At 44.6% G+C, this 60948-nt stretch overlaps 1 protein-coding gene across 1 annotated transcript; it reads right to left on the reverse strand.

Moving 5' to 3' along the window:
- Nucleotides 1-43588: 43588 nt before the first annotated feature.
- On the reverse strand, nucleotides 43589-60468 carry LOC123361713 (protein-lysine methyltransferase METTL21E-like). The gene is made up of 4 exons (XM_045001835.1): nucleotides 60396-60468; nucleotides 47369-47526; nucleotides 45001-45118; nucleotides 43589-44058 (listed from the first exon to the last, which is right to left on the reverse strand). The coding sequence occupies exons 1-4, from the start codon at nucleotides 60466-60468 to the stop codon at nucleotides 43655-43657; spliced, it is 753 nt and encodes a 250-aa protein (XP_044857770.1). The 3' UTR covers nucleotides 43589-43654.
- Nucleotides 60469-60948: the final 480 nt, after the last annotated feature.

Here is a 60948-nt window from a genome sequence, read left to right on the forward strand (position 1 = left end):
ATTTAGATTAAATCTCAGAAAAAAAAATCCTAACTGTAAGAACAGTAGGACAATGGAACAAACTGCCGGGGGAAGCTGTAGAAACTTCTTCACTGGAGGCTTTCAAAAAGAGGCTGGATAGCATCCGTCTTGGATGGTTAGACACATCTTGACAGGAGATTAGACTAGATGACCCTTGTGGCCCCTTCTAACGCCATGGTTCTCTGATTCTATTGTTCTAGGCTTCAGCAGAAAGATCATGGTCAACAATTCCACTCCTCAGGAAAAATAGAGTTGTCTACTGCAAGGGTAAACTCCCAGAGGAGCCAAGAACCACCTCAGATCTCACCGTCTTCCAAGTGCAAGAATCATTTTTTCTACTTTGCTTTTGCTGATATAAACACATTGTCAGATAATTTATACACAAAATACCACACTGCACAGACACTTTTTCCCCTGAAAGAAGATGAGCCATATGTGACAAATGTTAGTCACATCATTTAATGCATTACTAGAAGGCACTTGGATACTATGGTGATACCTGTCTAAGTCTGGTGGACCTGTATAGAATAGAAATTAATTCACTCTTCACACAGACCTTAGCAGTTTAAAAGGGCCGTAAAGTGGGTAACAGTGTAATTTATACGTACTTTAAGGCAACTTTGTGCTGTCAGAATGATGCAAAGAGACCCCATTGTAAATGAGAAACAGGCCCTAGGTGTCTATTGCTATAAACGTCGTTAAAAACATTAGCTTTTCAGAATACATAAGTCAGCTAGCAGCATTATAATTAATTTAGTTTGATTGCTTTTATAGATCATTGCTGGTTAAACACTGACAATATGCTTGGCGCTGTCCAAAACAAAAATGATCAAGGCAGTTCCGGAGGTTACTGGACTGAACTGCCACATCAACAAAGTCCCACGCAGGCTCCATGGTCTGCCCATGTGGAGTATTTTGCACATGTTCACTGAAAGCCACATTTAGAAGTCCCTAAAACCAATTCTCTCCTAGCAGTTCCTGACAAATTCAAATAGACAGTGAGCTCAGTGTTGAGATTATTGTTCATACCAAGCGGTTAAATATATATTTACCTCTTTAGCCCATTCAAGTTTCCTCTAAGTTGCTGTTAGGTCACTTTTAATTACAATGTTGTATTTCTCAGTCCAGCGCACATTGCCTTATTTGCTAATATTTTCACAATCTAAATGCTGCCACTGTGCCACCGATACTAATTAGATATTATACAGGAATTGGTTTATTAATACACAACCTATGAAGCCTAATTTAACTCTTAATTTGTTTTGTTCTTTAATAGATAGGGAAAAACTACTGTGGAAATAACCTTTCGTTGATACATTTTCTACAGAACCACATATGAGCAAGAGACTATGCAAATTATGATCCCAGGACTGACAACGCAAAGCATTCAAAAGTCATGAGTCAGACCCCCAAAATTATGAGATTGGCTTAAAAATCATGAGATCTTCTAAAATAATATGTTTTTTGTTCTTTTTATATTCCTTCTGGCCTTTGAGCCTTCAACATGCAACTTACTTCACGTTTTCAAGATTATCTCAACCAGGGGCTCTAGAAAAAAATTTTATTATTATTTTAATGACATTGAGCTTCTCATGCAATCTCTTGATTCCAACAGCTGGGGCTTGAATAAAAATACCAACCACCATGATAGCTGGCAACACTGTGTTCTCAGCCCTCAGTATAACAGGGTCTGCAACATGGAGCCCACTGGAGCTTTGCAGCTCTAGAGGAGAATATGTATCTTGCAGGAATGAAGGTCCCTCCAAAGGGGCCAAAGAAGCCTCATCTTTCCCAGGGGAAGAGTCTGACTGCCATTGGAGACACGCAATCATAGAAGAATGGCATTGGAGGAGGCACTAAACATGAGCAGTGCCTCCCCGATACTTCAGGAGAAGGAGAAGATAGACTCCTTTGTTGGAAAGAAACTAAAATGGGGACATTCCCTGGAAAGGCTAGTTGACAGCTTTGAAACAGTACGTAGCCAAGGAGACACGAATAAGGTTTGTTGGGATGAAGTTACAATTTATACACACACACACAGGGGATGGAGTGGGGAGAGAAGAGAGACTCTGCCAGCAATACTTCCCATCTTGCCTTGCATCTCCCTTTCCACACTCCCAAGTGGAATGGGCTTTTTCGTTGAAGGTAAAGAGACTAAACTCAGTTCATAGTACAATCCCTTCCTCTCCCTCTTGATAGGGTTACTGTTGCATTTGAGGTACCAGCAGAAGGGAGAGGGGGAGAATCAAGGCGCTCATTTACATGAGTTCACTGCTCGAAGCAGCTTTATAGTTCCCCTCCCCTCTTTAATGCACCAGACTGACCTTTCCCAGAATAAACTGGCCTGACTCGTTCCCCGCTGGGTTATATAGCCTACTAGTTCTCATGTGTCACTTGCTGCCATGTAAACTGGAATCATGATTTGGCCCTATACCAGTAGCAGAAATAATTGCTGTATTAAATTCAAAGGAAGTAACTTAACATTCAGAGAGGTAAAGATGGCTTATTAGATGTCAGTCAAACTTAATAAACATTTGCAGTTCAGCAGTCAGGCAGAAAAAAAAAAAGCAGATTCTCAGCTGGTATAATTTGTCATAGGTCAAATTACTTCAGAGTGGAGATGACAATTTACACCAGCAGAATATCTGTCCTTTAAGAAAATCTTTGGCTCACATGAGCAGACTGGCATTGGACCGTGGGTATTCTGCATTCTGAAAGGGCACTTATCAGGAAAGGCTACAACAGGGATCAGCAACCTTTGGCACGCGGCTCTCCAGGGTAAGCACCCTAGCGGGCCAGGCCGATTTGTTTACCAGCCGTGTCCGCAGGTTCGGACGATTGCAGCTCCCACTGGCCGCGGTTCGCCGTCCCAGGCCAATGGGGGCTGCAGGAAGCGGCACGAGCCGAGGGATGTGCTGGCCGCCGCTCCCTGCCACTCCCATTGGTCTGGCATGGCAAACCGCGGCCAGTGGGAGCTGCGATCGGCCAAACCTGCGGATGCGGCAGGTAAACAAACCAGTCCGGCCCACCAAGGGACTTACCCTGGTGAGCCGCATGCCAAAGGTAGCCGATCCCTGGGCTACAAGATGGTTCCAAGTCATAGCTTTACTTTTAGTACTTGAGACCCGGCTTCACCAAGGCACAGAAGCACATGCCTAAATTTAAGCACACGAGTAATCCCATTGACTTCAAAGTTGAAGATAATGGTGGTTTTAGGTGAATGGGACTATTCACATGCTTAAGCACTGTGCTTAATCAGGACCTAAATTTGCAAAAAATCAGGACACTGTGAAGGTGAAATCCTGGCCCCTTTGACATCAACAGGAGTTTTGCTGTTGATTTCAATGGGACAAAGATTTTACACTGTAAGTTTCCTGAACTAAATCTAAGAAAGAGGCAAAATAATCCCCTCAACTTGACAAGAAAAGCCTACATTTGGGAAACTGAGAATACCATATGATATTGCTGCAACCTGCATCCTCCCTTATCCTATATTTTCCCCCACGCTGTCTGGTTACTCCCCCTGTCAATTCAGGTCCAAAATTATATTGTAACCTGTGTGCAACTTGTCTTTCTATCCAAAAGGTGCCTAGTGCATTTTTAGATGCTCAATAAATAAATAAAATTAAAGCAATATGTTATGCTTCAATTCACAGTTATGATTAATGTTACCTTTGTGTATCATCTAAATAGAGACATTTAAATATAGCAACAGTCAGATAGTTATTTTCACTTCTACCATAAGCTTGTTTTACTATGTGTTATTTTATATGTAAATGTTTGTTACATTTCATGTTAGTTCTAAGTACTTAAAAAAAAGTTAATTATAAAAGTAATTCAAAGTACAAGACATTAATTTTATTCGTAGGATTAGGGTGTCTCTTGATAACGTATCAACTGTATTCAAATTAATAGGGAGATTATTAAAATATTTTATAAACAGATGTTTACATTAAGGTTAGCAGCTGATAAACTAGAAATTATGAAATTTCTAATATTAAAATGCCAAAGCTGGATCAGTTGGATAATGAGAAACCGATTGCCTCAATTACCACAGAGGAAATGAGTGCAGCAAGATAGAAACGTGCTACTCGGTTGATGGGTACTGAATAGAATATTTTATAGTTTTTCAGAAGGAATTAATGGGTTTTACATGAGGAATATATAATGGAGTAAAGTCTGCCCCAATAAGATGCATACTCACAATTGTAATCCCTATAGATCATAGGTGGGAACCTTATATTAGGTGATAACTTTTGTCCTATTTAATTAATTAGTTGTGTTTCAAAAAAATCCCATCCGGTACTTTAGAACAGGTCACAGATTAACCTGATCTCTGTGAATTAGTTTGTTTCCTGTAAGGCCAATTTATTGCTGGTAATATGCGTAAAATATCTAATTGAATACACCAAGCAAATAGATTAAACATCATATCTATGGCAGTTCTTGTTGATGCACAGAGAGCCTTTGGCAGGCTATTTAGGTGAGTACCCAAGAGAATTTATTTCCCAGGGACTTTTACTAATATGATTTTTACACTATGTTCCTCTGCTACTGAATCAGCTCTTTCCAGCAATACAGTACTGCCTACTCTGGCTTCTTTTTGAGCCAAGGGACTACAAGCATACATTTTGCGATGTTTAGGAGATTACTACGGCTCAGAGCCCTGACACTAGTAGCCAGCCTCTAAGCATAAAGGCCTCACTCGGGCTTCCACAAGCCTAGTGATTCCTCGCAGGGTGACCTCAACAACCCTTCTGGCCCAAGTCTCCCCAAATCCGTCCCTTCAAGGTCTTAACTACCAGGGAGCTTTCTCCTCTGGTTTGTCACTTCTAACGGCGTGAAACCTGCCCCTCCCCCGTTATTAGTTCACTTTGGCACACAGTTGGCCTAACAGAGACCTGCTTGGGATAAAAATAAACAAAAAAGCGTATTTAATAGAAAAATCACAGATTCAAAGATGCGATAGTAAGGAAAAGCAAACACATACAAGTTACCCAGAAAATAACCATAAAGACACATCTTCAGGTTTTACACTTCTATACTGGCTAAATTCCTTTCTCTAATACAAGTTACCTATTGCCTCTGAACAGTTTCCCAGTATGCCCTCATCACAGAGGGGATTCAGCGTTTCACAGACAGCTTCCCACTTCGAGGCGTCCCTCAGTGTCTGGACGTCTTTCACTTTAAACCCCTTCTTTTTTTAAGGGTTTGCAGTTTTTTGTTTTAATTTCTCAGACTGTGGAGATTCATGGTGGGGGGAAAAAATCCCTGCTCCCTTCGTTTTCCCAGGCTGGGGTTTTCTTTTCCGTTTCAAGTTGGTTCAAGGTTTTCCCATTAACTCTAATGGTCCAACATGGTCTTTTCCCAGCTGGCCAATGGATGGGTACTTGAAGTTACTTTTGTGTAAATAACTGACTTGACAGGAGCTCCATCCTGCTGTGAGGTCTACTTGAAATGATAGAACTAGTCATTAGCATACTAGTTGATATACATAAATATATAGATTCATAGGCTCAGTCTGTTTACATATCCCATCATGACCATCAGGTTCAGAATATTACAAGCTTTCATAAGAGACCTTACTTGGCATATTTGTATTCACAATAGCATTGTATACAACCAGTTTATTTAATTGTTTATTCTTTGGGGATGAGACCCCATTGTCCCCTTGGGGTGTCCGATTGTCAGATCTTTTCATTTTACTTAATCTCTAAACACTGTCAGAACTGTCAATCAAGCCTCCCCCAATATCCTATCCACCCTGGATCACCATGACTCCATCTTCTCCTGGTTCTACTCCTATCTTTCTGCATATCCCATTCAGCATCTCTTTCAATGAGCTTTCTCTTTCCTCCTCTCTCCCACTGTCCATGGATATTTCACAGGGCTGCATCATTAACCTTCTCTTCTTTTCTACACTTTTTTTCAGAGCTACTTCATCTGCATACACAGCTTCAGCTACCAACTCTATGCTGATGACTGACAAATCTACATTGTCACTGCTGGTTTGTCTCCCACTATCCAACTGCACACCTCAGCCTCTCTCTCTCTCTCCGACATCTCCATCTAAGTGATCTCCAAATCCTGCTGCTTCTTCCTCCTCCAACCAATTCTGGGGTTTGTCCTTTTCTTTTTAGCCCTACAGCTAAAACTCTTTGCCGTGCCTTTGTCATCACCTCTCAATTTCTTCTCTGGCCTCCATGAAGAAATGGCAGCCACATGGTACTGCTCGAGACCATAAAAATGCACCCACCAAGATCATGCTCCTTTCCCGTCAATCTGACTGTGTCGCACACCCCCACCTTTTTAAGTCCTTCCACTGGCTCCCCCTCCTACACCACATCAAATTCAAGTTTCTTGTCCTTCCTGCAATTCTCTGCATAACTCTGTGCCTCCCCATTTAATCCTACATCCCTTTTTAACTTGTCCCATCCCTGCTATTGATACCAGCTCTATGTTCTATTAGTCTGCTTCTTCCATGAGCCCCTCTCTGCCTTCAGCCACATGCCCATATGCATGGAAGAATTGTTTTTAATCTGCTCCACAAAGCCACAAGCCCTTCTACACTCAAACCCTGAAGATTCCATTCTACTGTGATGCCTACAAGAAACTGACCAGCTTTTTATAGGCAACTTTGTGGAAATAATCTATTTATTTTACACACGGAAAAAACAACAAAGAGTCCCGTGGCACCTTATAGACTAACAGGCGTATTGGAGCATAAGCTTTCATGGGTGAATATCCACTTCATCAGATGCATGTGATGGATTTCCGCTCCATACAGCTAAATGCAGTGCCTTGCATGGTGTCAAGTATCAGATGGGTAGCCATGTTAGTCTGGATCTTTAAAAAGCAACAAAGAGTCCTGTGGCATCTTATAGACTAATAGACGTATTGGAGCATAAGCTTTCATGGGTGAATAGCCACTTTGTTGTGTTTTTTTAAACATTACCAATATGTAGTGTGACAAAGTTCCTCCTCTACCTTGGTGGGTCCTGCGCTTATTGGCGGATTTGCTCACCTCAGTAATCTTCCCCTCTGGTGGAACCCACAGTCTGGGTCAACTCCTCCTGTGTCTGATCAGGAGTTGGGAGGTTTGGGGGAACCTGGGCCCGCCCTCTACTCCAGGTTCCAGCCCAGGGCCCTGTGGATCACAGCTGTCTATAGTGCCTCCCGTAACAGCTGCATGACAGCTACAACTCCCTGGGCTACTTCCCCATGGCCTCCTCCAAACACCTTCTTTATCCTCACCACAGGACCTTCCTCCTGGTGTCTGATAATGCTTGTACTCCTCAGTCCTCCAGCAGCACACCCTCTCCCTCTCAGCTCCTTGCATCTCTTACTCCCTGCTCCTCACACGCACACCTCACTGACTAACTGGGAGGCTTTTAACTAGTTCCAGCCAGCCCTTGATTGGCTTCAGGTGTCCCAATCAATGTAGCTATCTCCACTGCCTTCTAGAAAGATCTTAATTGGCTACAGGTGTCTTGATTAACCTGGAGCAACTGCCATTTGGTTACCATGGTACTAGGGATTTGTTTAGCCTGGGGCTAACATACCTGTTCCTCACTACTTTACTGTAGCCATCTGGCCTTGCCCCATCACAGTAGCCAATTACCACCGTCACCTCTTTGCTTATATGCTTTACTCCTTCCTTTCCTCTTTGCCTGTTTCTCTCTTCAGTTGTAAGCTCTTTGGGACAGGGACCATGCTGTCTTTTGTGCTTTGAAGGCACCAACACTGCAGGCGCTATCAGAAATTTAGAGCATGTCTACACTACAGCTGCTACAGCTATGGCGCTGCAGCTGTGCCACTGTAGTGCCACAACGTAGATGCTTCCTAGATCGACGCAAGGGACTATTCTGTCAATGTAGTTAATCCATCTCTCCAAGAGGCAGTAGCCAGGTTGATAGAAGTGCAGGAGTCCAATAAATTATCTGTATGATTTAAAATTGTTCATGCATTTTTAACTAAATAGAAGATAATATTATATAGTCCAATATATTTGACCACTGGATCTCAAAGCATTAGCTCACATTCCCATCTCAATTTGAAAAATGGATAAGCACAAGGAAAGTATGATAGTCCAGATGATATTGCATACAATTTTGAGACTAGAAGAGAGGAGGATGCAAGTTTAAATACTGAAAAAAGCTATAGGAGATGGCTACAGGCAAGTAGGAATGCCCATAACTTAAAGTAAAATGTAACTGCGGTTACTGGTTGTTTCAATAAGTTAAAACCATTTTTCAAGGTTGTAAAAGCAGCTGATAAGCCTACCAGATATGAAAATCTAAGAGAAAAAAATCTGTGCCAATACCCTGACTTCCTTGAAATTTGTCTTTAACCCCCACTTCTATCAGGATGATAAAATTGCCATCTGAGAATAACTAACACCACGGTAGATGGCCAGTAGGGACTTGTGATATTTATCTACTTTGTACATCTTACGCAAATACTTTTCTGGTTCCTTCTTCATTCCACTCCCATTTTCTTTTTTTTTGTTGCACCCACTTATAGCATCTTATCTTACATTCTAAGTCCTTCAGGGATCATCTACTGTTGTGTATTTATGCACTTCTTATAATTAGAGCTGACCCAAAAACAATTCCACTTCATGGAAAACTGCTGAGGTTTCAAAATTTGTTTTTATTCTGATGTGGAATGAAAATGAGACCTTTCAAATTGTGTGTGAGTGTGAGAGTGAGAGAGACAGACACCTACCCCAGAATAATGAACAGACTGGTGTTTAGGGCACTCCCCTGGGATGTGTGAAACCCAGTTCAAGTCCCTGCTCCAAACCAGAGCATGGACTTGACCCTATATCTCCCACAAGGAATCTCAGTCTCCCTCTCAATCGCTCCTGTTGGAGCTGTTCCACTTTGTGTCAATAATTAAATATCCATTTGGCCACTGATTGAGACTGACTCCAATTTTGGACCCTACACAGGCATTCCCCCATTAGCTGCTAGTCGTATGCAACGTTGGGCATTGATACTTTCTGCACACACATATGAAATCAAATATCGGAAATCCACTCTGCACGGCAATGCAGATGGCCTCTCAAGGTTGCCTTTACCGGTCAAACATCAAGATAGTGCCCAAAAGGAAATCTTCTACTTTGAACAGGAGAGCAAAAGACCGAACCTTTAGCAATTATACTTACAGAGCTAAATGGGTCGCTGAGTGAGCTCTCTGTTTCTGTAAATAAAAGTGATTGCTTCCTACACCGGCTGCCCCTAGGACATAACAACTCCGTAGTCTGGTGGTTAGGTCCCTTGCCTGGGATGTTCAAGTCCATGTTCTGAAGCAGGCATATCTGGGCTATTCAAGGGTCGGGCTCATTCTCTCTCTCTTACTGACGATTTTTCAACCAGTTCTATCTACACCACCAGAAGGATGGAAGCCATCTATTGTATTACAGCTCATTTTACAACTTAAACTTTCTTCCTTGCCTCGAGCTCTTCATTGGTCCCACCCTCTGCTACTCTGGTGGTTACTCTTACTTGGCCTGAGGTACAATCTGTAATAAAAGATGCTATATCAAATAAAGTTTATTGTACTGTAAAGTACTATGTTCCAAATCAAATGTTACTACCGGCTTAAAAACTACAAAATATAAAACCTAAGTGGGAGAACATAAATATGGCTTTAACAATCAGAAAATTTCCACCCTGCCAAATGCTAGTCTCTGATCTATCTGTGCTACGTCTCTAATTTAAGTCATCTAGATTTATATATAATACTCATCACCATAGTGTTGGAACACTTCACTGTAAATGGCGCACAAATCATGAATGTTTGTACAGGTAAATTATGGGCTAAATTCTGGCTGCCCCTCCCCTGGTGCAGTAGGAAAGGAATAAATTCCCAAGGAGCAGTGAGAATTTAGACCTGAAGTTTCCTGGAGCATGATGCTGTGGTGCTTTTCAACCCCATGGGATTATGGCAAGACAGGTTCATCCTGCTGCCAGCCCCCCACCTCCACTGCATGTCTGCTGGCATCCAACAGCAGGCATTGGTGGTGGAAGTGAGGATAAAATTTTACGTTGCTCTTCTAGAAAGCAGATGTGTGGAATGCAGATGAGTGCACTGCCCCCCAGGCCACCCTGTGCAGTTCTACTTGCATCTGTTTTATGCGGGAAGAATGGCTCCATCCATGAACAACCTCTCAGCTGCTTCAGCTCTGCTCCTCCTGGCCATACCATAGTGTGCTTCTGGCAACCAAAGCCTGAATTCAATTCTATATTTGAACTATCTGTATCTAAAATGCTGCTTAACCAGATAAAGCCATCTGTGCTGATTTGCATCCTGTATATCAGTGGCATTGTGCAGGATAAAAATAGGTGCCGAATTTAGCCCTGAGATTTAGCCCTGAAGTATTTAAAATACCTACGTGATAAAACCCTTTTTTTCCCTTGGGGAGGGGAAAGAGGTTCATTGAAAGATTAACTAGAAGATTATTTAAATCCTGAATTTCCATGTCAATACTAGCATTAAATTGTTGATAAATTATTGCAATAGAATTTATCAGTCTGTGTCTGTACTTCACTAGTAAATAGCACTATTATTTTTTTTAATTACTGTAGCACCTATTGGCTTTAGTGGTGGACCCAGGACCCCATTGTGCTAGGTGCTTACAAACACAGATCAAAAAGCTTGTCCCTATCATGCAGCTTCAAAGTCTACTCAAAGGATTTCCTGTGCTCTTGTTATAAGTAGATTGACAAGGCTTTCTTTATAAAAGCAAACTAAGTAAACTGGGTTGTCTTGTGTCTTAAATCCTGTACTGCAGCTGGGACTGCAGCTGCAGTGTTAGGGTTCATTAAAGAATCTGTTGATTAGTTTAGTTGATTTTAAATCAAATATCTGTACAATGTTTTAGTATCTCTAAGTATGGGGGGGAAGATACTATTTTTTCAATTTCTTCTTGTGAACGTATTATTTTATATTCATCCTTGACCCATAATCCCACCAGGTTTAGTGTTACCTGCTGCTCAGTGTGGTTAAAAACTCTTGCAGGAAGCCAGGCAACTCTGAATTTCAAGTCATGAAGTTTCTTAATTGTACTGTTTGGAACAGGGTCTGAGGGCTGTTGGATTCTCAGACTATAATGGTCAATGGAGTGTTCTTGGTCAGTGGGATAATCAAGTTAAGTATGTGCTTAAGTGTAGAGCCCTGCAGTGGGGCTGGGATCCCGTGGGTCCTGCAGGACATGTTGCCATAATAGCGGGAGCAGGTAAAATGTACTTTTTTGCAGGCAGGATTGGGTGGGCAAAAAAAACCCCAACCAGACTGTGATTATTTGCAAGAAAATACAATCTCTCATCAATTTGTCATAAATAGAATTTCAGCAATGTAAAGCAAGTTTTTATTTTTTTATTAAATAAAGGTTTTAATACTTAAATTTAAGCGAGGGACAGAAAGAGATTTGGTTCCTATTATAACTGGAGTTCAGTATTTTTATGTGCTTTAAGCAAGATTTGTTTTATTTTTTAGTGTTAAAATTGTGTCTGAATTCCATTAAAAAAAAAAAATATATATATATATATATATATATATATACACACATGTATGTGTATTTTGGGGGTGGAGTTTGTTTTGTTCTTAGTAGCATAGGGGAATCTGTCTCTCTTGCAGGATTTGTGGGATCTAAGTTTTTTGCAGGTAGGAGTCAGATAAAAATGCAAAAGACAATTCTGGAGCAGGTGGGTATAGCAGTGGGTATTGCAGGTGGGATGGGAGTGGGATTTAAAAAATAGTCTCACGCAGGGCTCTACATAAGTGTTTTTCTGGATCAGGGACTAAAGGCATCCAAAAATGTCTCTAGAAACAAAGTCTCAGCATTATGCCTGGATCCTCTATCACAATGGAATGACACAGTGCCAAGACATCATGGCACATATATCACACTAGGACAATGTTTTTACCAGGAGACAAAGTCAGCTGGAATTTTTTCTGGGGCTCCTGTGATAGCACAGCCTCCTATACTCTACAAAACGTGACCTGGCCTCCTCTGGCTCATCTATGAATCTATAAACCAAAGAAATGTTTATAATTAGCCTCACCACATGCAGTCGATACAATCCTCATTTTGAAAAGGAATGACTCTGTCATACACAGTAAGTGTTGCTCTAAAGTTGAGAAAGAATCTTGATGTTTCCTGTGTTAGCCAAAGAACCATTAATGATTATTTTTTTATGTATTGGAAGATGGAAAGAGATTCCAGATGACTGGAAAGGGGCAAATATAGTGCCAATCTACAAAAAGGGAAATAAGGCCAACCCAGGGAATTACAGACCGGTCAGCTTAACTTCTGTACCTGGAAAGATAATGGAGCAAATAATTAAGTGATCAAACATCTAGAAGAAAATAAGGTGATAAGTGACAATCAGAATAGGTTTGTCAAGAACAAATCATGTCAAACCAACCTGATAGCTTTTTGTGACAGGGTAACAAGCCTCATGGCTGGGGGAAAGTGGTAGATGTGGTATATCTTGACTTTAGTAAAGCTTTGGATACAGTCTCACATGACCTTTTCATAAACAAACTAGGGAAATGCAACCTAGATGGAGTTACTATAAGCAGGGCCAGCTTTAGGGCGATTCCCCAATTCCCAGGAAGAGGGTCCCGCACCCTCTGCCGAAGTGACGCCGGAAACAGCAGCAACTGATTGAGCTGCCGCCAAATTGCCGCCACTATCTTCAGCGGCAGCTCAATCGCTGCCGCTGTCTTCGGCGGCATTTCGGCGGCAGCTCTTTCGAATTGGGCCCCACACATCCTAAAGCTGGCCCTGATTATAAGGCGGGTGCTAAACTGGTTGGAAAACCATTCCCAGAGTAGTTATCCGTGGTTCACAGTCATGCTGGAAGTATATAATAAGTGGGGTCCCACAGGAATCAGTTCTGGGTCTGGTTCTCTTCAATATCTTCATCAATGATTTAGATAATGGCATAGAGAGTACACTTATAAAGTTTGTGGATGATACCAAGCTGGGAGGAGTTGCAAGTGCTTTGGAGGATAGGATAATAATTCAAAATGATCTGGACAAACTGGAGAAATGGTCTGAAGTAAACAGGATTAAATTCAATAAGGACAAATGCAAAGTACTCCTTATAGGAAGGAACAATCAGTTGCACACATGCAAAATGGGAAATGACTGCCTAGGAAGGAGTACTGCAGAAAGGGATCTGGGGGTCATAGTGGATCACAAGCTAAATATGAGTCAACAGTGTAACACTGTTGCAAAAAAAGCAAACATCATTCTGCTGTGTATTAGCAGGAGTGTGGTAAGCAAGACACAAGAAGTAATTCTTCCACTCTACTCCACACTGATTAGGCCTCAACTGAAGTATTGTGTCCAGTTCTGGGTACCACATTTCAGGAAAGATGTGGACAAATTGGAGAAAGTCAAGAGGAGAGCAACAAAAATGATTAAAGGCCTAGAAAACATGACCCGTCATGGAAGATTGAAAAAATTGGGTTTGTTTAGTATGGAAAAGAGAAGACAGAGTGGATGTGATAACAGTTTTCAAGTGCATAAAAGGTTGTTACAAGGAGGAGGGAGAAAAAAAATATTCCTAACCGCTGAGGATAGGACAAGAAGCAATGGACTTAAATTGCAGCAAGGAAGGTTTAGATTGGACATTAGGAAAAAATTCCTAACTGTCAGGGCGGTTAAGCACTGGAATAAATTGCCTAGGGAGATTTTGGAATCTCCATCATTGGAGATTTTGAAGAGCAGGTTAGACAATAGATAATATTTAGTCCTGCCATGAGTTCAAGGGTCTGGACTACATGACCTCTCAAGATCCCTTCCAGTTCATGATTGATTCTATGATTGTGGTCGCATATAGAGGAGGCCTCTGCCCTAATGCGTTAGGACACACACACACACACACACACACACAAAAGATTGTCCCTGCCTCAAAGAGCTTACAATCTAAATAGATGAGAACAGGTAAGTACAACAGACAGAGGAAGGAGCATAGGTAGCACACCTTCCCAAGAGGCAGAAGGGACGTCATTGGGAGAATTCTCCCATTGACCTAGCGCTGTCCACCCCCAGGATTAGGTCAGTTTAACTGCATCATTTAGGGGGTGGAGGATGATTTTTATGCCAACATAATTTCCTAGTATAGACCAGGCCAATTAGAGGATTAGAATAAGTGTAACATGCTGTGACCACTGCTTACCACCCGTCTAGCCACACTCAAGTGTCTTGTAGGTATCACAGCAGAGGTGAAATTTGATGGCAGACAGTGTAATGGTCTTGGGCAACCTTAGAAGGAGCTTTTCCCATGTGTAAGGGCCAGTACTGGAGTACACAGGTTTTTTGCATAACACCATTTATCTAAGGGAAAAAATAACTTTTTCAGTTAGATTAGAAAAATACTGGCAACCACACCATACAAGCATGTTATATAATTTTGGGATCATGACCCAGCAGTGGGTTTTGTTATGGAGAGAGAGCCAGGGCAAAGTTTAATAGAGCATAACTTAGTTTTATTAGGAGCATGAACTCTCAACAGGAGCCCATAACAAGCATTTTTCACTCCAGTTCCCCTTACAGGAATACCCAGGGCATTAGACTAAAAACAAACTAGGTAAACACTGTATGTGATCCACAGGATGCAGTTTCCACATAATAAAATGAAGGGAAATTCTTTTTAACAAGGCTCAACATATTAAACTGTTAATGAAATCATCTCCCTTTCCCCTTTATAAATAAGGATAATATATATTATTGTAAACATTGACTTCCTTGGGACTGCCCACCTGAGTCAGATTCAACATACGCACAAGTGTTCACAGAATCAGGGGCTCTAGATTGTAAAGTCTTTGGGTCAATTCTGGCTCCACCAAAGCCCCTGAGAGTTTCACCACAGATCTCACGGAGGTCAGGATTTGACCCCTTGGATCAGCCACTTCTGTATTTTTATAATGTCAGTCACAGGGCTTGTCTAGATAGAGTAGTGCAAGACAAGCTGGGGTGTGAACATACAGCATATGCTGCACACTGACTGCCCATGTGAAACCTGCTACCGTGGACTAAAAGTTCCCTCGTGTGCTTTGGTATGCTCTGTTTGAAACAGGAGTAGGTTAATGCACACAAGGAAACTTTTAGCGCACAGCTCCTTGGTACACACAAACAGTCTGCATCACACTAGTTGTGCTGTAGATTTACACCCCCGTTTGCCACTCTGTCTACACAAGCCAATAAAACAAATAAATAATACATAAAATAATAATAATTAGCACTAAATAATAGATGTTAGGGATCTGGAGAGAGAACTTTGTGACACTTTGAAGACTAGAGGGTGGTCTAGGGCTCAGAGTTAAGTGCAGTTTCACTTATGGCACTAAATAACACTTTCTCAACTCTCTTTAAAATTGAAGGCTATATTTAGATCTGCAAGAAATTGTTGAAAAAGCAAAGAATGGCAACCCTGACAAATGAAATGAACTGCCAAGTAGATTTTCACAAGTGTAATAGCTTATCCTGAAATCTCACAGCTTGCTTTTTTCTAGTAAAAAGCAATTCTCTTTTCTAGCTTTCATGACAACTTAGGGACCAGCAACCTTCAAACTGATTTTCCCTTGCAGTGATACTGTTAATTGTAATAATGAGATACCTAAGAATCCAAGCCCTTTGAAACTGATGCAGTACCTTGTTGTCTATCAAACTAGAACACAATTAAAGGAAGAATTTACCATTTTAAATGCTATGTGGCAAATTGTCTCATATATATTAAGTCTGTTGAAAATTTCATGCATAGTTAGGTTTAAATCTTCCCTGATGTTTGCAAGACACAGCTGAGGCAGTGAATTTGTGTCCCAGATATAATTATGTGGCATATTGCCATGAGTTTCCTGATTCTTATAGACCCATAGACTTTAAGACCAGAAGGGACTATCATGATCATCTGATGTTGTGGCCCAGATGTCAAAGCAAGCTATTGATTAGAGGCAGGATGTGATCTTAACTTCTTTAAGGGAAAGTTAATGGTTATTTTTTATTTGTTGAAAATCCAATATGACTTTGATTGAAATGAATAAGTCCTTTGATATTAATTGAGACAAATTTGGGGGGTTTGCCCCCCACCTAGTCCTATTATCCTCTTGTTCTAAGACAACTAGACATGAATATGCGCCAACCTGGGAAATAATTAGCACTTCAGTCAAGTTTCCTGTGAGCACACGGCATCATCACAAAAACCATCACCCCAACTGGTTTTTGTTGGCGTTCTCAGCAGCAGAGGAGCCAAGAATTGAAGGGATAGAAATATAAAACTATTCTTTCACCCCTTAGATGTAATTCCTCCAAGTGAGGGAGGAGGAACATTGCAGGGGGAGCATGGGAAACTTGCACCGTCACTTCCCACGCTATGCCTGTCCTATGAATAAACAAAGGACAAAACATTCCAGAGGTAATAATCTGACCCCTTCCTCAGCTGTGAAAGTTCACTACAATAATAAAAAAGGGAGGGGGGAGAATGCAATTCATAGGTATGCTCCATAATCACACACACACACACACAAGCTGATAAAACATCACATTTTCTTAAACTTTAAACACACTCCTGGTGTGGGGGAGGGATAGTTCAATGGTTTGAGCTTTGGCCTGCTAAACCCAGGGTTGTGAGGTTCAATCCTTTAGGGGGCTACTTAGAGATCTGGGGCAAAAATTGGTCCTATTAGTGAAGGCAGGGGGCTGGACTTGATGACCTTTCAAGGTCCCTTCCAGTTCTAGGAGATTGGTATATCTCCTATTATTATTTACAGCTTTGGCTCCTCCTTGTAGCACTGGAAGTTCTTTTACATCAAGTACCTTTACCAAGAGATTAAACTGGGCACAGGTCATAGGATTCCTACATGTCATATTTCCCATCACCACACTCCTTGGAAATTCCCTTAAGAGGAAGTCCTGGGGATGGCACTAGTGACTTGGATGCTATAAGGGCTGTGCCTGCACCACTGAAGTCAATGAAAGTTTTGCCATTGAATTCAGGAGATTCAAGATCAGAATCCATCCATAGCACCTCCCAAGTAGTAGTATCAGTCAAATGCTGACAGTTTCATTGTATCTGTTCCTGCCAGTCATCTTAATCATCTGAATCACAGGTCATCTTAAACAAGATTCCGAACCCCCTTTTCTGGCCTTCAAACAATACCCCAACCTCACCAAGCTCATCTTCAGAAGCAAGCTCCCCACAGACCAGGACACACCAACTCAATGCAGCACCAGACTCTGCCAGAACAGAGGCAACACCTGTAGACATATCTCTGCTGCTACAATGTCAAATATCCCCCCCAAACACACCTTTCAAGATCCATGGGGCCTACGTATGCCTATAGCATGCAGTGTACCTCATCCAATACACTAAATGCCCCAATAACAACTATGTGGGTGAAACCAATCGTTACGGTCACAAATGAAGTCACACAGAAAAATGATAAAAAAGAAAAACACCCTATCACCTGTGGGCAAATACTTTTCACAAAATGATCACTCTATATCTGACCTCTCAGTCCTCATCCTCATAGGAAACCTGGACAATACTTTCAAAAGACGAGCCTGGGAGTTTAAATTCATAACTTTGGTAGATACTGAGAAATCCTGATCTTAATAAAGACACTGCATTTGTGGTTTATTACAGCAATCTGTAACCCAGTGAATCCCCTCACCCCTGTTTTTTTCCTATGGCTGCAGAGGTGTTAAAAGGCCACATCACCTTAAGAATATAAGAACAGCCATAATGGGTCAGACCAGTGGTCCATCTAGCCCAGTATCCGATCTTCCGATAGCAGCCAATGCCCAGTGCATCAGAGGGAATGAACAGAAAAGGGCAAATATTGTGTGATCCATCCCATGTTGACAGTATCTGACAGTCAGAGGCTTAAGAATACAGAGCATGGGTTTGCATCCCTAACCATCTTGGCTAATAGCCATTGATGGACTTATCCTCCATGAACTTATCAAATTCTTTTTTGAACCCAGTTATAGTTTGAGCCTTTACAACATCCCCTGGCAATGAGTTTCACAGGTTGACTGCACATTGTGTGAAGAAGTACTTCCTTTAATTTGTTTTAAACTTGCTACTAATTTCACTGGGTGATCCCTGGTTCTTATGTTATATGATGGGGTAAATAACACTTCCTTATTCACTTTCTCCACACCATTCAGGATTTTATAGACCTCTATCATATCACCCTTAGTCGTCTCTTTTCTATCCTCAGATGGAAGCTGTTCCATATTCCTAATCATATTTTGTAATCCTTCTCTGTACTTTTTCCATTTCTAAAGTTTCTTTTTTCAGACATGGGGGACCAGAACTGCACACAGTATTCAAGGTGTGGGTAAGCCATAGATTTACAAAGTGGCATTATGATGTTTACTCTCTTCTTATATATCCCTTTCCCAATGGTTCCTAACACTGTTAGCTTTTTTTGATTGCCACCATACACTGAGCAGATGTTTTCAGAGAACTATCGACAATGACTCCAAGATCTTTCTTGAAAGGTAACAGCTAATTTAAATCCTATCATATTGTACGTATCATTGTGATTATGTTTTCCAAAGTGCTTTACTTTGCAGTTATTAGTGCTCAATTTCATCTGCCATTTTGTTGCCCAGTCATTCGGTTTTGGGAGATCCCTTTGTAACTCTTAGTAATGTCCAAATCAGACTGCAATCTTAAATAATTTTGTATCGTCTACAAATTTTGCCACCTCACTGTTTACCCCCTTTTTCTACATCATTTATCAATATGTGGGACAGAACTGGTCCCAGTACAAATGCCTGAGGGATCCTGCTATTTATGTCTCTCCATTGTGAAAACTAACCATTTATTCCTACTCCTTTGCCCCCCCCCATCTTGTAACCAGTTATTGATCCATGAGAGGACCTTCCCTCTTATCCCATGACTGCTTATTTTGCTTATGAGCCTTTAGTGAGGGATCTTGTCAAAGGCTTTCTGAAAGTCCAAGTACACTATACCACTGGATCATCCTTGTGCACGTTTGTTGGCCCCACAAAGAACTCTAATAGACCTTGAATGGTCCCTTAGTATTTGTGTTAACTACTTATGATAAGCAATCTGCTCCACCTTGTATTTAGCTGTGACACTGGGAGTACCTTTCCCAAACCTGAAGAGCTGGGTGTAGCTTGAAAGCTTGTCTCTCTCATCTACACAAGTTGGTTCAATAAAAGATAGTACCTCACTCACCTTAAACAAGAAGCATTTAGTAAGGAAAAAAGACGGTTACTCACCTGTAGTAACTGTTGTTCTTCGAGATGTGTTGCTCCTATCCATTCCAGTTAGGTGTGTGCGCGCCGCGCGTGCACGGCATCTCGGAACTTTTTACCCTAGCAACCCCGGCGGGCCGGCTGGCGCCCCCTGGAGTGGCGCCGCTATGGCGCCCATTATATACCTCAGCCGGCCCGTCCGCTCCTCAGTTCCTTCTTGCCGGCTACTCCGACAGTGGGGAAGGAGGGCGGGTCTGGAATGGATAGGAGCAACACATCTCGAAGAACAACAGTTACTACAGGTGAGTAACCATCTTTTCTTCTTCGAGTGATTACTCCTATGCATTCCAGTTAGGTGATTCCCAAGCCTTACCTAGGCGGTGGGGTCGGAGTGAGACGTGGCGGAGTATAATACCGCGGAGCCGAAGGCTGCGTCGTCTCGAGACTGTTGCACCAACGCGTAGTGGGAGGCGAAGGTGTGGACCGAAGACCAGGTGGCCGCTCGACAGATGTCCTGGAGTGGAACATTGGCCAGGAAGGCGGCCGACGAGGCGTGCGCCCTTGTCGAGTGAGCGGTGAGGCGGCATGGCGGCACGCGAGCAAGCTCGTAGCAGGTCCGAATACACGCAGTGACCCAGGAGGAAATTCTCTGGGAGGAGACCGGCTCACCCTTCATGCGGTCGGCGACGGCCACAAACAGCTGGGTCGAACGCCGGAAAGGCTTCGTCCGCTCGATGTAAAAGGCAAGCGCCCTGCGGACGTCCAGGGTGTGAAGCTGTTGTTCCCGAGGCGAGGTATGCGGTTTCGGGAAGAAGACCGGGAGGAAGATCTCCTGGTTGAGGTGGAAGGCCGATACCACCTTGGGGAGGAAGGCCAGATGCGGCCGAAGCTGTACCTTGTCTGCATGGAAGACGGTGTAAGGTGGACCCACCGTTAGTGCGCGAAGCTCAGAGACTCGTCTCGCGGATGTAATGGCGACGAGGAAAGCTGTCTTCCAGGAGAGGTAGAGCAGGGAGCACGTGGCCAAGGGCTCGAAGGGGGGACCCATCAGCTTGGCCAGGACGAGGTTCAAATCCCAGGTCGGGGCAGGACGCCGCACCGGCGGGTACAAGCGGTCCAGGCCTTTAAGGAAGCGGGAAACCATCTGGTTGGAGAAGATGGACTGACCTTCCAGCGATGGACGAAAGGCGGACACTGCTGCCAGGTGAACCCTCAATGAGGAGACTGCAAGACCTTGCTCCTTAAGGTACCAAAGGTATTCGAGGATGGTAGGTACCGGAACTACGAATGGATTCAGGCTTCGCTGATCGCACCAAAGCGCGAACCTCTTCCATTTCGCGAGGTAAGTGGAGCGAGTGGAAGGCTTTCGACTCTCCAGCAGGACTTGCTGAACTGCCACGGAACAGTCCCTCTCCGCGTGGGTCAACCACTCAGGTACCAAGCTGTAAGATGGAGGGACTGCAGGTTCGGATGGCGGAGTCTGCCGAAGTCCTGGGTGATGAGGTCCGGCCACGACGGGAGGGGGATGGGATCCTGAACGGAGAGCTCGAGCAGCAGGGTGTACCAGTGCTGCCTCGGCCAGGCCGGCGCTATGAATATGACGGTGGCTCTGTCCCTCCGAAGCTTCAAGAGCACTCGGTGCACGAGTGGGAACGGAGGGAAGGCATAGAGGAGGCGATCCGTCCAGGGGTAGAGGAAGGCGTCGGACAGGGAGCCTGGCGAGCGACCTTGGAATGAACAAAACAGGTGGCACTTCCTGTTCTCCCTGGAGGCGAATAGGTCTATCTGGGGAAACCCCCACCTCCGGAAGATTGTGTGGACGACATCTGGACGGAGGGACCACTCGTGGGAGAGGAACGACCTGCTGAGACGGTCGGCCAGCGTGTTCTGCACTCCCGGAAGAAAAGACGCTTGCAGGTGAATGGAGTGGGTCACGCAGAAGTCCCACAGGAGCATCGCCTCCCTGCAGAGGGGGGAGGAGCGTGCTCCGCCCTGCTTGTTCACGTAGAACATTGCTGTTGTATTGTCCGTGAACACTGTCACACATCGGCCTTGCAGGTGGGGGCAGAAAGTTTGGCAGGCTAGACGGATAGCTCGCAGCTCGCGGACATTGATATGCAGGGCGAGCTCCTGGGTCGACCAGAGGCCTTGGGTGTGGAGATCGCCCAGGTGAGCCCCCCAATCGAGCGCCGAGGCATCCGTGGTGAGCGTGGCGGACGGGCGCGGAGGGTGGAAGGGGACCCCGGCACACACGATCTCTGGGTCGAGCCACCATCGGAGGGACTCGAGGGTCGCGCTGGAGACCGTCACCACCATGTCGATGGGGTCTCGATGAGGCCGGTACACCGACGCGAGCCAGGACTGGAACGGGCGGAGGTGGAGCCGCGCGTACGCGGTCACATACGTGCATGCCGCCATGTGGCCCAGGAGGCGGAGGCAGGAGCGCACCGTCGTGGTCGGGAAGGTGACTAGGTCCATGATGAAGGCGACCATCGTCTGGTGGCGGGCGCGAGGGAGACAGGCCCTGGCTATGGTGGAATCGAGGACCACTCCGATGAACTCCACTCGCTGAAAAGGAATCAAAGTGGACTTCTCGGCGTTGATGAGGAGGCCGAGCCGCCGGAAGAGTGACCGGATCTCCGCCATCTGGCCCATCACGAGTTGTCGAGACTGTCCGCGAACCAGCCAGTCGTCTAGATACGGGTATACGTGGATCTGACGACGGCGGAGGGCTGCGGCGACCACCGCCATGCATTTGGTAAAGACCCTCGGTGCGGTGGAGAGACCGAACGGCAACACAGCAAACTGGTAGTGGGTGTTGCCGACCACAAATCGGAGGTAACGTCGATGAGGGGGATAGATGGCGACATGGAAGTAAGCGTCCTTCATGTCGAGGGCGGCAAACCAATCTCCCGGATCCAGAGAGGGAATGATGGTCCCCAAGGTGACCATGCGAAACTTGGGCTTGAGCAGGTACTTGTTCAGCTCGCGAAGGTCCAGGATAGGACGTAGCCCGCCTTTCGCTTTGGGGATAAGGAAATAACGGGAGTAGAATCCCCTGCCCCGCCTGTCTTGAGGCACTGCTTCTATGGCACCCACGCTCAACAGAGTCTGGACCTCTTGTAAGAGGACTTGCTCGTGAGAGGGGTCCCTGAAGAGGGACAGGGAGGGTGGGTGGGAAGGCGGGGACGAAACAAATTGAAGGCGGTATCCCGACTGGACTGTTTGCAGCACCCAGTTGTCCATTGTTAATTGGGACCACGCCGAAAAGAAATGGGAAAGGCGGTTGTAAAATAAGGGGGTAGGATCCAGTAGGGAGAGAGATGGGCCGTCCTCGAGCGTCCCATCAAAAAGCAGGTTTGGCCCCCTGGGGGGCCTTGGACGAGGCCTGCCCCTGGTTCCGCCGATTGCCTGACGGACGACGGCGGTTCTGGGCCGGTCGCCGGTTAACATATGGCCGATAGCGCTGTTGGTAGCGGGAGGATTGCGGCCGGAAGGGCCTGCGCTGCGTCGCCGGCGTGTGCATCCCGAGCGTACGGATGGCGATGCGACCGTCCTTCATGGTCTGGATCCGAGAATCTGTCTTTTCGGAAAACAGACCCTGGGTGTCGAAGGGGAGGTCCTGGAGGGTATACTGCACCTCCGGCGGCAGGGTGGAGGACTGCAGCCAGGAGATGCGCCTCATCGTCACGCCGGATGCCAAGGTCCGAGCCCCGGAGTCCGCGGCGTCGAGGGCGGCCGTGATAGAGGACCTGGAGGACTTCTTTCCCTCGTCCAGCAAGGCCGAGAACTCCTGGCGGGATGTTGATGGCAGGAGCTCCGTGAACTTCGCCAGGGACGTCAGAATATCAAAGATGTACCTGGCGAGAAGGACCATGATGTTTGCAATCCGCATTTGTAAGCCCCCTGCGGAGTAGACCTTACGGCCGAGCAGGTCCATGCGTCGGGCGTCCTTGGACTTGGGTGCAGGGGCAGGTTGGCCGTGCCTCTCGCGGTCGTTGACGGATTGAACGACCAGGGAGTCCGGGGTTGGGTGGGAGTAGAGGTACTCATAGCCCGTTGGGGGGGCTGAGTACTTACGCTCGACCCCGCGTGCTGTGGGTTGAATGGAAGCGGGGGTCTGCCAGAGCGTAGTGGCGTTTTTCTGAATTGTCCGCACAAAGGGCAACGCCACTCGGACAGGAGCGTCCGCGCCCACCACGTTGGTGATCGGGTCCTCGTCCTCTTGGACCTCTGCGACGGGGAGACCCATGGCCGTCGCCACTCGGCGAAGCAGGTCCTGGAAGGCCCGAAGGTCAATGGGCGGGGGTTCGCTGGCCGCAGCACCTGCCACCGCCTCGTCCGGCGAGGACGATGAAGATATGCCCTGCACAATTAGCTCAGGCGCCGGGGCTGTTGGTTGAGCCTCCGCTGAGTCGTGCGGTGTGGCTGATTGGCGGTCCGTAGGAGCGGAGGGCTCGTGCGGAGGAGAGGGAGGCGGGCGGCTAACTGTCGCCTCGGGGACCCTGGTCCCGGTGTTCACATCCCGCAGAGGAAATGGGATGCCCTGTGCCTCGTGATGCGCCCAGGGGACCCAGTAGCCCACTGTTCATGATGGAGTCCTTGCGGGGTCGGCAACCGGTGGGCGGTGTCATCCGCACCGGAGGCCACCGATGCTGGGCGGGATGGCCAAGGCGGTGCCGAGGCGCCGAGGGATTGAGCCGCTGAAGACGGGAGTCCCTCCGCCGACGCCGCCGAGGGTCGATAAGTGTATCGCCGGCGGGACGGCGATCGTGACCGTCGGCTACCGCGGTGCCGGGAGCTCGACCGGTGCCGGGAGCTCGACCGGGACCGGGATCTGCGGTGCCGGGAATGACTCCGAGAGTCGCGGTGCCGTGAACGGTGCCGGGATGGAGACCTCCGGCGGTACCGACGGTACGGTGACCGGGACCTGGATCGGTGCCGGGAGTGCGACCGGTACCGAGATTGAGAGCGGTACCGGGACTCGGACCGGCATCGGGATGGTGCTCGGTGCCGTGATGAGGAGCGGCGTCGAGATCCCGAACGACGGGACGGCGACCTGCGTCGGGACCGGGACCGGGAACGGGAACGGGAGCGCGTTCCGTGCCGTTCGCCCAGAGAGGGGGGCCGTGTCATTCTGGCTGGTTTCCCCGCTGAGACGACAGCCCGCACCGGCGGTGCCAGGGGCCGGAGGCTCGGTGCCTCTATAAGCCGGATTAGCTCACGCGCGGAGGAGAATATCTCCGGCGTCGATGGCAGCCTTGGCTCAACCACGGTCGGTGCCGGGGAGCGTGGCGGTGCCGGACTCGACGGCGCTTGCGGTGCCGGAGTCGAGGGCCCAGGGCACGTTTTACGCACGGCCGCTGCTACTCGCGCGGCGTCCTCCGTGCGGGCCTTTGCCACTGCCTTCGCCAGCTGTTGTTTGGCGGAAGGCGAAAGCGAGCGGTGCCGGGTCTTCTTAGCCGCCGGCTTAGGTACCGGGGCCGCGGTGCCGGAACGGCTCGGTGCCGCGGGTGCACTCTGCACCGATGAAGCCCTCGGTGCCGGCGCGGACGGTGCCGGGGCTTGGAGGGACGCCTCCATAAGGAGCTGTTTTAAGCGAATGTCTCGCTCCTTACGGGTCCGCGGCTTGAATGCTGAGCAAATAGCACACTTGTCCGTGCGGTGTCCTTCGCCCAGGCAACGGAGGCAGGAGCCGTGAGGGTCACCAACCGGCATAGGCCTCTGGCACGCTGCGCAGGGCTTAAAGCCCGGTGCCTTGGGCATGAGCCCGCACCGGGGAAGGGAAGGGAGGAAATACCCCCCTTATCCTTACCTAAAATACTAACTAACCAACTACTGAACTAACTATACTAACACTAAACAAACTATGTACAACAAGAAGTAGCGAGAGCTAGGGTTGTGGAGGACAGAGAGCACTCCACCGTTCCAACTGGCCGTCACGGGCGGTAAGAAGGAACTGAGGAGCGGACGGGCCGGCAATGGACGCCATAGCGGCGCCACTCCAGGGGGCGCCAGCCGGCCCGCCGGGGTTGCTAGGGTAAAAAGTTCCGAGATGCCGTGCACGCACGGCGCGCACACACCTAACTGGAATGCATAGGAGCAATCACTCGAAGAAGAACAATTACAAACTATAAACTCAAAGAAATTGGCTTCACCTCGATTGCTTACCAGGGACCACACTCTGTCTATATATAGCACACAGAGACAGCTACCAGTAAACATATTACACTGTGGACACAGTAGGTGCAGGAGTGGGTAAGTGATAACCCCATTCCTTTACTGCAGCTGGGAATGCTCTGCAGAGAGAAGGAGAGGTAGAAAGGAACAAGACTAAGCATTCATTAGTCTCACTGTTCTTTCTTGCTCCATCACACACTGAATTCAATCTCTCTATCTCCTCCAGATTGCCGGGCATGGTCAAATTGTCATATGATCAGAAAACAGCCCAGCTTCTCAATATATTGGCTTGTCTGGATTGCTACGTAGTTGAACCATTTTGTTTTTCATTTGGAACTCTCTATTTTGTTCAAACCCCTCTTTTGCTAGATGATTTTTTTACTATCTCAAATATAACACACGCTATAAGTGCCATATTTTGCAAGTCCCAGAACTCATATGGGAGGAAAAATAGATGGCAAATTTCTTGGGCCTTTTCCATTGTCAGCAATGATTAGGGTGGGTATGGCATGCCCCAGAAGACTCACCCAATCTGAGCATTGCCTCACCCTAGGCAGTCCCTCATTTTGTATCCTCTTAACTACAGAGATGGTCACAATATTTTTGAAGGAAAAGAAGCATTCAATAAAAACAAGACTTTTTTTAAATATAGAATTTTTGTACAGCTCTGCTTAACAACCTCCCTTCCACATTTCACCTTCAGTATGGACATTAGCATTTGCATCACATCTTTCCTCATTCTCAGCTTTTCTCTCCCCTCCTTAGTCAGCCCATCACTTCTCTGCCACCTCTCCTTTGACCTCCTTCACTAGGGAAAGCATTACTAGGCGTATAGCTGCCAATTCAGCAAAATGTTTAAGCACCTGCTCAAGTCCATCACCATTAGGAAACATTTAAGCACCTGCCCAAAGTTAACCACATATGTAAGTGCTTTGCTGAATAGAGATAGACTGATGAATTGAAGCTAGAGTGCTTATATCATCTGTGCCTACAAATGATGTTCACACTGGCTGACAGACAACATGGAAATCTCTTTGGGCTTGTCTTCACTACCGTGCTACATCGGGTGAAGATGCGCACTGTCAATGGGAGAGTGCTCTCCCATCAACATAATTACTCCACCTCAACAGGAGACAGAAGCTATGTCGGTAGGAAAGCATCTCCCGCTGACATAGCATGATGTAAACACCACTTTAAGGCGATATAACTTATGTCGCTCAGGGGGGTGGTTTTTTCACACCCCTGAGTGACGCAAGTTACATCGACCTAAGCAGTAGCATAGACAAGCCCTAAGTTGCAACTGCTGCTGCCCTAATAACCATCTCATTTTCGATACAATTCATTTGGACATATGAACTGTAAGGCATACGTCATTATTCCTGCAGCACAAGAGAGAGACTGGCCACCTCCAAAAGCTGATAGAGGAAGAGGCATGGCCACGCACAGTGTGTCTACAATGTATTCATTGAAATAATCAGAAATAAGACATGAACAGAGAATGCTATATATGTGTTATGTCCTGATAACACCAACCATGCATACGGTGTTTTACACTCTCAGAGCACTTTAACTAATCCTTACAACTATCCTATGAACTAGATAAGTATCATTACTCCCATTTCATAGACGGGAAAACCAAGGCAGGGAAATTAAGCAAGTTGCCCAAGGCCATAGAAGTCAGTGTCATCAGTGGAAATCAGGCTTCCAGTGCAGTGTGCAGACCATTCAACCACTCCAAAATCAGTGTTCGGTCCTTTCTTTACAAGTTTTTTTAATTCTTTGAATTGGCATCAGGCAGTCCTTTTGCATCTCTTTTTCTTTTTAACACATGCTCATAGCTGAATAGGATGCAGAACTATTTATAGCATGGCTATTTGGAAAGCTGAAGTGTTATGGCTTTCTAAGCAGCAAATATGTTAAATATTAACATTACATCTCCTATTGATTTGAGCAATTCGTTTAAACTATCGTATGAGTTGAGACTACCCTTTTCTTTTTTTAATGTGGAAAACAATTCATTAATCTTTATCGATCCTGCTCCAAAGAGAATGTCTCAAGAGAAAATGGCTGCAGCTCTTAGGCAATAAAGTAAGGGGATTTCAGGTAGACAGTACTGGAGTTAGAAACTACAATCAAAGAGTTATGCTGGAATATGTAAGTACATTTGTATATTGTAAGGCATGGGCTGTTTGGTATCCATCTGTCTGTGTTAATACTGACATTATAAGGAGACTAAAGGAACTATACAATAAAGTGTCATATCTTCATTACAAATTTCTATTTACAATTCAAACATTTAAATAGTTTCAACATAACCTGATACTACTTTTTTTTCAATCCTGCCAACCCCAAGTGTTCAAAAACAATGAGTCAGGCCCCCAAAATTATGAGATTTTTTTTTAATTACACATTTTGGATTCTTTTTATTTGCCTTCTAATTTCCAAGATTGCACTGGATCATGTGTTCAAGCCTTTGTCTGCAACCATGAGCATTAGACCTTTACTTTTTTAAAAAACTGAAAGTTGAGATTCTCACAAAACAACTTGATTCCAAGAGCTGGGATCTTAACACCAAACATCACAAGGCTCTCGATCTATTTGCAAGAGTTGGCAACATTCTTTCTCTTTGACATATTCTGCTTTGTGCTAGTGGGGTGGCTAGATTTAGGTTCTCTCCTTCTCTGGTGGCATAGTCCTCAAAAGCACTTCTTCATTTTGAGGGATGTGACTCGTTTTATTCTTGAAGTTTCCTACAGTCTGTGTGCAGCACCTGCTTCTGTGGTGTACAGATGTGAGACGTGACTGCAGAGGCCAAAGGTCGTCCTCCATTTAGAAGCGTGGGGCTCTAGACTACAGGGAGGCAGAACAGACAGGGCTGGCTGAAGCTTACAGCAGGCTCTCTGTTGCATTATGTGATATTTCAATAATTGTTTCCTTGTTAAATGGAAGCTCTCCGTGCGCACACACCATACAGATCGATGTGCAACCCATCACTTTTATTGTTAAAAATTATTTGTAACCAGAAACGCAGAATCACAAAAGAGGGTCTATAGCAGAGGTCGGCAACCTTTCAGAAGTGCTGTGCCAAATCTTCATTTATTCTCTCTAATTTAAGGTTTCGCGTGCCAGTCATACATTTTAACATTTTTACAAGGTCTCTTTCTGTAAGTCTATAATATGTAACTAAACTATTGTTGTATGTAAAGTAAATAAGGTTTTTAAAATGTTTAAGAAGCTTCATTTAAAATTAAATTAAAATGCAGAGTCCCCCGGACCGGTGGCCAGGACCCGGGCAGTGTGAGTGCCACTGAAAATCAGTTTGTGTGCCGCCTTTGGCACACGTGCCATAGGTTGCCTACCCCTGGTCTATAGGAAGAGTTATTTACACTAAATGAATCTCACAGCATTTTAAGTTTCTTATGTGAATAACTGCCTCTCTTTGTGTGTGCGCATTCCTCCTTGTGGGTTACTGTTCATACAGCCCAGACAAAACAGTCAGACTATAACTGCTAAACATATGGGTGGAACAGAGGGAGGAACTGGTGAACAAACCAGTAATGCCGGAACTGCTGAGAAGTATCAAGGTGGGAAATGTAGTACAACTCTGCAGTAAGCAAACATTTTAGAGATAGGGAAACTGAGGCAGGGCTGAAGTCCCTTGACGAAGACCTCCCACTGGGTCAGTGATACAGCCCTGACTGCAATCCTAGAGCTCTCAGCCCTGTGTTCATTCCTGCAGACTAGGCTGCTTCTCTTCGGGATTTGAGGTGTGGTACTGAAAACGGGTTGTTGGATTATGTCTTTCAGACGTCAGAGCTCATTTTTAAAGCATTGTTGGTTTCTGCAGAGTTAACATCCACTCATCCTAATCAGAAACTAGAGCACTGGTTTTCCAAACTGCATGCTGGTGCTCACTGCGCACTAGAGATCCACCCAAAACAAAACACTTCCTAGTTTTGATTTTGAAGAAGATTGGGTTAGCCAACAAGATGCTATGAGTATGTAATATTATTTCAACTATGAGGAGAGTGGGAGGTTTCTGAAAACTCAGTAATTATTGCAACCTCTTTCTAGCCTCCTTGAAATCTATGTTGCCCTCCTCCAGTCTATGTCAATCACTGCTGCTGAGATCATCTTCCTTGCCTGCTTCTCTGATCATGTCACTTCTCTCTTTGAAGCTCTCCTCCAGTACAAGTCCAAGCTACAATGCCCCTCTCCCTGCTCTTTATCCACTCTTGCTTATTACATTGCCAATCTGAAGTGCAGATTCACCTGCAAGAGAAGGAAAAAAAAGTAAGGTTTCAGCCAAAGCCTCTTCATATCCCTTTCTTTGGGGCTGGCTCGGTTTTCAAAAACCAAACTCAAAACCAGAACTAAACAACAACTCAGATTACTGGGTACTAACCACCTTAGACCTTTCCAGCTGCATCCAGCTGGGAGGAGCAAGGACCCAGCCTTCCCCTCTCATAGCCTCCTTCGTACCAGTTACCTTTCCTTTTATAAGCTAGTCTAGGATCTGCCACATGACAGGTTGAAACCCAGCAACTCTTTACATGCCAGAATGTCTATACGCTTCGTTGTAGTCACCCACAGGCCCTCCAGTAATAATGCCAGACCTGACCATATCCCATTTGTCTGCTTTTTCCTAAAGATGTCTCTATGCCTTCTTTCATGCTATTGCTTGTGCCTGGGACACCCTCCCTGAATGGAACTGTAAAGCCATTCCCCTGTCCTCCTTCAAACTCTCCTTGAGTCTCACTTCAAATGAGTAAGTAGCAGGACAGAGGGGAATAGCCAATATTTAAATGTAACCAATGCTGATTGTGGCTCAGATTGTTCCCTGTAGCGGAACTGCATCTGGCACAGCAAGGAGGGGTGTCAGGGAGCAGGTCCCAGGAGAAAGTTAGAGCAGCTGAGATGCTGCGGAGTATAAACTCCATTCCACCACATACCTTCCCTGCACACTTCCTCCCCTTCCCTTCATCACAGATGGGGGGATGGCTGGTTGGAGCAGGAAGCCTGTATGCCACCTCCCACAGCTTTCTGCCAGAAGAGAAAGCTCCCCCCTTCCCCTCCCCCTACCCCACATACGGGGAATTCTTCACTGGCCACCTCCAGCCAAAATACTACCCGTTTGTGCTACATGAGTGGCACAAAGAAGCTGTAGCAGACCTGTGTGTTGTCTCTCTCACTCCCTTTTCCTATGTTGCTTGCCTTAGGTTGTAAGCTTGTTGGGGCAAGGGCTGTGCCTTCCTGTGTGACCGGAGAGCACCCATTATAGGTGCTACCAGAATACAGATAACAAATAATAATTTAAGGAGCTTCATAAGCACCCGTGGCTGCTGTGTCTCAACATGTTCAGCATCTTCTCACCCCCCCCCCTTCTAGTTTGAATAATTGAAGTCAATGGCACTGCTCATGTGCTTAAGTGCTTTGCTGGATGAGAGCCAGCTTGCTTAGTACCTCCCAGGATCAGAGCAATGAGTGGGCAAAACAGTCCTTTCCCAGGAGCAGTGTGGGTTTGTACTGCTCATTCTGTACATGGTACATGCAAGAGAGCTACAATTCAGAACAGCAGAGGAGAATTTTAGCCTTATTTCAGTTGACACAAGAGGAAAATTTTAGAAGTCTAAGGAATGTGTGTTTACAGGCTATGTGGGGCACTTAGCCAGGAAGGCAAAAAAAAACAAAAACTTCACTTGCTAGAGGATTGCTGAAGGATCATACATTTTTCTATTACATTTAACATTTTGCTTATTTTTAAATTATGGCTATTTGGTATGCCTCTATCAGGGCAACTATCTACTAACTAATTCAAGCACGCAACTATGCTTCAAGAATATCCCAAGCTGCTTCCAGTTCTTGGCCAACGAATCTTACTGACGTAGAGGTTTGCTACAGGGAAGGGAAAGATTATATTCCTGCGGGATAACAGGTGTCGTGCTCATGAGGAGGTAAGCTTTTAGGAGCCAAAGATTCAAACCCTCAACCTAGGCCCTTGCGGATCAAGTTCCCTAAATCAGTAGCCAGCTGAAAGACATTCTGCTTTGGGAGAGGAGGAGAGTCACAAGAAGAAACCTCAGACAGCAGTTGTGTGGAGCAACTCCACCTCCACCGTGTAAAAATGAAAAACCAGAGGTTAACTTCTCCTCTCTTCAGCCACTCACAGTGTGGTTGATGCTCACTTTATACAGAAGGGGGCTGTAGGTAGTGGACTCCTACACTTTTTGCTTTAAATAATTCCTGTGAATGTCATATATTTGTAATCGTAGCTTATTGTGTTTGTTTGTACCCCACAGTTTTCACACCAGTTACTTATAAAGTCACAGAGCAGCTCCGTTTTTAAGCTGTTTTTATTGTGAATTTATTAAGAGTTACTTACTTTTGTAGAGCTATGGTGACCTCCAGTGGCCAGTCAGAGTGATCACAGCCCTTTGGTTCATAATGCTATTTTGGGAGTGGTAATCAAATCCCTGATTATTATTTAAGTGTGACATGCTGATTTGGAATGGGAGACAGGCGAGTCATCCATGGATCTTTAGGGCAACAACAACGCTGAAATGCTATCTGTATTCTCTCCAAACTAAGGAGGGAGACCTGAGTTTACAGAACCCATTCTTCAGCCATTTCTTTAGCAAGTACGCTTAAATTAAGTAAAGCTGATAACCAGGGCCCTACCAAATTCACAGCCATGAAAAACATGTCATTGACCATGAAAACTGGTCTCCCCCCTGAAATCTGGTCTTTTCCCTACTTTTACCCTATACTATTCAGATTTCATGGGAGAGACTAGCATTGCTCAAACTGGGGGTCCTGACCCAAAAGGAGGTTGTGCGGGGATTACAAAGGTTGTTGTAGAGGGGTTGTGGTATTGCCACCCTTGCTTCTGCACTGCCTTCAGAGCTGGGTGGCTGGAGAGTGACACCCGCTGGCAGCAGTGCAGAAGTAAAAGTGGCAATACCATACCATGCCATCCTTACTTCTGTGCTGCTGCTGACAATGGCGCTGCCTTGAGAGCTGGGCTCCAAGCCAGCAGCAGCCACTCTCTCAAACTTTCTCCCGCAGGACCTTCCCTTCCCCATCACAAGATTACTTGCTCTTCAGTTTAAGCCCAAACCTAGCACCTCAACAGTAATATTACTGAGTCTGTCAGTCCTCTCATCTACCTTGCAAGCTTGAATACGATAACTAAAGAATCTGCAGTGCTCACAAACCACAGTGATGGGTGCCTGTACAAAACCTGATAACAGATTAGAAAGTAACTTCATTGTAAAGCCAATCTGGGGTGATAGTGGGGAGGAGAGGGGAGTGATTAGGTAAGGGTTAATGGAATGGAGGACTGCTATTGTGGTCTAATGGGTGTGTGTATGTAAAGAATAGAAAATTTCATTCTCCCCAGGAGGATCTGCAACTTTCAGACATGGAACGTGACAAAGAGTCCTGTGGCACCTTATAGATCAGTGGTCTCCAAGCGTTTTTGATCACGCACCCCTATCAATAAAAAAATTTTGAGCATGCACCCCCAAAATATGTATATTTATTTATGTATAAATTATATACAGGTATTATATACATAATACATTATGTACATTATAAAAATACACAAAAAATAGAAATTAAAAAAGAATGAGATGAAAAACAATATTTTTAATTTTTTTTATTTTATTAATGGTACAAAAAACCTTTTTGCTCTCTCAAAAAAATATTAATATTTTTAGGGAGAGAAATGTGATTGAATATGCTTCATTATTTCTGAAAATCTTGGTTTAACACTTTGTGATACAGCAATTCGAAGATCTAGATTAGAGTTAGGGTGCGGGAGGGCACTCAGGGTGGGGGTGTTGGGTCTGGGAGGGAGTTAGGGTGCAGGAGGGGGCTCAGGGTGGGGGTGCGGGGTCTGGGAGGGAGTTAGGGTGCGGAAGGGGGCTCAGGGTGGGTGTGTTGGGTCTGGGAGGGAGTTAGGGTGCGGGAGGGGGCTCAGGGTGGAGGTGTTGGGTCTGGGAGGGAGTTAGGGTGCGGGAGGGGGCTCAGGGTGGGGGTGCGGGGTCTGGGAGGAAGTTAGGGTGTGGGAGGGTGCTCAGGGTGGGGGTGTTGGGTCTGGGAGGGAGTTAGGGTGCGGGAGGGCACTCAGGGTGGGGTGCGGGGTCTGGAAAGGAGTTAGGGTGTGGGAGGGCACTCAGGGTGGGGTGCGGGGTCTGGAAGGGAGTTAGGGTGTGGGAGGGCGCTCAGGGTGGGGGTGTTGGGTCTGGGAGGGAGTTAGGGTGCGGGAGGGCACTCAGGGTGGGGGTGCGGGGTCTGGGAGGGAGTTAGGGTGCGGGAGGGGGCTCAGGGTGGGGGTGCGGGGTCTGGGAGGGAGTTAGGGTGCGGGAGGGGGCTCAGTGTGGGGGTGCGGGGTCTGGGAGGAAGTTAGGGTGCGGGAGGGGGCTCAGGGTGGGGTGCGGGGTCTGGAAGGGAGTTAGGGTGCGGGAGGGCGCTTAGGGTGGGGTTGCAGGGTGCGGGAGGGCGCTCAGGGTGGGGGTGCGGGGTCTGGGAGGGAGTTAGGGTGCAGGAGGGCACTCAGGGTGGGGGTGCAGCGTCTGGGAGGAAGTTAGGGTGCGGGAGGGGGCTCAGGGTGGGGGTGCGGGGTCTGGAAGGGAGTTAGGGTGCAGGAGGGCACTCAGGGTGGGGGTGCAGGGTCTGGGAGGGAGTTAGGGTGCGGGAGGGGGCTCAGGGTGGGAGTGTTGGGTCTGGGAGGGAGTTAGGGTGCGGGAGGGCGCTCAGGGTGGGGGTGTTGGGTCTGGATGGGAGTTAGGGTGCGGGAGGGCGCTCAGGGTGGGGGTGTTGGGTCTGGGAGGGAGTTAGGGTGTGGGAGGGCGCTCAGGGTGGGGGTGCGGGGTCTGGAAGGGAGTTAGGATGCGGGAGGGCGCTCAGGGTGGGGGTGCGGGGTCTGGAAGGGAGTTAGGGTGCGGGAGGGGGCTCAGGGTGGGGGTGCGGGGTCTGGGAGGGAGTTAGGGTGCGGGAGGGGGCTCAGGGTGGGGGTGCGGGAGGAGGCTCAGGGCTGGGGCAGGCAGGAGGTGCAGAGCACTAACCTGGGGCAGCTCCATGCAGGGGGTGTGCAGGTGGCTCTGTGCAGCACAGTTCTGGGAGCTGCGATTCTGGGAGCTGCCCCTCCCGCCCCCCGGCAGGCAGGGCCACCCAGAACGCAGGGGCTTTAGGGGCTGCAGGGCCCTGGGCTAAAGGGGCCCCAGGGCCCTGGCCTGCAGCTCTAAAGCCCCTTTCGGAATGCGGCCCTGCGAGCACAGGCTGGAGGACTCAGGAGGAGCAGGGGCAGCCCCACAGCCAGTGGCCAGAGAGAAGCGGCACTTTTCCCTTCAAAGCACCGATTCTCTCCAGCCGGCTTTGAAGGGGAAAGCGCCACTTCTCTCCGGCCGCTGGCTGCACAGCTGCCTCTGCTCCTCCATGGGCCAGAGGACTCAAGGCCACATTCCGAAAGGGGCTTTAGGCAGTGATGAGCTGCCAAAATCATAACTTTTTATAGGGAACCGATTGTTATGATTTAAGGGTGGGGGAGGGGCTGGGGGAGGGGAGACATACCCGTGGGGCCGGGGGCCCCTGCAGGGCCTGGGGCAAATTGCCCCACTTGCCCCCCCGGCAACCCTAGAGCTTGCAGCCCCCTCCCCTCTTACCTTGCTGGCAGCTCAAAGCAGCGGGACGACTCAGGGGCTCAGCTGAGCTGCCCAGCTGGTGCCGACGGCTGGCCCCGCTGCAGCTGGGGGGAAGCGGGGGAAGGGCCGGGGGAGCCTCAGCCTCCCCAGCTGGGAATCCTGGGAGCAACAGGATGGTCCGGCCCGCGGACCGGAGTTCTTTGCCCACCCCCTGGCCCTTTAACAACCGGTTCTCCACAGAGGTCTAATTTTGGCAACCGGTTCTTGGGAACCGGCTCCAGCTCACCACTGGCTTTAGGTGCTTACCCTGGTGAGCCGCGTGCCAGAGGTTGCCGACCCCTGCACTACACACTGATCACCAGACCTTTATCAGTACAAAGCAGTGTACAGACTGTAGCCATAAAACTGCGCTCACTTCTGGGACAAACCGGTTCGACTGGGAAGAGCCCCAAAAATGTTTTTCCTCATCTAATCAACATTCAGTCAAGCTGGAAAGAACTCACCCCACATTAGGATGCGTAAGGAATTCCTGTGAGAGTGCTTTACCAAGGTGCCCTGTTGTACATTTGGGAAACTGAGATACAGTGAGTTTAAGTGACTGGACTAAGGCCATACCGTGAGTTCGCGGCACAGCTGGGGGGAAATCCAAGCTCTCTTGCCTCCCAACCTCACAGTCAACCCAAGACCAAAGCTGCCCCAGAATGAATAAAATGCTAAGGGAATGGTGACAGCCTGACAGTGCTAGACTCAAGTCCACAGAACAGGTACATCAAATAAATAGCCTAGATGGGTCAAATTAACTCCCCACAATCCTGATTGGGCTTCTCTCTCTCCTTTCTCTGATTCTCTGGAGCAGGGCAGAGATTCAATGGGGAGGATGCTGGATTTGGTGGGGGAGGTGGAAACGAGGCATAGGAAGCTGAAACAAATGTTGAAGGAGCTCAGACTGATGTTGTAACACTGAAGATTTGGACCCACTGGAATTTAGTTTGCAGGCTGGCAGTTTACATGTTTAGGCTGGTCTCTGTTCTTGACAGCAGGGTGGTGACAGCCAGTTCCTGTGTTTGGTGCAGGTGTGAAGACAATAGTTAGAGGCTCTGAACAGAAAATTCTTTACTCTGAACTAGACTGAGTACATTGCAACTACCTCTCATGAATTAATATCCACTCATAAGGGACAGAGGTGAGGTTATAGTAGCTCTATCTTCTGTACTTACCAGAAGCAGAATGTTCAAATGTCTCCTCAAAACCATGAGAGGCCACTGAGCTTACATTCAGTGGCTTGCTTCAGAGAGTACAGTCACAAGAGGCCTTGATGCCACAATCTAAATAAAAAAGGAAGGGAAAGAGACACTAAACTGCGTTTTAGTTTTCCTTATTTAAACTTTTTCCTGCCTCTGTTATTCAGTTGCTTGTGACCACTGTGCGGCCTACCTGAGTTCAGCAAATTTGTTTATGCAACCAAGCTACTAAATAAAATGGTGCTGTTTTAAACCACTCCGCTTTAATTTCCTTATTATTGCTACTGAAGCCTTCCTCATCGAGATGATTTTATCTGTTGTGCTCTAACGAGTTTTGCATGGATTCATGCTTTTAAAAAATTATAGACAGTATACAATTAACCTGGCTGCAATTATTTCCTTGTTTTTCCTCTGTCTGTTTTCTCCTTTTTTCTGATGAAGCATGAAATCCCTATTGGAAAGTGCAATTATCTGTATAGTATTTACCTCAGAGGTTTCCAACCATCAGCCCCTTTCTGCCCTGCGTGTCTCACGGGGGCTGGCTAGAAAATGATGATCCTCTACATCTACCTCTATTCAGCTCCTTGAGTGTGTTCTCTCTCTGTCTCAAGGCAACATTGTACAGCATACAATAAGCCAGAATGAGCACATAAACCTTTGCTAACTTATACACGAGTGTGACAGCAGATCCTCTCAGAGTCTCATTGTCAGGGTTCTGAAAGCTCTGTCAATGGTAGAGCTGGCAGCTTGGTAAAGAGAATTCTAATTTTCCTTTTGAGGTATTGCTGAGATCAATAAAAGGAGTCATGAACCATGTTTTGAAAGCATAGAGAGTATTCCCTATGAGCAAGAAATCTGTTCACCAGCCCAGAGCAGGTAACCATAACAAGAACGCTAATGCTACCATGAGCAGATTTGCTGTCTTTATCCAGAAGCCAGCTTCCAGCAATCTCTCTGGTCTCTTATTCCACACCACAGGATCTGAGAATGTGACAGCCATGGTATGCTCCTGAGTGACACCTGTGGCTATTCAATTTGCCTCACGGGTGAGCTGTAGCTTGAGTTAATGGAACCCATTTTTGCTCCCCAAAGGCCTAGGAAGAACATGAGTATAGTCAGGAGCACAAAGGACAGATTGGTACTCCTGTTTTTTTTGCGGATACAGACTAACACGGCTGCTACTCTGAAACCTTTAATATCAAAGACTCCTACACTGATTTTCTGCCTCTGGAAAAATTAGTGTAATTATTAACTTGCCTGAGAATAATACACAAATTGCTTGACGCAACTGGAGAGGTCTAACTTATCACTGGAGGTGACTCCTTTGAGTCTCTGAAATGTTCTCACTGCCAGCAACCCCAGAGTGGTGTTGACTTTGACCATCAAAAGTAGAGCACGGTTCCCATATGTGCTTCTCCATATCCCCTTTTAATTCCTCGCAGAGGTGCAGAATGGAGATAGTCAAACTATCTCTCAAAAGTCTGCTGAAGCTAAGTCATAAAACTTCACTGTGGCCTATAGATCCTATTTTCAGGGTGTAGTCTGGGCACACTTGTATAAAATGGGAAGTTGAAATGCATGACACTTTCCTCCTGACCCCCCTAGATCTTCACACATTTATCTGGTTTCTCTCCCCTTTGGGGAAAAAAAACCCAGACTTGAAAAATAACTTAAATCATAACAATAATGTAACTCCTGCTTTACTCCATGTGAATTCCAACAATAGTAGGGCACAAGGAATCAAGAGCTGTCATTTTTGTGGTTTGAGGTACTGCACTCTCACTCAGGAGACCTGGGTTCAGTTCCTAGCTCTGCCACAGACTTCCTGTGTGTCCTTGGGCAAGTCACTTAATCTGTGCCTCACAACCTGCTCATATGTAAAATGGGGATGATAATGCTTCCCTACCTCACAGAGGTATTGTGAAAATAAATCCATTATGACTTTAAAGTGTTAAGATGCAACAGTGATGTCTTGCCTGGACACATCTCTCTTCCTTTTCTAAACTATCTGAGGTCACTCCATGGTTGCTACCACTGTAACACTGATGGCCATGACCAGCCCAAGAGTCCCATAATTGCGGAGGCATTCCTGAGGGCCTGAAAAATCTCCCAAAAGCCTGCATCTCAGGACAAAAATTTGAGGATAGGAAAGTTCACGTCTAACTCTCATGTTATCCATGGTACCTGTAAAAAGCCACCTCTTCCTAAAGACCCCTCGCTCTTCTGTACCTCAGGTTAACCCAAATGTTTATAAACATCATCAGGACCCCTCCAACTTACTCACTTACATTCTTCAGCCTAGTGACAGTCAATATGTCTCCAGCTTCTCCACAGTACAAAGAGAGGTTGATGAGGCCACGCAATGCAACTTGGGTGAGTGCTGTTAACCTTTTACTGACTAATAGAGGTGCAAAAAATCTGGTACAAGCTATTTGCTACCCAGCAACCATGTGCGTCAAAGTGCAATTATTTGAAAATTTCTTGGCAGTTGTATTCTTTAGGCCACACCTCTCCACTGTATTGGTGCTGCCAAAAGAACTACACCCCAGTTGAACTCTTTTAAATGCTCAGCAGCAGCAGCATTTCCTCTTGCACCTGTTAGAGACAAAAGCCTGATCTAGTTGCATGAACATGGAAAATGTAGGGTAATAATTCAGACACACAACCTGTATGAGTAAGAGGAAAATATTCAATATGAGCATATGGAAACCATATAAGGATGAGGAAATTTGTTACTTTACAATTTTTTACTTTTCACTATTAAACATTAAATAGAACTCTCTAGACACTATGATATGCAATGAATGAAAGAACATTGCTGTAATGTTTGTATAATTACTAGATAAAATTAAACGGCTGAAACATTAAAGTTTAAGATTCAAATGCAAGATATTTGAGACAAGGAAATTCTAACAAATGTGGTCACATTACTTTACAGATATTGTTGTTCATGAAATAATTGTTAGATTAGCACATAAAGAAAAATTACGTGGAAAACCAGCTAACTGTTCTATACAGTACCCCCCCAATTTGGATAGCCTTCTCCTCATAGCCAACATAATCTCTCTACAGCCTCTGTAGCAATTCCTCACAGTTAGGGCTTTCATGTATAAAAATTTGCTGGACTTCATTGTTTTCCCCTCCTTCAAAACAACTACCAATTGTAGCTATCAAAGATCTTTAGACTAGCGTGTACAGTTATGTGCAATGCAAATACACCAGTTCTTTAGCAAGCCAACAACTAGCAAGGGCATTAGATTCTCTTTTCTAAAGAGGAATAAAAACCAAAACTCTATGTAAGTAATTTTAAAATATATAGTTTGTCGGGAACTTGCCTTGGGAGCTATAACCATACTTGACATTATTGTGGGAGGACTATTACTGAAGAAATAATTTCTCTATGCAAATGAAGTATATGACCTCCAACCTCACATTGGTCATGGCTAATTCACTGCTAGTCAAAACAGAGGACCAAAGGTCACAGGCACAATAGAACAGATAGTCACTAAAGCTTTCCTAGGAAGTTTCATACAACTTTGCTAAGCAGAGGTGTGAGAAAACAGAGTAATGTTAATAAACAGTTCACCTTATGGACCCAATCCTGTTAACTTAAAAGGGAGTCCAGTATGTGGACAGCCTGAAGAACTGGGCCTTAGCTGAAGAACTAATCAGTATAACAGCCACTGAAAAGCAGCTGCATTTTTTATTGCTTCTTTGTAACACAGAAGGTTTCTGTTTTCTTCTTTCAGGCAACCAGCCATATTTCCCTGACATATTTTGGAGTTCATTTCCCCTTTTAAAGAACTTTCCAGTTTTGGGTTTGGCCTTGTTGTTAATTACATGTTAAGAGCGAGCACTATTCATATATCTATTACAAGATCCTACGTACAAATGACCTTTAGGGTGCCAGGTTCACAGCCACAAGCCCCTATTATTCAGGGAATCTAGAAATGGCAGAGGGACTCTGCTTTCTTTAAAAAAAAATTGTATCCCTTTTTTCCTTGTGGAGAGAGTTTTGGAAACAAAAACAGATCCATTAGGGTGTAAAGTTTGTCATTGATTTTTTTCCTAAAAATTCTCAATTATTAATTTTCATCCCCACCTAACATCCAATGCTGGCTTTTGCCATATCTGCAACCAGATTTTAAAAAAGGGGGAGAAGAGAACATGGTCCATTCTCTCTACATTTCCCATCCCACTTGGGCTGTGCTGGAAACCGCAGATAACTCTAGGATCACCACAAGGTCCCTCCTTGCTGCCTCCTGCAGCTGAGCTGGCCCCTCTGTCCAGAGCCACTGCGCTCCCTAACCACTGGAAGAATGAAAGCTAAATAGTCTGAGAAGTGCAGGACTGAGAAGAGGGATCCTTACATTCGAATGCATGGTTTTGTCACTCATTGGTCTTAGACAAGTTGCTTAATTTTTCTCTCTTATTTTTCCAGTTTGACCCTGGAGTTGTGATGATTAATGCATTTTGTAAATCAGCATAAACAAGTGCTACAATTCACACAATGCACACAGAAAGGCTGTGTTAGGTGGGGGCCTATCAGCCCCCAAGACCCCAGGTTATTTGAACAATTGTCCTTGACAAAACTTTTCTAAATGATGGTAACTCTATGCGTGGACCCCAGCACAAGCAGCTGGGTTTGCCTTTCTGCACAGTTGGGCTGGAATTGAGCTGAAGATCTCATGCTTACTTATTAAGTGACTCAGGAAATTTAGTAGTATTCAAAGAATCCATATAAACCTCCCTAAAACAAAATTCTCTGGTCAGTTCCAAACAAAGTTGTGTGGTCATCACATACAGAAATCTATTACAATTAAAGAACAATTATTTTGTGGGAGTGAAATTACCCAGGGAACAATCTTGACTGATGGACAGCTGTGTCCCCTCAATTCTCCACCCTAGGGTGCCTTTTACACTGCTTTGCTGTGAGAGTAACAACTCCTGGTCTGCTCTCACACAGCCTCCAGAATGTAAATCACTCCCAGCTATATTGTAGAAATGCTACAGCCAGCCACCCATGAATTACACTGCAGGGCAACATCAGCAAACTCCCAGTCCAAGACTTTCCCCCGGAAATGTGTGTCTTATTACTGCCTGGCACCCTCCTGGACAATACAAGCTCAGATAAATCTATCATTTCATTCATAGAAAGTGATATGCACAAATTTTGTTATCTCACATGGAGTTTTCCAAACACTTCAATCCAAGCACACTGGTTTAGATAAAACAAGTTTATTAACTACAGAAAGACAGATTTTAAGTGATTACAAGTAATGAGACATAAGAGTCAGAGTTGGTTACAAGAAAATAAAAGGTAAAACGCAATTAATATCTAACTTAACAAGCTAAATTAATTCAAAGCAAAGGTCTCTCTCACCTCATATTTGAACAGTCTTACTGTCTGGATTTCAGTTGGCCAGGATTCTTCCACCTAACCCCCCTCCCCGGTTCAGTGTTACTTTCCTCGTCTTTCAGGTGCTGTTGATGTCTTGGGTAGAGAGAAAGGGAGGAGTATTTTGAGGCATCTGTTCCCCTTTCTTATGGTTCTCTTTTATTTTGAAAATTATCTCCAGCTGAGGTTCAGGAGACAGAAGGTCTGAGGAGATGGGAACCTCCAGCTGTTTATTTGCCAAGATTTAAATTTCTTACTCACACCCTTTTTCCTACCAAAGAATGGCAGCTTAACCAGGTGATAGTCCATGTGATTTTGTTGACATCTGGCTGAGGCATCAGTTTGCCTTTTGTCTTTGGGGAACTGGTTTGTGCCTGCTTTTGCAGAGTTGGAATATGTCTTAATAATCTCATACAGTAGAGCAGGGGTCAGCAACCTCTGACATGCGGCTCGCCAAGGTAAGCACCCTGGTGGGCCGGGTCAGTTTATTTACCTGCCGCATCCACAGGTTCAACCGATCGCAGCTCCCACTGGCCACGGTTCACCGCTCCAGGCCAATGGGGGCTGTGGGAAGCAGCAGCCAGCACATCCCTTGGCCTGCCGCCCCTATTGGCCTGGAGTGGTGAACTGCAGCCAGTGGGAGCCACGATCAGCCAAACCTGCGGACGCGGCAGGTAAACAAACTGGCCAGGCCTGCCAGGGTGCTTATTCTGGTGAGCCACGTGCCAGAGGTTGCCGATCCCTGCAGTAGAGTCTTATAACTTAACATACAATGTTGCCACACATGGTTTACACCAGGACAATAATGATCAGTAAATTATGAATTTTCAAATGACATCTCACATGGCATATTTTGTACAAAATGGATTATAGTTTTGTAAAAAGGTGAACACAGGGATACAGACAGACAGTCACAGCAGGCCTATCCAAATATGCTAAGCAACTTTTTCTGCTCATAACTAAGCATGCAAATTAAATCATTTTGATCTCAAGCTACCACAAAGAAGCAGTGATGCAAAACATTTTCTTGAGGGCAATTGTTCGTATTGTTGTGCTCTCAGAGCTAGGGGTCCACAGTTGTCTATTTTGAGAGGGGCAAAGCTCCAAAGATTTGAGAAATTTTTTTAAAGGGAATTGGTAGTATTCTGCACTATTCTTACACAAGACCACTTGTTAAAGTTTACAACATGAGGAAGAAGAGCCACTTGCCCCAAGGCTGTGAGGCTCAAAATCACCATGCATAAGAGAATGCAAAGAGTGTTGGTGGGAAGGGACTTTCTTCTGAAGGGGACAGAGGCATTCATCTGCTGCCCTGACACCCCCAAAAGGCATGCCGCCTGCGTGGAGCTCACATCTGAGATGTCACGGAAAGGTTGCCATGGAACTATTCACTACAGTATATATTCCCATACTCTGTCCAGGCTGGTTTATTGTCCTGTGGGAGTTATTAAAAGAACATGACTTTGAACAGCATGGGTGGCAGTGTGGAAACACCGGAGTGCAATTTAATACCACAACTTTTAATTTTAAATAGATTATAATCTTACGTTGTGTGTAGTCATCTGATCTTATCAGGCACTATTATAAGCTGCAGTGGAAAGTTGTTGGCAGCAATACTACAGCATAGTGGATATATGATCCATACAACTTGTGAAAAATATTAGTGTTTCACAGTTTAGCACCTAAAGTTCAGAAAATGCCAACAATATGTTCCCCGACATGTACAAGTAGATGAAAATTTAATTTAGGATATATCTTTTCAAGCATGTAAGAAGTTTTATAGTTTGTTTATGACATGACATTGATTTAACCCTAAAAAGCACATAATCTACAGGTGTCATCAAGTGTTAACATGGAACCTGTGAAGAAACTCAAACGCCCCCCCCCCACACACACACTCTAATACTCAAGTTGGAAATCACATCATCTTCTTGCCTCGTCTCATTGCCTTATACAATGTTATGTTTAAACTGGGGAAATTGGAAATTACCTCCAGGTCAAACAATTCCTGAAATCTGCTCATAAATTGGTTGTGTGTGTCCAGCCTGAATCTCATGGCCCAGAGAATAACAGTGTTGTCCTGACACAAGTGATGGAAGGTAAGCAGCAGCTCCTCCAGGAAGGGATGGTAGTACACAACATCAGCAGCCATGATGTAGTCAAACTGACACAAAGACTTGGGAAAGTTCTTCTCTAAATCAACTCCCCAGGAGAGTTCTTTAACCTGGGGCTGATGCTTACATTTCATTTTGGTATTTTTGAGAATATTGTACTGAAGGTTTCCTAGTACTTCAGGCAGATCTGTGGCAGTCACATGTGCACCTATGACAAAAAAACAACCACAGATTAACCTTCGAAGAATTAAGAAGTCATCTGTACACAAAACCTACTGCACAAACAATTGCTTTTCCATCTCTCTCCCATATATATATGTACAATATACCTGTGCGTTTCATTACACTAGAAATGTATATTAGGTTTTCACACCAAAAATATTCATTAAAATATGGTCCTGCTCTGCAAGGTCAAAATGATATCCTGGGGATCCATCTTTATGGGGTCTTTATATCAAATCTGCTTGATATACAAGTCAAAAGATGAGCGGGGGAGGGGTTTCTAACTACAACCCTGTAAAGTCAACGTGGGATCTGAGAATCCCCTGGATTCTTTTCTTCTCATACAGTAATAAAAAAAGACACTGCAAGCTAAATTGTGTCCTTGGTTACAATGCAGTGGTTAGTGATTCCAGTTACTGTTGGTAAAGAACAGGCTGTCAGGAAAGAAGACAGAATGGCCAATGCCGGGACAGCGAGCTGAAGGATACGTTTCTGAAAGAACAGGTTACAAATTTGAAAACAGAAGTGACTTAGGAAACCAGGAAGGGGTTATAATAGTCAGAAGATAAACTGCTCTTGTGAGAGGTTGTGTCTGAATCCAGCCTCTTCTATATGCCTCTGACTTCCTGGTCTAGTAGAAACCCTAGTTCTCACAGCACCTAATTTCTATCCTCTGTTTAATACTGGATGGCAGCCACACCTACTGTACCCTCCCACAAGGCATTCTAAAGTGAAGGCAAGTAATTTTATGGAGATAAAAGCAGAATTGGCTTTCAAGTTGGCTGAAAACCCCAAAGAATTCAGTGTTTCTTCCTCGATTTTCAACAACATTTTAGAGGAACTGAACAACTTACGATATGCTCCAATAGTCATCAATATTCATCTTAATGAAGTTTCCAAACCCAGCAAAGCAACAGCCAGCACTTACCAAGTAAAGTGGCTACTATGGAGACCAGCCCTGTTCCAGCTCCAATTTCAATTACACTTTTATCAACCAGGCTGTATTGTTTAGCATTTGTTTCCAAAAAGTGACATAGAACAAGAGCCTGCCAGGGAAAACACAAGAACATATTGAACAAAACAAAAAAGAAATACCACTCTATGCACACAAAAATCCATAGCTATATGAGCACTGACCTTTCTGAATATGAATTACAAGAAAAATAACTTTTTTAAAGAGTCAAGATTTTATGTAATTTATTTCACATCTATCTAAGCGGAATAAGTCCAACTGCACAGTAATAAGGCACATTTTTATCTTGGCTCTCTCTTGCAATAAAAGATCATCCTTTATCCATTACCTGATGCAGAGATTATATAATTTTCCCTCCAACAGCGCCTTCTGGTGCCTAATTTCTGGAACAGCATTATTTTTCCAATCACAGCCATCTGAATAATACCACCTTGCACTTAAATAGCTCCTTCCATTCCAGATTCTCAAAACACTTCACAAACATCACACATTTTTGTCCAACATCTCCCCACCTCCCTGCATGAGATAAAGAAGTACTGTCACCCCCGTTGTGAGGGGGCATGAGGAGCCTGAAGCACAGATTGCTGAAGTGAATTGCCCAACCTCACAGCACAAGTTTGCAGTAGGGCTGGGAACACCACCCACGTCTCCTGACTCCTGTGCCTCAAATGCACGAAACAATGAGAATAATGGGAGCGTAGTGGTTTAGCAGAATGAAGAGGAGATGTTTCGTCAGGACCAGGTGAACCAGCCCAGAAACGATTGCTGGCAGACTGAGATTTACTTCACCCCCAGCAGAGGGAGGGGAAGCAGTGTTTCTGTGAGTTTTCTGTTGGACCATAAACACCCTTTAACATAACAGTTTTGGGGTATGATTCCCATGTGTGTTGCTGAGACTTTTCAAAAATTATTTCAGTTGTTCTTACATCCTTATTGAAAATGTTCTCTCAAGATCTACATTAGTTTCTGTTTACTATGTTGATCCCTAGTCTATGGGGGGGGGAGAGATCACATTTGTAGAATGCCTTGGACATGCATAAATTAACACAAAACTGATGTATATGTATCCCAAAGAAGCTTCCCTCTCTCCAAGCAGGTTGGAGGAAGCCATTACTAATCATTATTTGTTAAGAGCCTACCTCATGCTTTGGCACTGTACAAGACATACCCCTAAAGACAATCCCTCTCCTGAAGGGACCAAGGCTCGCAATCGCCTTTGAGCTATATAAGCTGTAGAAATATGCCACAATAACCCTGGATATAGATTCACAGATTTGAAGGCCAGAAGGAACGGCTGTGATCATCTAGTGTGGCTTCCAGCAGAAAACAAATCATAGAATGTCACCAGTAATTCCTGACTGAAATCCAGTAACTTCTGGCTGACTTAGAGCATACATTTTAGAAAAGCATCTCATTTTGATTTAAAGACTTCAAGTGACAGAGAATCCACCACATCCCTTGGTAAGCAGCTTTAATAGTTAACTACTGTTAAAAATCTGCCCCTCACTTCTCCTTTCAAGTTGTCTAGCTTCAGCTTCCAGATATTAGCTCTTGTTATTGCTTTGTCTGCCAGGTTAAAGAACTCTTCAGAGTCTTCTCTCCATGTAGGCACTTACAGACTGATCAAGTAGCCGCTTAACCTTCTATATCCCTCCTTACTCTGCTAACTTATACCCACAAAATGGTTGCCAGTAAACCACATAGATCTGGTGCATTCTACATGATATTTCAACTCACTAGTGAAGCAGAAAGCACTACTTCCAATCCTCATCTGAAGACAGGTTTGGGCAGAAATTAAAAACTATTTCCAAGTTCCGGTAAATGTCAGATGACAACTTTTGGTAGAAAATTCCCGGGTACCCATGAAAACCAGATGTAATGGTTGCCAGCTCTTCTGGTTTCCTTGCAAGAGTAATCACTTTTAGGAAGGCCACTTTTTAATGGTCCAGGATAGAACAAAATAGTTCTTTCCCTTGTTTCACTTGTAGCAGGTTCAGAGGGAAACGGGGGGCACTGACCCAAAAGTTGCTGAAAGCACAAAAACTGAAAAATGATAGATATTTCCCTTTATCTAGTCCTTCAACTGAGAGACTAGGGAGCCCTGTGCATCAGCAAGTTCATGATTAATTCTGTGGATGTGTGGACGGCTCCCACTTGCACAGCTCTAACATAAAAGATTTGTGGGTTGCAAAGAAGAGGCAGAGAAAATGCAGAGCATTTCCCTTGGTTTTACAGGAATAAACAACAACAAATATGCAAAACAATTTAAAGGGCTAGAGTTTTTAGGGGGGAAAAACCCAATAATATTGCATAAATATTGTACCGATGGCCAGACTACTGCCCCATAACATTCAGTGGCTTCTGTAATTTTTATCTCATGGCCAGCAAAGTGAAAACATTCCCAGGGTCTGTTAGTTACAACAGCAGGAGAAAAACGCCTTCTCATGATTTCTGCAACTGTCTGTTCATCTTCATTTTTATCTGGAAGTAAAATTATAAAGATCATGTAAGTTATAGAGTGTTGTAACAAAATTGTGACATAGAAGCAGAATTAACTGATCATGAAGCTACCGGTTTACACAGACAGGCAGCTCTCTAACTTCCAATCTGTCTTATGCCGGAGAGTGGAAATGCCTTTTACAATAAATTGTTTGGTATGATATAGTCCTACTTTCTATGGTAATACTACTACTAACAACAACTACAACATAGAAGGAGTCTCCTGGAATATAATTCAAAACTATTTATACAGTTCACATAATGCATCTCTTCTCCTTGTTGCTGATGCAGCTGGGTACAGAAAATATAAAGAAAATAGTTAGAAAAGTGACAATATCTTGTTATTAATTTAAACAACACAATAGGAAGTATTTTCAATTGCTGCTGCTATGCTCTTTACTCACATATAGTTTTATTTGTGTATTTTTCATTTATTATTTCCTATGCCTTTTTATGGATTCTAAGAGTTCTATTCTCTTTGACAATGTACAAAAGGAGTCAAAATACCAACTTGAATCAACGAGGAGTACTTGTGGCACCTTAGAGACTAACAAATTTATTTGAGCATAAAGCTTTCATGGGCTAAAACCCACTTCATATGCTCAAATAAATTTGCTAGTCTCTAAGATGCCACAAGTACTCCTGTTCTTTTTGATGATACAGACTAACCCGGCTACCACTCTGAAACTTTAAGCAATCAGTCACTGAACACGTGAAACAGAAACCTTAGCAACACACATTATGACAGCTAGAAGAAGAAAGCACTGCCGCTGGCAGGTAAGCATATCCATGCAGCCCACCGTACCCTTGTACATAGATTCTTTCCAGTTGGTTAGATCACCCAAATGTCTTCCTTGTTGCTGTGTGAAGAACATTTAGGACAGCTAATACAATCGCAGACTACACTGCCATTTTTGTTTAGTAGAACAGAAAATTAACCTCAGTTATGTCATCATCACACACTCTGCTGCAGTGAAGTTATGATGCAATAGCATGTTTTAATTACACCTCTACCTCAATATAACGCTGTCCTTGGGAGCCAAAAAAATCTTATTGCGTTATAGGTGAAACCGTGTTATATTGAACTTGCTTTGATCCACTGGAGTACGCAGCCCCGCCCCCGCCCCAGAGCACTGCTTTACCGTGTTATATCCAAATCTGTGTTATATCAGGTGGCGTTATACCGAGGTAGTGGGGTGTGTGTGTGTGTGTGTGTGTGTGTGTATATATATATATCCAGATTTTTTTATATATATATTATATACACATATACATACATACATACACACACACACACACACACATATATATACACATACACACACAATTTAATAGATATACTGTATGTATATACATACTGTTACATAACTTGCATTATAATCACAATATCATACACAATTGATTTAAATATAACCACCATAAAAGGCACAGGCGTTAGCAACATTTTCTACACTAAACTATGGACACAGGTTTCAAAATGGGCTCTTCTGGTAAATATTCTTGAAGATTGGAGCTTCTTGGTTAATTAATGAAGGGCTAGTTATATAACAGTGTAACAATTATTAAACCTTGCACAGGGAGGCAGAGCTCTTTTCAATCATTCTAATGTCAATTTAGGTGATTTATTAGCTCAAAATCTGGAGTAAAAAAGGGGTTGAGTTTCCTTCTGGAGAAGAAGGTACCGGGGCAGAGACAGAGAAGTCCTGCAGAAAAAAAAATTATAGAGAGAGAGAGAGAGAGAAACAGTCGAGTTCAAAAGGAAACTTGTGCTAAAGTTTATTGTTTAAGTTAACAATAAAGGCAATCCCTGGAAAGGGGCAAATTAGACCTATGTTGAGTCTGCATACTTAGTATTCCTACCACTTCTAAACAATTTGTTTAAAAGTAGATGCACTCTGGCAACTGTCCAATCTGCACTAAACCCCACACCCTTTAAACAATAATAGTAGATTGTTTAAATCAGGAAGCAGTAGCCTTAAAATTGAGTAGAGTACATCCCTCAATTACTAACACATATTAGATATACTGTAATACTGGAGTGGACAAACTATGACCCACGGGTCAGATCCGGCCCATCAGACCTTTTGATCTGTCCCTTAGCTCCCACCAGGGAGCGAGGTTGGGGGCTTGCCCCATTCCGTGTGGCTCCCAGGAAGCAGCCAGCATGACCCCCCCACCCCGGCTCTGACGTAGTACGCAGAGGTGTGGCCAGGCAGCTCTGCGCACTGCCCCTTCCGCAGGCACCACCCCCAGAGCTCCCATTGGCCATGGTTCCCGCCCAATGGGAGCTGCACAGGTGGCACCTGCAGACAGGGCAGCACACAGAGCTGCCTGGCCAGGCCTCCACTTAGGAGCTGGACGGGGGACATGCTTCCAGGAGCTGCTTGCGGTAAGCACAGCCCAGAGCCTGCACCCCCTAATTACCAGATAATTTGCTGCAAGGCCTGGTCAAGATGTCTGTTGTATTGGAGTAGTGAAGGAGTTGGTGCAGGAATCAGGTGCCCACTCCAGTTTTGCTTGCAATCAATGAATTCTCCCCAATAAGTAGTTAATACTTTGCACTTATAGACTACCTTTATCCAGATCATAAAGTGCTTTATGAACATTAATTAAAATTCATATCCTTTTGTGAGTTAGACACGGACACATCACCTACTACTGAAAAGCAGCAATTTTTGGGAAGGAACGTGGCATCATTCAGCAGCACATAAAGTGGAGGAAAAGAAGTGATGAGAATTAAATTGAAACTGCAGGAGGAATGTTAATAAGCAAAAGTTAAGTATCCAAGTTGGAACGTGATCAAGACAATGGGATTAAATGTCCCTCCTATACAGGATCTGTAATGATTATCAGCAATCAGATAGCAGTTTTATGTCATCCATGAGACACATATACAGCAGCCAAGCATTCTCCGTATACTCTGCTAATAGACTGGTACCGCACTGATTCAGATGCAAGAGGGCCACCTACTGAGTCACCAACATCACTTCCTCAGGAAAAAGTCCATAACCCCTTCCAAGTATTGACCTGACCTAACCTTACTTAACTTTCGATGTCTGATGTGGCAGACAGTAATCTTATTTATCCTGAAGCCATATCATCTCGTGCTGTGACCTTAACTCTCTCAGCTGAATAGACCTTTTCCAGCTGACGTGAATACAGAAACCCAAGACTTCCAATTTGCAATGTAGGATGTGACCTGACAAGGTTCAGTGCTGCAACAACATACTCAACCTGCTACAGAAGCTACATACTCTCTCACCCACAGAGTTAATTTAAGCCCTGTACTTGCAAATCTCACGTATCAGTCCGTGCAGCTCTTGAACTGCAAGCAGTTCCTCCAAGCATTACAATCTTAGGTCTTCTTAAGTTTGTAAAGCATGGCATGAATACTTAGACAAACTGGTTTGTATGGCATCCTGGTGACATGGCCATTTTCTCTGGGGCAAGTGCTATTTCAAATGAAAATATACAAGTATATAGACACTCGAGGCTCTCCATAGAACCACAGTTTCTAAGGTTATATTTAGAGATGAGCCAATTCAACACACGGATTGAACTTTGAATATCAGAGCCCATGTTGAGCCCTAAACAATACCACAAAAGCCCTATGATAGATGGGCCTAAATTTTCAAAAGCAACTAGCAACTTTGGGTGCCCAATTTGAGCTATTTTAAATGGGCCTGATGTTCAGAAAGTGCTGAGACTCCATCCTCTGAAAAATCAGGCCCCTTCCTTTCAAGTATCTCAAACTGTCCTAAAAATGGAGGATCCGTAAGTCACAATTCAGGTGAAGATAATACCTTTATTTAGTTGTATTTAAGTATTACTTCATAATAAACTTGCTCCATTTTATATTCTAAGCATGTTAATGTCTTTTGTGGTTCTCTCGGACTCAATTTGATGGCAATGTTGCCCTCAAACTACTGAAGGATGAATGCTACTGATATATGCTATAGCAGTGCTGCAGCAACAATTTAGAAAGTTCAGGCAGAGATGGGATTTTCATTCCAAGTTACTATTTTCTTTTCATAAACTTATTTTGGGAGCTGAAATTTATCATGTTGAGATGCAGCCAAGCAGCAATGTGCACATGTGGAAAGTTTCTTATAAATTCATATGTCCATTTTTGAGTTATCACAGTGGGAAAGAGTATTTTTCAGCAGTCATGAAATTTGGGTTTGGATAACTCAAAAGCAGGGTTCCTTAAAAATTTCCAACTTTGCATATGCGGAGACCTAAGTGTGGGGAATGTTTTTTTGTTTTGGCTTGTCTGAAGAATTTTGGTTTGAAATAACATTTAGAAGGTTTGAAATTAATGGATTGCATTAGCAAAGTATTGTTTTATGACAATAATGCTTTCATCTTCAAGCAATTGTGTAATTTACTCTTTATTTTCACTTCCAATAATAGTATCAGAGGGGTAGCCGTGTTAGTCTGGATCTGTAAAAGCAGCACGAAAGCTCATGCTCCAAAACTTCTGTTAGTCTATAAGGTGCCACAGGACTCTTTGCTTCTTTTACTTCCAATAATAGTTACTCTCCCAATTCTAAAAGGTGTGGGAGGGGAGCACAAGGAAGCATTTAGTAACACTCAGGGGTAAACCTCAAAAGATATTGTTCATTTTGAATACAAATTTTTCAGATGTTATTTATAGACCAAAGAGATTCAAATTATCAGAAGGTCTCTATTTCCATCCAGATTAGGGCCCAATCCTGAGAGGAGTGGAGTACCCACAAGTCCCATTGAGCTATTAGCACCTTTCAGGATAAGAGGTGTGATCTTGCAACCCTTACTCTTGTGAAAAGTCCCACAGAAGCCAATGACCACTAAGGGACTCCTTAGACATGCAAAGGCTGCAAGACTGGGGCCCAGAGTCCCACCATCTTTGTGCCTGTTTCACTTTATCTGCTTGTCCTTACCTAGTTCTATGGGTCCTTGAGAAACAAAAAGGAGGGAATCCTCAATTATTCATGCCCTTGTCACCTCTCAGCTGGACTGCAGCAATGCAATACATCTGGGCATGAAGCCTTCAGTACTTAGGAAACTCCAACTGATCCAGAATGCCACAGCTCATCTCTTCAGAAACACAGGCTACCATGAACTCTTCAGACCTGTCCTCAGCTCTTTACACCAACACACAGTAGAATACTGAATCAAGTTCAAGGTCTCAGTCCTTATCTTCAAGGTGCTCCACAGTCTGGGGCCAAGGTATCTAAAAATGACTAACGCTCCACGGTGAAGACCATAGTCTACAACTTCACTCCTCAGGTACAACAGAACTCTCTACCATAAATGGAAAGTTCACCCATGCAGGAGACAGAACTTCCTGAAGGGCTGGTCCAAGCCTGTGGAACATATTAGGATCATCACAAACCTCATCACCTGCTCTAAGTGCAAGGCACATTTCTTTGACTTGCCTTCTCTAACAAGCACATAACGTGTGTGTGTGTGTGTGTGTGTGTACACACACACACACACACACACACACACACACACACATACATTACACACAAAAAGATACATTAAGAGAATATGCTGCAGACTGAATGAGGCAGAGGTCCTGTCAAAAAACCAGTAAGTGTTCATGTAATTAACGACTATCATAATGCATGTGCACAAGGGGCCCAAATCAGGATTCCACAGGCAACCTTAATTGTGGCATTTCCTGACTTTTGTGTACTTGACTTGAAAACCTTAATGTTTTTAACATATTTTTGTGTGTAATTTCCCAGGTTTTTTAAAAAAGCAAACAAAAAAAATCATCACACAGCATCATATTGACACCCACATAGATCATTGGCAACATTGGAACTTTTAGATCCAACTTCATAGACCTCTGCCACTTGAGCTAACAGAAGTAACTGATACCAGTAGCGGGTTGTTATCCCCCATGTGGGCCAGCACTAGAAGGAGGATGAGGGAGCAGCAGGGGAAGGCTTAGACTCTGGGATTTTTGGTTCCATTCCAGGCTCTTGAGGGGGAGCGTACTTTAGTGGCCAGAGTCATTTGCTCATTTCCCTCAAGCTTGACTCCTTCCATCTCTGTCCACCAGTCCTCTCTCTACTTCAACACTGGCTCCTCATCCCATCCCATTCTCTTTGCCTAGTCGGTCGCAGACTCCACTCCTCAGGTTTCTGATCCCAGCCCCGGAAATTCCTAGTCTCATCATTCCAGACTCCCCATCCATCAGCCCCACCTATAATTTTAAAAAATTCCAAAACAAACACTCCACTGCACATACCCCTCTCCAGGGAGAAGATGATAGAAATAATGTGACAGATGATAGTTACGCTGCTTAATGCACTTCTGGAAGGTGCTCAGATGATATTACTGGGATGAACGTAGTACAAGAAGCTAGATAGAACAGAACATTAACCATGCCCTTGACAGATTTGAAAGAGCCCCCAGGAAGAGCCTTGCAGATTACTTAAATATAGCAACTGTTAGATGACCTAGCAGTGATTATCAGAGGGTGTAGAACACTAAATCCTTCCACTCCGCTTAACACATACTGAGAGTAAAGTGCTACTTTCCAAGAATATGAAACAAAATGTTTTTCCAGAGAATAAGTTTACCTAGAGACTATTTGACTAATGTTCTTTGGCTGTATCTTTTATAGGGCTTGCAGTTAAGCCAGTACTATTGCTATTAATACCTGCAAAGGGGGAGAGGGAGAGTGTGTCTGGAAATATAGAATCAAATGCATCTGTGTTAATTTTGAAGACAAGACACTGAAATACAGTAACTGCAGTGCATTTATTTCTATGACTTTTTTATTTGCCACGAAAATCAATTTGGTACCCTATGTCAATGTAATATAATGCTTGAAACTTTATACATGTAGAAATTTAAAGACATGACTCCCGTAGCAGCTATAACCCTTACACAGATGGCATCTAGTGAGATAGACTGTCCCTAGCCCTGATCTGGTGCACAGAGCAGGGGAATAATCCCCTCCCCTTGTATCCTGGCACAGAAATCAGACAGTTTCGATCCCTCCTGCCCTGCTGCTGATGGACCAGAAGCTAGCACCCCAAGCAGCATAAGAAAGAGCACAGTAATCTGGTCCCCAACTGGTAGTTAATTATACTTTGCATTTTCAAAGCACATTTTAAGCAAAGGCTCTCCAGGTGTTTTATATCAGATATAAATCAATTAAAACTACTCATACCACCTTAATGCAGTAAGGCAAGAAACACCTCTCTCACAACTGAAACAAAGCCATCTCTGGGGAGGAACAAATGACAACAGCATAGGAAGAGGAGTGAACACCTCCACAGCAGATGGACACTCCAAAGGAAGTGTAGGTAGGCAAAACAGAACCCAGTGCTGGAATTCAGAGGGAGCCACAGCCCTGCCCCTTCCTGTACATTTGTCAGAGGAGTTGAGCCAGCCACAGGAGGAGCACACACCTTTTGAAAGGATGCAACGATCCATATCCTACTTCTATGGGCTTCCTGGGGCATATCAGGCATGTGGCCTCCAGAAGCTGGTCTGGCACAGACCTGAACCTTTTACACAATACAGTCTACAGCAAGTTAAGTTATTAAAAGGTAGATTATAGAGAAGTATTTTTTATTAAACACACTGAGACAGATGTTGTAGGATATCAGAACTTTGCAATTCTATGCTTTTGTACATGCAAAAACCACCATCAGAATGCTACATTCCTCCTTCCCCCCCGTCCCCCGTCATATAAATGAACATCCAAATTTAGAAAAGAACAAAAATCTTAATCATTTCATGAGTCAACTCCATAATAAAAAAACAGTATATTTTACCCAAGTGAATGAATGTACTTTAATGCAATCAGTCCTGATTAAATCTGAAGAAATTTGTTAGGAAATGCCTGACACCTGCTTACTTTTCTGAATTAATTGCTATTACACCAAGTTCTACACAGCACTTGCTCTCTTTTCATTTGTTATGCTGAACTTTTTGTAAGTGTAGCCCCCTAATGTATTATTATTTGTATCACAAACATCTATGGAGCCCAGGCAAGATTGAGATGCCTCTGTGTTAGGCACTGTACAAACAGAGGGAGAGACAGTCCCTGCCCCAAAGAGCTTACTGTCTAAACTGACAACACAGACTCAGGGTTGGGAGGAAGGGATAGAACATCTATGGGCTTCTCTTCCCTGCAGAGTTAACTTGAGTCTTGCTCCTAACTTGAGTCCCATCCATACTTTACAGGAGCATGGTGGCCCTTTTAACTTCAATTAGCCAGCCAGTCAGGGACATAGGCTACAACATGAGTTGATACAACTCATCAGCTTCTAATGCAACGACTCTGCATAGCTCGAGCGGTATGTCATAGTGTGACCCCTCATTCGAGGTAGGCTAACCCAAAAGGAATTAATTCGATTGTAGATGACTTCAGTCAAGATTGCAGTGAAGACAAGTCCTAAGTAGAGCAAACAATGCAATAATTTGAAAACATTTTTGTACCATTAATTTTGTTTTTTAATATTTTGGAGTCGGGTTTTGTTTGGAGAGGATTAGCTGAAAAGAGAAATAAGGAAGTAGAGGGGATACCAAGGGAATGGAGCAGGAAAAGAAGGGAAGGCAGATGGAGAGAGGCTGTAGTAAAGAGATTATTAGAGGCAGGACTGACAGCACTCTCTAGTATTAAGGCTTGCTTGACACTTCCCATTACAAGATCCTATTTTAAGTTGCTTATAGCTTTGCCAAACTTTACATTTGGGCTGAAGTTTTCCATGCTGGATGCCTGCCACATGTTCACTTTTTTGGAAAATTTCAGCCAACACGGTTCAGCCATTTCTGAGAACAAACCTAGGGAAAAATATATTTTTCAATATTAAAAACCATCTGGCAACCTTTTCTTTGGAAATCTCTACAACCTCCAGGTTTGAAACAGAGACTTGACATTTGGCAGGGGAGGGACCTTCATGACAGGGATGGCTTTGTTACTGTCCCTGTAAAAATCCACCCAAATTTGGCAATGATCTACGCCTTTGAAAACTTGCAGCATGTGTATGTTCAGTAGACACTCACTACAGCTCAAAAGCTAAAGTTTCTGCAGATTCTGTCCTCACTGAGCATGCTCAAGCCTCTCAACTCCTAGGGCATGCACCATTCCCGCAGAGTGATTGAACATGCTCCAGCTCAGGGCTACAGGGGCAAAACCCAACATTCCTTGTAATGGCAGCAACTGGTTGCTCCAAGTTGGGGAACAGAGTGGGGTGCCTGTCTTCTCTGTGCTCTCATTGACCCCCCCTGCTGGCACCCATTCAGTATGGATGAAGAAGCCATCTCATTCAAAAGCAGAGGGGACAAAAGATGGACTGAAGACACTGTGGGGAAGAGATGGGGGAGCAGATTGGCACAAGGAACATGGGGGCAGAGACTGGTATTGGTAGCTGGTAAGGGCAGAGATTGCATCTGGGTGGGCAAGGAGACTAGGTCCAGGAGCCAGGAAGGGAAATGGGGAAGAGACATGGAACCAATAGGTGGGGGAAAAGCTGAAACTGAATGAGGAGTCGGGGAGAGTAATTGGGGCTGGTAGGGCAAGGAGACTGGGAACCAGTAGGGCAATGGATCTGACAAGTAGTTGGAATATGGGGGAGAACTCGGACTGGCTGGACAAAGGGACTGGGACAAGGATTCAGGGAAACAAGGACTGTGGAGAACGTATGATTTTTGTTAATGTTATTAATGTATGTGACTCAGTTTACCCATTTACATTGTATTGCTACCCACTGGGTGTGAAGGGGACTGAGATGGACTACAGGAGACCATGGAAATGTAGACCAGTTGCTCCTGCCACTGTAAACAAAGACTTAAGCTTGACTTTTCCATGCTAATCTAAGATTGTATGTCAGCAGACTAACAGATGCTGGCTTGTTTCGAAAATGCTGCCCTGCACTGATGCAAATACTTACCGGTTACATTGCTCCCTGAATGAATACAGCTTCTACCAGGAGTCTTAACTCATTTTGACTTGCTGTAGAGCACATGGCAAGTACAGAGGTACCATACTCCACAGGTTCAGTCTCAGAGTTGTGAGACTTCATGTTTTGCCCTTGTAAAAAGTTGTGCCTGAGGCCTGAAAAATAATAGAGGTAGGCCCACAGAGTCTGTATAAAGGCTGGGGCATTAAACCACCCTGTACATCTATGACAAAAGACATGGATCCGATGAGGAGCCTGGAGAAAGACTAAGACTGGGAGTCAGTAGGAACAGGAAAAATGGAGTGTGTGGAGTGACTGAAGGCTGGGGACAGAGACAGACAGATTGGGGATTTGGGAAAGGAACTAGGACTGGCTGGGAAAGGAGACTAGGTCTGGGAGCCAACAGGGAGTGGAGACAGTCAGTGGATGGGAGGGAACTGAGGTCAGATGAGAAGCCAAGGGGTGATGGTGTGGCAATGCAAGGAAAGGGCTGAGGCCGAAAGGGTCATACTTGAGGGCAACAGGTAGAAGAGTGTGGCCAGTAGAGCACACTTCCCTTCAGAGCCTGGAATGGAACCCGAGATTCCTGAGTTTTACCATCCCTCTTCTGTCAGCAAATATCAGTGGCAGAGGCCCGAGTGAATCTAAAGGATCCAAACCAGATGGTTACCCATGTGAGCATAAATATGATGCCACATGATAGAAGTTTTTTTTTCAGTTGGCTTGTTTAAAAATCTAGGAAATTACACACACACAAAGCGCGATGTTAAAGGATTATTAAGGTTGCAAGGTCAAGCACTCAAATATTAGAAAACACCAATATTAAGGCTGCCTGTATAACCTTAATTCATTGTATGCATTACAATACAGTCTTTTTAAATCACACAATTACATGCTATTTTTCCACTCTGCTCTATAGGTGGAGAAGGGCTGTGAAGTGAAGGAAGAAGATGTCTGTATGACCCATGCTTCACTTGTTGCAGAAGATGGAAGGTGTGTAGTGTATCAGGCAGGGGATTACAGGAAAAGAGAAAATAGTCTCTTGGTTAAGGCAATTGAATGCCACCCTGGAGAACTGGATTCTCTCTCTACCTCTGCCAGAGTTCCAATGTCATGCTGGGCAACTCATTTAAATCAAACTTTTCATGGATGGTTACTAATTGTTGTTAGCCTGGAATAGAATTTGGGGTTTGACTTTTGATACTCCGATATCCTTACTAATATGTGTGAACAAAGAACAGACACTGTATGTTACATCTGCCCACAAGCAGATGGGGTGAAAAGAGATAAGAGATGGAGTCAAAAGTGTTACAGGGCATGGTGGGAGTGTAATACATGGTGGGTATGAGCATACACCGGAAGGCTGCCTGGCTCTTCTCTCAAGCAACCAGTTAGGAGTGGAGGCATAAGATACACTAAAATCCAAAAAAAGGCCTGGTCACGTCCAGAGCACAACCTCACTTCTTACCCCACCCATGGGATACAAAAGAGGTGGGACAAAGACCCCACACTCACGACCCTCCAAAATGGAACATGACCGTAAGTTGTAAGGGGTGGGACTAGGCGTGTGCACTGCAAGTATATTTGGGCCTGCTAAGGAGGAGGTGGGAATGGGGAACAGGGACACAGGCAAAAGTTCTGCGGCGTCAGTGCTAGGAAGGGAGACGTGGGGTAACGGCTCTGCAGCGTCGGAGCTGGGAACGGAACACTGGGAAACAGACTCGGCTGGTGTGTAGAGCTATGGATATGCTTGCTTGAAACTAACCCCCAATAAACATCGCATTGCCTGCACTCCAGACTTCTGGTCTTCTGTGTGACAAGAATCGGGAAGGGGGTGAAGGGAAAAATCCCTCTAACAATTGTGTGTTTCTCTTTTTCTGGTTACCCAACTTGAGACCATGGGGTTTGATTTACAGAAGTGCTGAAAACTCACAGCAGCAACAAATGTCTATGGGCACTGAGATTTATATGTTCAGAGTGCTATATAATGGTAAGTACTGTGAAAAATCAGGTCCTAAATATCTCAAACTGGGCACCCAAAATTAGTGGATACTTTTGACCTCAAATCTCCCTGTGCCTCAATTTCTCTTGAGTAAAATGGGGATACCACCATTCCCTGATGATCTCACGGGACAATGTGGGGGTGTGTATTGTGAAAATAAATGTGTTAGTGTTTGTGAAGCATGCAGATACTGTAGCAATTAATACAATTGAAAAAGCACAAGGACATTAATAATTGTCTTTAGCGAAGGGTTTGAATATTGTGCAATAAAAAAGGCAGGAGATCACACACTGAACAGTGAGGAGAAAGCAAATACTGAATAACTGCTCGTTAAGTGCACACCGTCCAGTCACCATGCCAAACTTTGTCTTAGCTATAAATTAACATTTTGAAATCTCCCTTCACAGCCAGTACTCAAAAGCTTTGATCTGTTTAAAACCTAAAATCCGAGATTAACCTTCATGTTTAAGGGTCTTTTAAAAAAAAAAAATCACAGGTCTGCAACCACAAGCTTTGTGGGAGCAAAGCCTGATCCTGCTACTAGTTTTATGTGAAGATCTCTCAGGATTAAGTTGGAGGCGGTCCAGATTGAAATGGAGCTTGTAAGTAATTCATTTTGGCTTATTGACATCCCACAGAGAAACTCTACGTTAATATCCTGATCTATGGCAACAGCTTCATTCACTGGAACCAGCCAGAGGCACTGCTCTGAACTCTGGTAGAAAGCTGCCAAGGTTTGTGTGAGCTGGCATGGCATAACATTACCAATTTCCACTACAACACTGCAACAACACTATTGCATTTTTATGTAAATGTTAACAAAGTTCCTTAAGTGAAATGAATGTGAAAATACCTCATGGATAAAACACTTTCCTCCTACTTAATAACCTTCTCAAGCATAACAGGAAAATGAAGCAGATAAAAAAAAAAATTACCTTCCTTGTATTCTGGTTTCCTTGTTAATTCAGCAGATATCAGATGATTACATTGTGGTGGTATCATGTCCATTTCATGTGATACAATACTGGACAGAAAATATACTTATTAAAATATCAAACGGAATATTATTTATTTAAATATGTACACTGTGTGTGTGAGAGAGAGAGAATTTTGTGCATAAAAAGGTACTGGAAACCAAAATTCTGCTTAGGAAAAATGGATGAGCCAAACAATGAGGAATACACAATTAAGATTTGCAGGGAAAATAAAAAGGTGGATTTAAAAAATGAGTTGCTATTACCTAAAAACGGTAAGATGGGGTTTTAAAATCATCATCGGGCAGGCAGTACTAGACAAAGTAGGGACCAGTAATAAAATGACACAAATGACTGCGATGACTCAATTAATGACTCAAATGAATAACATACTGAACTTGTTTCAAATTTTTAAACAAAAAAAATAAAATAAAAAAATTTAGGGATGAAAAATAAGAAAGAAAGGAAGCGCGTGCAAAAATTATTATTAAACAAATAAAAGAATACTTGGACA

Source organism: Mauremys mutica, chromosome 1 (genome assembly GCF_020497125.1).
Source record: "Mauremys mutica isolate MM-2020 ecotype Southern chromosome 1, ASM2049712v1, whole genome shotgun sequence".
Classification (NCBI taxonomy): domain Eukaryota; kingdom Metazoa; phylum Chordata; order Testudines; family Geoemydidae; genus Mauremys; species Mauremys mutica.

Bases quoted from the DNA above. Each gene is read 5' to 3' on its own strand.
- LOC123361713 (XM_045001835.1), bottom strand. From the start codon at position 60,468: ATGGACATGATACCACCACAATGTAATCATCTGATATCTGCTGAATTA. The intron at 47,527-60,395 runs GTAATTTTTTTT...TTTTACTTCCAG, and splicing joins GAAACCAGAATACAAGGAAG to ATAAAAATGAAGATGAACAG. The intron at 44,059-45,000 runs GTAAGTGCTGGC...TTTTTGTCATAG, and splicing joins CATAGTAGCCACTTTACTTG to GTGCACATGTGACTGCCACA.